We start from the raw sequence: 70,839 nt of genomic DNA on the forward strand, positions 1-70,839 counted from the left end.
TTAGACATCACATTTCCCGTGTTATAAATTATTTACACGACAATAGATCACAATTAACTAATACATGTATTTTTTAAAATTGATAGTTATCATAGATTTGGTCGGCAGAGTTGGAAAGGGTTAGTTTTTTTTCTTTTCAAGAACACCAGGGGGCACTGTAAAATATCATAAATCAGGGGATTTGATGAAAATCGCTTACCGGCGGTGCCTCTTTCGCCTACTAGTGGGTTGTCGTGTTTGGGTCTCGCCTCACGGCCCCTTTTCTGGGGAAACCGCCTATTGTACCATCGGCAGCAGCCTATGGAAAAAGTTATTGCAACCCCTGAATGATTTCAGAGAGCATAGTTTAGACTTGCTTTCAGGTAGCCATTGTATATGGTGGATTTGGTGTTTCTTTAAATAAAGACTCATCCATAAAGCTAATCAAGTTTGAGTTATTCATGAAGCTGGGGGCCGGTCTCTCGGAGGTTCCGGTAGCTTAATGGGCCTATAAAGGTGTCTTTTTCCCCTTCAAGGGGTTTGAAAATTCTACAATAAAACTATAGGTTAAAGAAAGGAAATGGACTGGTTAGGGTGCCAGAACCCGCTTCTCTAATCTTTGAATTTTTATTTCAAAATATGCTGATTTGGGCCCGTTTACGGTTACCGGAACTTTCGAGAAACGGGCCCCTGCACCAGCTAAAAGTAGTTTCCGTTGTGGATTGTAAACATTGAAAATAAATTAAGATGAAGTTAGAAGAATCTTCCTCTCTTAAATATAAACAGGTGCAGATTTTAAAACAAAATAGGGATAAACAATGGTATTAGTGCTGAAATATTCATGATCAGGAAGTCTGCATGTCTACTTTTGAGTTTACCATCGACAACTGCATTTTGATCAACAAGCAACAAATTAAATTTTATACACGCCATCTTAGTGACAGGAAGAATTCTAAGGAGATTGCTGGGGAGAAAAAATTCATTCTCCAGGACATCAACTTTTAGGCACGGTAAAAAAGTGTCACAGTTATCACCAGACCTAATCTTCTTGCTGCGATCGCAGAAGAAATCTCGGTCACGAATAGCTACACTACCACGCTATGAGTCCTGCGTTCCTGGGGAAGACAAGTCATAATCCCTTGTCCTTGGGCAAATATACAAGCCGCATATTTTTGCACCAAACAGAGGCTAATGTCTCTATTATCCTTCAAACATTTTTGCAACGCGCGGGTAAAATGTGTTGAAACAGCTTACTCTTTTCTACGCATGGGATATTTTCTTTTAAGTGTTCTTTGATACGATTTTACGAACAAACAAACGCCCTTTCTGCCTCAACAATGGCTGAATGCTCTGTCATCTTGAATTAACTTTTAAGGGAACGCTTTACATTTCTATGTCAGTACTATGTGGAATGCAAAGAGAACAGCATAGAAAATAAGACACTGATATGAGGGTATTACAAAGCAAAACTGAAACTGCCTTAACTTCGCACTATGTAAAGCAAAGCGAGTACCAAGCCATACCTCAAATCAAAATTTACCGAATAGGGAAGCCTATTCTGGCTTCCTAACCAGTCCAATTTGTTTCTTTAGCGGACAGTTTAAATGTGAAATTTTCAAACCTTTTGAAGCCCTATCTGGAATGAAAGCAAAACAACTTTACGGGCCCGTTAAGGTACTGGGAACTATTGCAAACGGACCTAAGCTGATTGAAACCATGTCTCCTAAGTGATGCGATATCAGTGGACAGCAAAGAAAGGATAATTCATCAAATCCTGTCTTGAAATGCGATTAGATGACAATTGCAACTCGGATTAAATTGGATTATGTAAAAACAATAATCCAGGGATGATGACTCGACAGCTGCCAAGCAATTTTCTCTTAGGTGCGTGAATGAGAAGATGGGGCTATTAAACGGATTATTCTTCTCTACATATATTATAAAGGGACGTTATAAAGGATGTTCTAAAATTTGAATGTAAGGAGAATACATAAAAAAAATAAAAGCATATTGTTACAAAAAGAAAGTATTTCTAGGGCGCAACTATCTTCGTAACCAACGTAACCGTGTCAACAAAAAAATGTTGTAAACATGTGTTCCATTAGTATCTAAAATATACGCGTTGAATCGCACAAAATAATAATTTAAATCAAACCGTAAAGTTTAAATGTGAGGAGAATACGTATAAAAAATAAAAGAAGATTGTTACAAAAAAAGGCAATTCTAGGGCGCAATTGTTTTGGTAACCAACGTAACCGTGTTAGCAAATAAGAATGCTTTAAACAGGTGTCTCATTAGTATCTAAAATATGCGCACTGACTCACACAAAATAATAACTTAAATCAAACCGTAAAAAGTGGAGGACATAAAATTGGGTCACACTTGAAGAAAGTCTAATTCTGAGAAGATTCTGATCCGTTGGAATTTCCACTGAATTTTTATTTATTTGTTTTTCTATCTAGCCCTTTTGTGTTCTTTTTATTGTTACATTTATCTTCGGTTTCACCGTTTTCAAGCTGAATTATGGATGTCAAGTTCCATTTACTTCTGTTGCTGTTTTTGTTGGCCGGGACCTTACCCGTGATAGGAACTCCCACAGGTAAAGAGTTTATCGAGGAAATGTTGTTTGGATACGAACACACGTAGTTAATGTATAGACACAAGGATTGCATACTTAACGTAGTACATGGCTGTGATGATAAATTGATGTTATGTGGTCTTTAAAAGCCATACAGCGCGCATTTAAGGCCTCGATGGTAGTGGGAGGCACAATGGCCAAATGGTCAGTGCACTGAACTCCGCGTCGAGAGGCCCGGGTTCGAGATCTGGCCGGGACAATGCGTTGTGTTCTTAGGCTCACCGTGCAGCGTTGCTGTATTGTGTGTCCCGCACCTTCATGGTGAAAGCGAATAAAAAAGAAAAAGAAATAAAGAGGTCAGTCGTAGGACATGAGCAATTTTGGCCGTGTAAGCCGTGAAACTTGCAGATAATCTCTATGATTAAAGGAAACAAAAGTTGGGAAAAAGTCAACTTGAGACTTTTCGAACAAAGAGCTTACTTGGCGACGGGTGTCCCGTTGTTTTTAATACTTAGTTTCAAGCTTTATCGTGTAAACACCGATAAAAGTTATTTTTTAATTTTTTTGTTTTTGAAACACCATGAATTACTGACTTGTGTGGTTTTATGTAAGATTCCTGTACGACAACTTGGCTTTGACAGCCCAACGGAACGCACTGAACATAAAAACAGACCACTGGACAACTAGAGCTTTTGCACATGCGCACGCACAGGAAAAAAAATGAACCAGTTTCGGCCTCACTTAGCCGCATTTGCACAGCACTTAAAGTGAGAAGAACAGAAATCATCACAGTATTGCTATAGTTTTTTTCATTTTTTTGTAAACAAAAACCTAATATCATTAACGTCACTGCGCCTGAGTGTATGTTCACCATGTAATGGCAAAGACTCATGAGCTGTTCTCTCAAAGGAGAAACAAACTTTCACTGTTTTTATGCCAGTGACAGAATGTAAAGACATTCCAATGGCGACTTGTTATTCCAACCAGACACCTTGCCCTCCTGGATGGCGCCAATGTCCGTATCCCTGCTCCCCTTTATCCATGACATGCTGTTGTGACATGACATGATAGGTGAGAATTCAATAGAGCTTACTAGAGCTGGTGACCGATTAAGGCAGAAGTAATCGATGTGGGCCGTTAGTCAATTCACTACATGGTAATGAGATATGTGTTCTTGAAACAAGGCCTCGGCGACGCGATATACTGATGAGTTCAGTTTTGCCAAGTATTTTCATCCCTTCCGTTTCACCCACATTTCCCAACTATCAGCGATATTATAAAAACAACAAAGAATGATAATAATGGTTATCATCCTTCAAATATTTTTGCTCGCGTGCGATCTGTCTAAACGCATTACTGAACCGAAAATCCCCCAGCTAAAACTGAGTGATATCCGAGAATATTACCCAGGTGATATTCCCCAATTTTCAAACCTTACGTCCACTACGATAAGTCTTCGTTTAAAATTTAATTCTAGGTGAAGAAGCGTTTTATGGCTGTTGCGGAAGAAGGGAAACATTTGCTTGGTCGTAAAGTCGTATCAGGCAACGCTCAAAAGAGAACATTTCACGCAAACAGTAGGTTGTTCGTAAAAAATTTTAACGCGTGTTACAAAATATTTGAAGGATCGATAATAAACACAGTGGCCTTTATTTGGCGCGAAAATATGCTCGTGTCTCTGTCCTTGGACATTACCTGTTCCCTTCGAGGCTAACAGTTATCCTCGAGCTTCGCTCTCAGACAACTGTTCGCATCTTGGAACAGATAATGGCCGCGAAAAATATCCGCACACATTTTCGCGCCAAGTAAGGGCTATTGTTTATTTATAATGAAGTATTTCTATAGCGCCATATCAAGAGAATATCAATTATATCAGATGATATTCTCTTGCGCCATATCCATTTGCTCATGGCGCATGGGGACTTGCGCCAGACAGCATTGAGCCTTTTTCAGATTTTTGAAGGAAAATTGTGCAGAAACCCCCAATTTAGGATTCGAGACCAAATTACAACTACAATATCAGGAGTTACGCTCCCTAATCTTTTCAAGAAGTCACGGCGTGGGTTCTGTAACGTCCTCTACTAATCAGCACAGAGAATATGCAGGAGACAGGGCCTAAAGGTTTATCGTCCTTATCCGAGAAGACCTTAACGTCTAACCATACATAAATTTTTAAGTAACCCTGTTATATTACTAACTCCTTTTTCATAGGTCTTTTATCCGCATTGGATGGCAGCAAGAAAATGTCTCCAGGAACTAGAAAATTGAGGTTTCAGATGATGGAAATGAGTAGACGCTGACTTCCCTGTTTTGATTAACACACAGCTGTGGTAAAAATAAAGGGTTAAATCATTTAAACATGTTTTTCCTATCTTTGTTTCCTTTTTTACGGAGGAAAAGCGTCAAAAAACTCAATTTCACGCACCTGCAGCGATCTCTGACGGTGCCACATAATACTATGTAGAAAAGGCAAATTATTTTGTTGTTTTCGTTTATATGAGTTGCCTCTGAAGAGAACAAAACCCTTGGTACAATTGTTGCCAGATTATACTAAAACTTTTCTTCTCAAAAAAGAAAAATAGTCGAATATAGTTGGAACGCGAAAGCCGCCGCCAACACGCCCGTAGGATATGGGTAACGAGTGCTGTACCCACAATTGTGAAATTTGCTTCTTCTTGGTATGGTATGGTATTTTCACCTCAACACCGCAAATTTTGAGAATACTCTCCACTACCTAGTCACTGGATCTTTCGAATGCCGATCTTTTTGCTAAACAGACCGTAATACTTGGCGGAAGCATCATATTTTGCATATCATACCTTTGCGTCGACCATAACCCCACTTCTCCCCGGTGGGGTGTTTTTCATAATTTGAGAGGCTTGACTCAAACGGGTCAAAGGAGGAAGCTATCAGAATTCTAGGTATGTGTAAGAATCTGTCGGCGCCTTTTCAATCTGCGGAGACAAACAGATATCCAATCTACATAACTTTCTCCGCGCAAATAATTTGTTGATAATGTAACAGAAAAATTCTCAAAGAGTGGGTTACTTAATGGATAGCTGCTTGGAGTTAATTAAGTGTCATCGTAGAGAAAAAGTTACCCGAAAGGTTTGAAAATACCAAGCAAAATCGTTATTTCGTAGAAGAGCAAATATATTTTGCGACCAGCTTTATTTATCATGTTGCCTACCATGATAAAATTCCCACGGTTATCTCAGGCTTCACAAAAATATGTTCGTGACTTAACTCTACACGAGCACTACAATTAATTTGCTTAGACTACGAAATTGATTCAAAGCGGTTTCTGCTAGTGGGAGAAATATGGACTGTAAAGATCTGCAGATCTTTAAATTACACCGCGACTATGCAGAATTCACACGCTCATTTCTCCTTATATCGATCACCTCATCCGGCATGTTCTTTCAACAAATACAATAGTGGCGCCATTTAAATGGTGAAAATTTGTTTTTCATCAATTAATGACATTTTTTCATTTTTTTTTTGTTTTTCAATGTCGGCAAGTACCCTGATTTTTCATCGCGGAATTAATGATAACCAGGAGCCCATTCCTGTGATAACAAAAATATAAAAAAGGCACTTTAATTGTTTTTGGGTGGTCACGCTAGTTGTAATTCAATTAAATCTTGCAGGAAGTAATCCCCATAGTTACCAAAGTGGCATATATATATATATATATCAATGATTACATTTACATTTTAAAACAACAAAACACGAGTTATTTTTTTGTTTGTTTACCTGATGAGGAAACTGTTTTACGACTTTTGTCCTCGCCAAATCAATTTTTTCCAAACTGCCTTTCGTAGCTAGGTTCAATGTGACGTACATACTCAAAAGCATCGTCCATTCACTGAAATTCAACCAATGAAGGCACCATAAATTTAAACTAAATACAGTTGTTAGGTATGAATGTCTTAGCTTTACATTGCTGAGATCAGGAAGTCATGTTTTCTCTTCTTTGTGGATGGACTCAATGTCTTTAATCATGAATGTACGTAAGAAGGCTACTTTGATCGATAGGTGGTTGTGATTTTGAACTATCCGAGTAATGAACGATTATTCACCAACATGAAAGTAAAAAGTACTCGCTAACAAGAGAATATTGATATTATCTTGTTGTTCATCATGATCGCTTCTGAACTAGCTAAGGAACGTGCGCGAAGAGCACCATTCACCTCTATCGTATACTATCATCATGCAAAGGCTTTGTGCGCGAGTCACGTATTTTCAATTAGTCTTTGGATACTTATTTCTTTCACAGTTGGAGATACGACTTGTCAAACAGGTTTTCCGAAAAAATATTATTTTAATTATTTGAAATCGAATTACTTGAAATTATATGAATCAAGAGAACTTGTTAATTTCTTTTAGAATGCTGAACTGATTTATTTCTTGTATTGTTTATGAAATATGTGGGAAATATATATTTTTTATTTTTTAGTCTGACTCAAGAAGAAAACTGTAATTTAGAAGATAAAAGTTGATCACGCATTTAATCAAATATTCACGGATACTTTCTCGAAACAGGTGCCTTTATTCAACGCGGTTACTTAGAAAAAAGATTCAAAGTTGTTAAATATTGAAGTAAAAAAGCATGTAAATATCCATCTTCTCAACCAACTTCTAAATAACTTGTTGAAGGACAGTTTTCAAGAGAAATTTCGTGGTTTGTCATCCTACAACTGAGTAAACTGTTTAAGCTGAAGTTTACAGAAGGTACGATTGACACAAACCATTTCGACGGCGACATCTGTCTTCATACGGCAGTTTGTGAGTTACACGCAGTCTATTATATCTCAATCAGCATCGCACTCACTATTTGTAAAGCGAGGATATTTGTAATATTTGTAATATTCTCATGGTTGCTGCAAGAAATTTTCTGACGTATTGCGTGATAAAGTTAATATTAATTCCAACGGTAAATAAGCGCTTATATTACCATATTACAGCAAGCACTGAGCGGATGTGTACAGGTGTAGAAGGCTGTTTTCGTCAAAACAATTAACATTTCTCCCAGAGGAAGCAAACAAAGATATACTAGGTTCTCAATAGCAAAACACTGTTGCGTGCGTTAGCTCGAAGGGGCTTCTTCGTTGGTCTAACCCCTATGAGAGTGTTGTGACACAGCTTTACAACAAGAAGTCATGGCAGCCATAGGAAATGCTTCGTTTAATCACCTCGAATTGAGTTTAAACAACGAGACGTCCTCTGAACAGTGCCGTAATGGAATAAGTCACAGTCACGTTTCTATCGCAGTGTATGTTTTCTCTCTTTTAGGGTCCCTAATAGGAAACTTCCTTTTGATCGTCGCTTCTGCAAGGATAAAAGAAAAACGGCTACTCTTGATTACTAACATGGCTGCATCCGACCTACTTGTGGCGATCTTTTTACTTCCTCGCTTTATTAAAATAGAAATCACCGGGTCCAATGCTTTCCTCGTTCACGGAACTGCAGGCACAATTCTTTGCAAAATGTGTACTTTCCTCAGCGATATGTCGTTATCTGTTTCAACCCTGAGCTTAGTCATGATCGCCGTTGAGCGCTTCCTTGCAGTTGCATATCCTCTTGTCTATAGATCTACCTCCTCCAAGAGGTGCCGCATTTTCGTCGCTTCAACTTGGGCCTTGGCCGCAGCGTTTCACTCACCATATTTTTATACTTCTCGGCTGGTCAGAGTTGTTGGCAATCAAAGTCATGATATTGAAGTATGTCAACAGAGCTGGGAACCAGCTTTCAATGACAGATTAGCACATCGTCGTTACGGCATCTTTCTATATACGACCGTGTTGATTCTACCATTGCTTCTTATTTCCTGTTTGTACATTGTTATCGCTTTCCACGCTCAGAATGACAAAATGTTGACGTGTCGAAGTGAAAGGGGAACGAAACAGAGACGGGATTGCACTCGAAATCTTCTTAGGATGGCCATCGCCACTATCATTTCCTTTCTCGTCTGTTGGACGTTGCATATTGTGATAAGTTTTATAAACCTTATTTCACCTTGGGTGGTTCCTAATTGTAACAAAAGCTTCATGGCAGTTTCTTACATCGCAGATTTATTGGCAAGTTGTTATTGTGCAGTTAATCCATGGCTCTGCTTTTTATTCATTCCAAGATTTTTCTGTGAATTAAGAGTAATGACGGGTAAAAGAAATATTAGATATTCTAGAGCAGAGGGTATAAAAATGAAGAGGTTGCGAGGGTCTGATCCAAGCAATATTCGGCTCCGCAATTTAGAGAACAGTTCCCATTAGTCTTGATATCAAGAATCAGCAAAAAATATCCTGCATAGATAATTCCGTGGACATTCTACCACGGACATAAGCAGAGCAACTCAGGTTCAATTTTTGAAAACGAGTAACGCGTGAATTGAAGAAGACTGTTTTAATATAGTATATGACGCATTTAACAAACAGATTCTATGTTGCCGGTGTCTTTAAAGCGGTAGATCACAAAGAGGACTTCAAAATATGACCAAAATAATTAGGCACAGGGTAGCCGAGCGCGTGACTGATGTTCATGTTACCATGGTTGCACGTCTTAAGTGTTTTATGTTTTTATTCCTGGAGAGACCCTTCACAAACATAGAATTTAGTTGTTTAATTCTATTAGTCAATTAAGAAACAATATGATTTTTATGGTGGCGTCATCAATGCGTCTTTTTTCGTAAAATTTTCAATATAGCTGAGAGGAATATGTCAAGGAATAGTAAAACAAAAAGTTGCAGGCTGCGTTTTGATATTATTTGGCTGAAACGTCGATGTTCGCGGCAAATGTAATATGATAATGAAATCAGACATATAGAATGTACAAAATATATGACGTAATGAAAGTATGATTTAAACTATACCAAAAATAACTTCATTATCATGCTTGATAGTTCTGCTTTTCCTCAAATCTTTTTCGAATTTTTCCGAATTTTCCCCTTCTTCGTTTCCGAAATTGTTTTCACTGTTTTTCTTATCCTTTTTCCCGTCTTTTTCACAATTCTACAACATTTGTAAATCAATTTCATGGATTCACCTCCAACATTTCTACAGCTGAAAAAATTAATCAAATACCTTTGAAAATAATCAAGCCCATAAAGATGTCGCTGTAATCCATTCCTGGATCAGAAAGCTTTCAATCAGGTCCTCATGTTTTGTACAATCGTTTTTTACCGGATGAGGAAAAAACATGGCTTAACACATGTACAGGGAAATACTCAGTTGTCATTTCAAGGCGCCCTTTGTAACGAAAGGGATCCCCAGATAGGGGTACTTCAGAGTGGAAAAAAAGAATTAGGACAAAGGCGAGGAGAATCTTCATAAAACTGTCGAAGTAAAGAGGACAAGGAAAAATCCGGAAAAGAGAATACAGGATAAAAGTGAAAATAGTGTAAGGTTAAGTGGTAGGAAAAAAGCTGGGGAAAAGATAAGAAAATATTCGGGAAAAAACGGGGGGAAATGGAAGAAATAGTCGAGGGAAAAGTTGGGGAAATTAAAAATAGGGAAAAAGTCACGAAAGGTGGGAATAAATGTCATGAAAAAAGACACACTGTCCGCACTTAATTCTCAAGCGTGTTTTCGATGAATTTATAAGACACTGGCGAAGATTGAGATATTTAGAGTTACCATGAGTATCCAATCATGAAAAGATGAAATGGGTAATACAGTGGTGAAGATTAGATCACCAGAAGAAACAAATCCCTTATTGGACTGTTTTAGCGGCTGAGGAAATTGACAGTTGACTCGAAAATGTATGTCCACCACAAATAATTTTCTATTCGCTAAAAGTAAGCCAAGGTTGTAAACTTAAGCCGAGTTCTGAGTAAGTAGATCGAGGGGCTCAGAAGAGTTCACTCTGTAGAATTATGCTTCCTAAACACACAAATGGATATTTTAAAATATCATTGGGAAAGTACAATAACAGTGTAGGAGATGCATGCTGCACAAAAAAATGTCCATAATCCACGAGGAAAAATATTAAAAACGTGACGTCACTTCAGACGCAATGGTTACCACGACATGAAATTCACACCGGTGCAATTTTGTTTTTCTTTTATTAAACGTTTACCTGTATGTGTTAGATTGTTATCGTTACATTCTTTACCATCTTGATAAGGAACATTTAATACACGGCATTTTGTGGTTTTACTCCAACCTTGCATTTTCAAGTGATACTTTTTGGGTAAGAAATACTGTTGTAACAATTTTCTCAGGAATGCTCGGTACACGGTATTTTTCGCTGTTAGTTTGTCCTTCCATGGGGTGTTTTATTTAGTGATGGTGGCGATGACGGTTAGTTATGACACTAGCGCTTACCAGTGCCTACTGTGGAGCGTTACTGAAGTATGGAGAGACGCAAGGAGAAACATGTCTAAGTTGTGACTCCATAACGTAAGGACCAGGTGTAACTGGTATCCCTGTGACTGTGAGTTGACCATCTGCCACTGGGTTGTGGTTTGCAAAACATTGATGACTGGCCATCCCCATCATATCTAAGCAAAGCGGGAAATAAAAAATTTGCAAACACGTCAGTAGCAGTAAGTGACATATAAACCATCAAAAGTGAGAAGTTTCTTGCCGAAGATGGTGATCGAAGCGATATACATGTAGTTGTACGTTATGGGCACATAGAGAAATAGACTTTTAGTTGTTTATTCGTGAAAGTGCCCTAATCAAATCGTACATTGTTTACATTTTTACCTAAGTTAGAGGTGTTACAGGACATTTGAACAGAGAGACCAGCCTTCGTTTCCAAATTTTCATCGTTCATTTTTTCTTTCAGCTGGCTTTTATGCTTTGTTTTGTTTTTGTTTACTTTTTTTTTCTTTTTCGAGCAATATTGAACTTTGTGCTTGTATTCGTGATGATATCACGACATAGACGTTAACGAATATTTAGAACGCCACTTCAATCAAGAATTTTTGGTGGCACTTACACTTTCCAGAATGTCATAATGCAATTTTCTCCTGTCAAGAAATCATATTAACGCTGCCCAGGAGTTGCCCTTTTCAAATTATCAGAAGCTTCTTTAGGATGAGGATTTTTTTAATTAGCTTATGGAACACTTTCTTTACAAAATCGAACATTAAAACTATCGAAAACAAGAAGTTGGCTGTAAGTTATGAAAGCAGGTTTTTCAAACGTTTAGTAAGAAAGATGGTCACTACTAAAAGAGACAAGTTTCTGCGACTCAGTTTTAGGGGAAATACACCTATCGAAAGGTTCAAAGAAAGTTATTGTCAGGAATGAACGAGAAAATTTTTCGCCAGGACTTTCTCTCGAGTATGTCACCTTAGACTTCCTAAGTATCGCATATGACCAGAAAGTTCTGCTTTTTCTATCAGCAATATCATGCATGACCGTTTTGTCCTTAAAGGATACTTTTTTAAGTGGGTGGAATTAGACTACCACTACCATTTTCCTAAGTATAGGTTGAACTAAAAATTCCGTGTGAATGGCTCTTGCTTCTTGACGGTGTCATAAAAAATCGAGAAACACCACCGCATCTCTTTAAAACTATTTGACTGAGATAGCACCGACTTTGGCTCGCAACTATCGGCGCATTTAAGAGGTTGTTCGTATGATCAAACAACGCATTTTTTGCATATCCGTGATCTAATTTCTCCCCAGCCTTTAATGTAATTAAACTAGCTTTACTTTATGATCCCCTTTTATTTAATCCGTTACAATCGTCTACATAACCTACAGATCTTTTTTTCATAGGGATTATCATATAATCTGCACATTTTTTTACTTTTCTAGTTTTCTGTGAAAAAGAGCGAAAAAAAGTCCAGGGTCTCATGCCCACCAAGTGTTAAGGACACTTAAGAGTGAGCATAGCTAGAGTGGGTATAATGTTGTAAATGAGGTGTTATGTTCCGGGTTACTCCAACGAACGAGTAACCTTCTGAGTCAGAATTAATGCTTCACAAAGGACGCTCTCTAATAAGATATAAGATTAAATTTTGTCAAAAACTCTTTTTACAAAATGATTATAAAAACAAGCACATGGCTCAATAATATATTAATCCAAATCCTATTTCAACCAAAGATTAAAACTTATTAATCTTATTATTTAATTACAACTTCTAAAGTTTTTACGAGAAAGAGACCGCGTGCAAAACAAATGGAATTTATCCCAATGCCGGAGGGTGCAAGGAAAATAAAGTAATTAACATATATCTATTGTAATTAGGAGACGCAAGTAAATCTAAGAGCTTATCGTAGATATCTTAGCAGGAGAAGTTGGTCATTCTTGTCCACGTCATAACGCGACCATCAGTGATTACCGAAAGTTGAAAATAAAATGAGAAAGGAAAACTTGATCAATGAGAGAACTTCGGAGGCTAATAGTATGACTTTAGATCTCTAAGAATATCTCAGAAACAACGCAATAATAATTGCCAAGGTTGTTGTCGTGGATTTTCGCAAAGCTGCTGTTCTTAAGTCAATTCGCAAGAGAGTGTGGTCTCTAAGCTTAAAATCCTCTTTCTAGAGGGGTTTATGATAATTTAAAAAGGGCAACCCCTGGGTAGTGTGAATGCGATGTCTTGACATGAGAAAATTGCATTATGATTTTCGGGAAAATAATAGATTTATCTGTATTTCGTGGTTGAAATTAAGATGCCCAGAGGTTGGAATTTGCCCCTGAATCTTTCCTGTAAATATTCTGCACATTTTTGCGATGTTTTCTGTTTAATACCTTTTAAAGGTTGTTAACGATGCGTGTTAGACACTTGATTTAAATCACCGAGTGGCTTCCACTTTCATCACGTGAAAGGCTATCTCTTCCCCCTGACCCCATCCCCCCGCTTGAACATGCAGTCAAATAATTTAATTTGACAACCACGTATATTTCTCCCTTTCTACCCGATAAGTACGTGAATCTTACTCATGTTAAGGATTAATATGACAAGACGTCTTTAAAAAATGGCTTGCATAGCTTTTAAAACTAGAGAGAATTTCTCATTGTTTCGTTTTTAGTTATTTCCTGATTGGAAATATTTAGTACCGCGTTTTCCTCATTACTGTGGGCTCAGTATTATATTTCAGCGTGTATTAAGGAAACTTTGGGACAGATTCAAGATTAATGACATCGGAGACCAAAATCATTCCAGTAATGTCGAGTTTTCAACTTTACTCTTAACATTTTCGAAAACCCTCTGATTTAGAAGATGTCACTGTTTTAAGTAGCGATTTTACAAATGTACAGTTATTAAAAGGTAAACAAGACTTTAATTTTATCATTTCCATCGTTTTTCCTAACTTCCGGAGTTGTTTTCTGGCTCCATTTCACCTCACTGGTTCAAAATAAAATGTTTAAAATTGTTTTGTGTTGATTTGGTCAAATCTAATAACCATTATACTATAAGCTCCGAATGAAAGGCTAATAATGGTAAAACTATGCTATCAAAGCTATAAAACTTGTCATTCTGTTGTCGGTCTGTCTCTATGTTTATTTATTTGTCTTTAAACATGTTATCTTTGGCGACAGTGATTGTAGAGACCCTAATCTGGGATCAATCGCCAAAGTTCGTTTCAGAAAATAAGCGAGTGTTTCCAAACGTCCAGACAAAAACACTGACCTTCGTTGAGACTGGCCAAACACCCAGTGCAATGCGCGTCTTTTTGTTCCATTTGATGGCTTTGTAGAATAGCCGAAGGTAAGAAATGACTCGGTAGATAAGTAGCTGGGACAGATAATGAGTTTATATGACCTTGTCGGTATGCCGCTCTGTGGGGGCACTCTCTAAAAATGAAGAAGGAAGACAGTTCGTAAATGGCAACAGTACCATGAAGGGAAGTTAAACTCGTACGGAAAGCGTAATAGCAGGCTCTGACTGAGCATTTCTTCTGAAAAAACATTCGTTATCACTTCTTTGGAACCTTTTTGGTTAATTTGCATCCGGTCTGATAACCTCATTAACACATAGACGCTCAGTAGGCCAACAATAGCATCATCCTGCATTGATTAAGGTTCGCCAATGGAGGAAAACTCCAGTATTTTGTATTCAGTACGTTGTATTCAAAATACATGCCCATATGTAAAGGCTTACAGACAATGGCCTTGCCACAGGGATCAGACAAGATATCCTTTAAGGGATGCACCAAAAATGAGATCGTGGTATACAAGGTTTTCACTGGTTTTAAAGTCTAGATGTAAATACTAAGGAAATTGCAGCTCTTCATTTCCTATAAGTGGGTATTTTGATTGATAAAGTAATCAACTGAGAGAGTTTGTTTTTGTTTAACTCATTATTTCATTTCTTTTAATAAAATCACTTTTTTTAAAAATTTGCTTTGGGGGGGCCATCATTTGCGCCAACTGGGAAATTAAAATATATAAATCACTTCAGAAATGGTCAGTATCACTGAATTGCAAAGCACCACTGGTAACAAATATCTGGGCCTAGGTCACGCTAACGTGAGCGGCTGCTTTAATTTTCCTTTAATAACGACCACAAACACAAACAAAAAGACAATAAAAATATTATTACACAATGGACACTGTAGGAAGTATTACTACCTCTTATATTAACCACGTTAAGCCTGTTTTCGGTAGCACAAATCTTGTTCAAATTTGATTAGCCTTCCTCCTCCTGCTCGATAATAGTATTATACCTCGATTCCTTCAACTCTCTATAAATAAGACTACCTGACATAGAATAATTGTTTCCTTCAGGTTAAAGGCTGCCGACGTGCTAAACTACTTATGAAAGCACGTCCGAATTCCTAGGGATAGGATATTTTGTAGTATTAAAAACCATTGTTCCTTTTAGAAGAGGAATAGTTCATCCTACAATATATGATATGTCAACATACCTTTGCATTGGCAAAATCCTTATGGAGTCCCTAAAACCTTTTGCAAAGGGGTTGCTGTCAATTTTGAGACGTGTAATCTGAAATTTATAGTGTAGAAATGCACTTTTAATTGATCTGGTGTGGAATGTAACAAAGATAGAACCTCAAAATCGACCCAGACCTGCTGTTAAGCTGTTAGCCACAACCGAAATAAGATTACGGAGAGGGTGAGTCATGAGTGGATGGAACGGTTTAAAAAAAAAAAAGGAAAAAATCCTTCACCCCCACCGAGATATTCTCATAATAACGATTTTGAGTGTAGACTTTTGAAACTATTTTAAGCTTTGGCATCTACCGTGATCCTAGCGGTGTGTTTAGTGGCTACATTTTCACGACGAAATATATGGCGGTTCGTTTCGAGAAAACATGTTTTTCTCACTTCGTTCTGAACCGAAGTTAAAAAACTTCCCCTTTTAAATACAATAAGCACTCTGGAAGCCAAAGTGGACCAGCAACAGTTTTTGAATATCTTTATAAGATCTTGTTAACGTCTTTATTCTCAAACAGCGGGGGTCGTGTTTGTCAAGTCGGCATTTTCGTAAACTAGCAAAGATTAGTTAAGATAATAATGCCTTCTTACCAGCTGGTTTTGATACGCTGTTACAGCAATGAAGCTTGTCTCAGGAAAATCGAAGGTTTTTGCCTCTTTTGAATGAAGATCGACCACTGAGGCAGTGTGGTCTCGTTTTCTAACAATGTGCACTCGAGGTTGATATTTGTGCATGGAGTTGAGAACAATCTGTTGAAGGATAGGCAGTGTTTAAGACATAATGCAACTAACTTAAGGTTAAACCTGTCAATGAACAGCCAGTGGTCGTGATAATCGTCCACATCGAACGTTTCTGTGAAGATGCTGCTTCAAAGAATTTTATTTCGAAGGACGTTGATTGAAATAAAATAACCTTTCTTGACTAAAACTTGATCAGCAAAACACTGGAATAGTCCTAGTTCTCTAAAGGAAATTATGAAATCGAACAAATCTTAGCACACGTTTATCTTGGTTTACAAACAGATAGATTATGAATTTCCAAACTTCGCTATGTTGAAGTTTGGTGCAATTTGTGGAATGAAAGTAGCTTAAAGAACAATTCGATATTAATTCTACGGTGTAAATCTCTTTTCTTAAACTCGATGGATCTGTGTTTTTGTTTGCTAACTGGTTAAAAGTCTCCGGAGAATCCAACAAGCTATTCACCCAATCTTATCCGCTTTTGGAACGCCGCCCGTTATCTGCTGTAGAAGCCGGCGGAGATAGAGGCCCCGCCAACCGGTTGCGGCGACTTTGTTCTACTTGTGTCTGCACGAAATCATTTATGTATGAAGATAACCAAAAAAAAAGGGTATTTTTTTTCATGCAATCGCTTTCATTCTAAACGCCTCGCTGTATCCATAATGAATATTTCAGAATATAAATAAAGTCCTCTCTTACTCACATGTCCATTCTGGTCAGTCGTGTTGTTGGTTAATTTCACTTTTTCAAACGATATGATCTGTTTCAACAACTGCTCGCCAGTAAAAGGCGAATCTGGGTGCATGTAGAGTCTAACAGGCGCTGGTGGATCAGCTTTTCCCGCCACAAGCCAGGTCGAACGGTGATAGGCGTATCTGTAACGTTTGTCGTCAACAGGCACTATATCCATCAAGACCATGTAATTTGCCCCAAGGCTAACACCGTTCAGCGATATTCTTAGGGTTGGAAACATTCTCCTTTGTGATTAAAAGGCAAAAACATTATGTCAGCGAAAGCACTCTTGAACAGTTTCATTCTTTCTTTTTAATGAGTTTAATTATTGTTATGTCATTTATTGGTTTTCTTTTGCAAGCTTCTCTGTAAAAATTATCGTTAGCTTCTTTCAAGAGAAGGACAATTAATGGAACCATCTACTCATGATAATAAACATAAACGAAATAACGTGACATCATTATTGAAAGAAGTGGAGCAAGATATTCATAACAAAATCATCAAGAGCTGAAGGGCAAACATGTTTACAAGTTAGTCAAATGTTTAGAGCAAACTGCAAAAATTGTCAAGTTGCTGCTGAGAAGTAAGCAGACAACTTATAGAGAGTTCATAGTGTTAAGATTGAAGTTATCAATATCCTTTCCCAGTTAAACAATTCTGGTTATGGAGCTTTCATAGGTTGTGCATGAATTAGAAAATAAGCACATAATTTTAGTGAAAAAGTACTATAGGTCTGTACTTCGTTCTCTCACGCCCAGAAAACAGTGTTCTTCAACATTACATTGCAGGGCTGCCTAAAATGGTCTCTTTCTTGATATACAAGTGATTTGGTAAAGGGGACTTTTCCACAGATGGAACTAAAAATCATTAGATACAAATTCATTGATCTCAATCACCAGAATAGCTTTAGGAAGGAATTTAGTGAAGCAGTGCAAAGGATTTCCTAAAGAGTAAGGTAGCCCTTTATTGAAAAGGTGATGGAAATTTTGGAATTTCGATGCACTTCATCTGATTTGATTGCTTCCTATTTTGTCACTTGTTGCAATCAAGTTATAGTTTTATAGATGAGCCTGAATTATTTCAATGATGAGCGAAATCAGGGAAGGAAACCGAAGTGTCATATTTAGCTCCATGAATACATAGCATAATAAGCTAAAGAGAAAGAGTTTATTCCGGACACATCGATCTTCACAATCATAGGAACAATAACAATAACGAACAATCTAAATTGTGAGTTTCATACTGTGGAATTTATTCGTAAAGTCTCCTGCATCATGGCCGTAGTTTGACCAACACTTTAAAAACTTTCTTGACACGAACGAGTCATCAATGGTTCATGACAGACCAAAAAATAAGTCGTCTCAAACCTCTAACGCAAAAAGCAACTTGCGTTCTATGTCAGATGAACTTTTTCCAGTTTCCCTTAAAAAAGGGTCTCTCTTGATTAAAAGTGCAACTAGCTACTTCGTTCGTGAGCAATTTCGGATGCTATCTACAATACCTGTCAATAAGGCAATAGACAGAACATGGTGTGAAGTATGTGTGTCTCTGCGGTCGCCTTTTCAAGTCGAAAGAAAGGAGTCATTTGGAGCGCATTATCGCGTGCAAAATACTCAGATTTAATTGCAAATTCTGCATATCACAATGGAGGTAATTCTCCTCATTATAAATTCTCCGAGATCACTTAACCTTACAGTAGGTAGCATAAACAGTTGTCTTCACTGTTATATTGTCTGCGGTCATTCAAGTGGCGGATCTCTGACACATGCTCGCGACTGTGTTTTAAGAATTTTTCAGTACCTAACAGCGACATTGATCGAAACGAAACAGTACTCTATAACTTGACAGGCCGTTAGAAGGAATATTAAAACCAAAAAAAAATCCTCAGCAGTATTAAAACAACACAACATCTTAATCCTACCTTCCGGACTTTGTTATTATCATTTCTGTACCCAATTCGTTGAAACGATCCCATAGATCGCGACTCTCTAAGGTAGCAGTAATAGTTTCTACATCTCCAACGGCTCCTGAATTCAGAGAAGTTGTCGCATCTGAAACGCTATCTGTATTGATTCCTCCGCAGGATCTGAGCCTCTTTGAAGATGCAGAGCCTTGCACGTGAACATCTTCGTTAGCGCAAGGCTTCTTCCTCTTCGCTTCATCTGCTCCTAAATGCAACAAATAGCAACGTGTTAAATACGTAAGAAAGCAGCCTAGAAGTAGGTTCATTTTCGTTGATAGGGCAATGACACCCTCTCATCGCACCCGTGATAGTTATGAAAACATATCATCGCCGTGCGAAGAGGGCCAGGTTAGTATCGATTGTTCGTTTGGGATCATCATTTGAAAACTGAAACAGTTTCAAGGGCTTGACACCATAGATCCTATTATATGAATATATCTAGTTCAGAAAAGAGCGGGTCACTACATCTTTGCCATTTGCTTCCAGATGTGCCTTTAAACTATGGTTTACTCTGAGGCTAATATGAATAGAAACAGTAATAACACAGCAGAGATGAAGTACCAGTTTCATCCGAAGCCATCAAAGACGCAATTGAAAATGCCGTGGCCTTAGAAGAGAGATTTGATTGTGTATTGCTTGGATCGTAGCACTCTGCCATAGCGTCCTGGTCTATTCACAGTACCGTAAACCCTTCATATTACCACTGATACACACAAACAAGTCATAAACAGCTATTAAAGTAACTGTTGATTGGATCTCGGCTTATGCCTTTCATAAGCCAATCAAAACTAACGCATTGATGTTTAAACAATGGTCAGATTTAGATAAACCAAAATTTATACCATTCCGGAAAATAATAATTTGTGGTTGGTAGCGAGAATTGCCTTTAAAAGTAGGTTTTGTGATTGAACCATCCCTTTTGAACGTTTGAATTCAATATTGGTGTGACGCAGAGGGCAACAATCACGCACATTCCAAATAGGGTCTCGAAAATTTGACAAGATGTTTGTTATCTTACTCTGCCATAACCTCTGGTGACCTGCACTGTAGGAAAACGACGCAACAATAAACGGATGAGTTACGATTGTACCGCTATTTTTATATGAGTTTCTCTTTAGGAATGAATAGGTGTATGAAATTTTAAATAAATATCACAACAGGTAATTTGGCATCTGAAAAGCAGTAGGTTTTCTATTATTGTAAAAATTAACACAAGACCTAGAACTTTCCATGAAGGTCCAGAAATTTCCTGTCAAGTGCACCTTGTCTTCTTGAAAGTCAAGTTTGTTGCAAAACCTTAGCGCGTTATGTAATTTCACTAGGATTTGCAAAGAGACCGAGAATGATGCTAAGCATTCAATCGCTCGTTATCACATACTTAAGAGATTCTTTCAATGATATGCATCTCCTGATTTTTTACTCTTAGGTACAACAGTTGCACTGAATTTAATATAAAACTGTCTCCTCTGCTGAAAAATATCTGGAGCCCAAACTCTTGCTTTGCACTCACTCACCTCAAAAAGTCTTGGAAGGAAATTCCTTAGGATCATTAAGGCAATGGGATTCGCCGGGCCCAACAAGGTATACGCCTTTATCAACATCTTTTGGAAAATAAAAACATAATCATACTCAGATAGTGCCATTATCTTCCACAATTTCACTGTTTGGGCTCTCTTTTTCAAACATCCAATCGGGAGTTTGTGTGAAAACGGATGATAGAAGAGACAGAAGGAACTGCCAGGCTGTTATCAAAGTGAGTCGTATTTAGCATCAAGGGAAACAGTTTCCTAAAAGGTTAATGAAAAAGAATAATGCCAAGTGTTGACAACATGATGCATAGCTTGTTTAGGTACATCTGGTGTTCCAGTTATCGAAGAACTGATAAGTTAATAGCATTTCCGATTCACATTTTAACTGAACGCTGCCAGACACTGCTAACTATTTCACTGAAATTGTGATCGTAGCCTTTCTGATAGGAAGGTAATGGAATAATGGAAAAAGCAGAGTTCATTTGTGTTGTTGTCTGGAATATAGTTTGGTGATCGACCATCAATTTGAGTAATCAACGAGTAATATTAACAAAGAGAATGTTATCTTTGTTATGACTATTGACTCGGCATACTGACATAAATGATTGTTCGAGAACGTTTTCGTGAGAGACATTGAAGGATATTTTAGTTTCAGTTGCTTTATGGAGAAGAAAGATATAGGAGAAGTCATTGGGCAAGTTACACTATCCTTAACTATGGGTTACAGGCTGATAAGGCACTGGGTGGTGACATTTTCTAAATGCTTTTCCTCAGGCAATCTTCTGATATAGATTTATCTATACTTTTTGGGATAGGGGAATGACAAAAAGTTGTATTAATAGCTTTATCTGGTGCCCTTAAATTGTCAATAGAGATATATTTCCCATGGATATCTCCATACTGGGTCAAACACTGCCTTATTGACGGATCAAACTCTATTTTCCGATGTCGATGTCAATTTTGATACCGTCGTCAAATTGTCCAGCGGAACCTTCATCGAGGATTCAATTTAAAAGATAAATTGGAAAAAAAAAATTACTTTTGATGATCCAAACATAAGCTGTTCCACTTATAAAAATCGGCTTATCGTATTAGTTTCTTGGAGGTCTTAAATTGCAAATTAATGCATATTTGTTTGATTTCGACCGTAACAAAAGAAATGGGGTAGATCTAAAAACAAAAAAATATGATTATGCAGGAGATGGTTTATCACCGCCACGTTTGCTTTTTAAACGTTCGACTTACGCTTTGCTATCTCTCTGAATAACCTTAAAACTTTGATCAAACTATCTCAAAACAGGGTAATGGTTTGAGTTTGGCATATCAAAGAATGGAATTTATGCCGCCGTTTTGTGCCTTATTTGTCAAAATTGAATTAAAATTTGTAGATATTAAAACAAAGTAAAAGTACGTAAAGTGATGATTGAATAAACAAATTGATGATTGTATCAAGCTATTTTCTTCGCAAATAGGAGCCACCACGGAGACTCTTGGGAACAAAAACATTGTTACACGGTACTGTACTTGGGTCTTACAATGAAAGTTTAAAGAAAGGTAAGCATCTTTTCAATAAAAAATGAGTCCACAAGCAGTAAAGAAGACCGAAGTAATTTCATACCTGACCATCTGTTCTTAGTTGACCCGGATTGATGGCCTCATCTTTTCTCTTATCAGGACATCTCAGCCGCTTCCATCCGTCGGTAACATCTTCGACAGTTCAATGCCGCCTATTCCCGTGACACGGGGTTATCTACGCATCTTCCTGGCTTCTGTTCACAGCTTATTTTAAGATCAATTTACCAGATTAATTGAATGGATAATCTGTCCGAATATTCAGCAGATTTTTTTGCCGAGCTGGTGACACAGGGACTCTCTAGCTCTGACGTTCATTTAGACCTCGAAGCTCCATGAGTCTCTTAGGCCATCACGTAATGTAGTTGGGAAATGTGAAGCCAATCGACTAACAGGCCTTTACCTTTTGCTGACTGTTCAGCACTCAACACTTGATAACAAACTGTGTTGATGTAAAGGTGCTGACAGTATTCCATTGTTAAATGGCAAAACCATACAAAAAAAACCTTTCAGATGCGCTCTTTTCCGATCGGACACTGGCCTGACTATCGTGACTGAAATGATGATCTTAATGCTCAAATAGTGTCAACTTGAGAACGTTATTGTTTCCCTTGAAGGAACCCTTAACCCTCATAAGCTGCAGAGTCAACAAACGCTGTATGGTATTTTCTTATGCTTGCACTCTACTAACCGCGAATATCAAGGAATTAGCTCAATCGCGATGTCTGTGCTGCTCACCTTTTCCCATTGTTTCCCCAAATCTAAATTACTGCCTTTCTAAAGGGAACACATTCTTTGTCTGCTTTTCAACTTTAAAAGATGATCTCAAACAGACTAAAGCAACACCAAGGACATCGATATCATACAACTGAAACACTTTAATGAAGATGCATCATTATAACTAATTGGTTAAAGTTTCATTTTTTACAATTCGTTTTGTTCACATTTCTTTTCCTAGGATATTCCAAATAAAAATAATAAATAGGTCACATATAAAGTTTCTCCAAGAGTAAAAATGATTAAAAAAAGAAGGAAGGACAACCTTTTTAACACTTATAAGATCGTTGGCCTTTTTAAATAGAGTTTCGCCGATCCGCTACACAATTTGAACAAAAAATTGCTACAAAACAATCGAACAAGAAATTATTTTAAAGGAAAAGGGGTCTATGAGACCTACCACAACCTGCTCAAAGGGAGGAATTCTATATCTTCATAATAAATGCTGTAATGACGATATTATTTGATTGGTTATTCTTAACTCCAGGAACATAACACTATATACAATAATACAAGTTCTATTGACATTGTAGTTGAGTAATTATTGTCTTTACCAGTATCTTTACGCAAGCGATTGAAGTTAGTAACTTCATCACTTGGTAACTTAGTTTACCGGCAAGGAATGTTGGTGCGTGGGTGTAATATCCATAGGAAAGGTATATAAATGTCCTTAATCAATATGTTCACCCTTAAATACATACTAATTCAAAATGGTCGAACATAGCCGAAGTAGCTTAAAAGCAAGCAAAATCTTTCGATCATAAAGGGAATGAGTTTTTAAAGGCCAATTTAGCCTTTCCAGCTTGTACAAAATATGATGCAAGTCGCCAAAGAAATTGGCGAAATGAGCATGATAAATATTGGGTGCAGAATGTGCTTTACAAGCCATGGTCATGATGCAGATATCCTGTTAGTCAAAGAGGAAATGTACTCGTCGTTCCGATTCTATTATCTCACTGCATGTAATATACATCTAGTTTAAAAGAAGGGTAACGTTGAGCCAGCAAAGTCCCCGTGAACACTGTAAGGTGGTAGTGGAGGTACTTCCAGCGCTCCCATGGGTTTTGGTGAAGAAATAGACGACAATAAGTTGGGCAAACCTTGCTGGTGAAAGGGACTTAGGACTCCTGTGAAAGGAACTCTTGGAATAGCTGGTGACGGTGGTGGACACCCTTGAAAAAAGGAAGAGAGAGAGAGTTGGAGGATTCTGATAAAATAAAATAAGGGTTAAGGACGAAAGGAAAGAAACAAATGATACAGGCATTTCGTCAAACCTTGGGTCACGAAAGTAACATTGAGCTTGCTTTAAAGCATGTACAACGTGATATTGCAGAGAAATGGTTCTGATTTAATGCGATCCAAAGTTTCAAGCTATTCAAAATTTCAAAAAAGATCGTAAGACACTATTTATTTATTCAAATTATACATATACAGTAAGAGAGGACTGATGAACATTCATAATAAGGATGGTATGTTTTTTCGCAAAATTTGAGCATTTGCCACCCGTAAAGGACAAGAAAATAGCCAGAAAAGGAGAAAATGAGAGCAAGAAGAGATCATGAAACACTTCTTTAGCATTTTTATAGCCTTGGGTGGTGAAAAATCAAAACTTAAATTTCTCATGCAAAACTGCCACGAAAACAGGTCCACTATTTCTCGGCAATTTTTACATTAGAATATGTTCGAAGGCATAATTCATTATTAATTGCAGAAAGTGAATTCCCTTATATTTAGCGAGATACAAACCATTGTAGATGAAACTCGCGAAAACTTAAAACAAAGGAATGTCGTGACAAGCACAGATTGAAAAAACAAAGTGGTCGCGTTTTGCTGGGAATAGTGCCTGTAGGACTAGTTTATGTCTATCACTGAGTTCCTAGAAGACGCCCATATAAGTAGATTGTGGTGAGAAAATAAAACTCAGATAATCGATTTCACTTCGATTAATTCACCAATCAATTCACGCCACCCATATCGGTGCATCGCTTTAATATTGCATATTCTCGTTAAAATAACTGGGAGAAATCGCAAAGTTGTGAAAGATAAATAGCAAGTTTTTGGTATCTTTCCTTGATTCATGTCTGCGGTACATATGGTCGGGTTTCTAAATTTTCCTCAGTACTCATGTCCGCTTGATTTTTAACTTAAATCACCTGTTTGGAAGAAAGTTGCCTTGTCTTGAGATCTACAGCCGATCTTGGGAAGCTGGTATCTGTTGTTAACCCCAAGCTGTGGTATTAGCGGAAAGGAAAGAGACGGATACAACGGGTCTGTAACCATCGAAGGGGGGTGACCGTCGTGAAAACAGTCTCTGAAATTAAAACAAAAGAAGTTGAAGATGGAATCATTTTCATGGTTTATGGGTATCTACATGCAAGAGTTTGAAAAGGACCCTAAGCACGACAATTTCTAGTCTTTGGTCATTGTTCTTTGAATCAGCGAATAGCGGCAAGATTTATCTCCACTCAGGTGGATTCTAACTCTATCACGACAGAGCAGAGTCGCTGCGTTAACTGGGATAAGAAATGCAAAAGTTAAATACAAGGAAAGACGTTAATGAAGGTGTTACGTAAAACTACTGTCGATAGAAAAACAGTCCTTTACTTCTTCAACCATAGCTTGTTTTAAGATAATGTTTTGTATGCTCATTTTCGTTTTTTCAAATTTGAACTCTTACGGCAGTGAAAAGAGTATTTACCTTCCTTACTTTTGACACCCACCTTTCTACTGGAATAAGACGTGATGAGTCCCGGAAACCTTTGGCAAATGGATTGCTATCTATTTTTAATCGTGTGATCTGCGAAGCGGAAAAATAAAGACGGACATTAGTGGCTTTAAATTACGTTATTAAGAAAGGATCTTGCTCAATGGAACTGACCAAGATGTTAATAGGAAAGCCATTGTGTATGTTTTTTTTTACCCACATCCGTCTTTGTGCATTCTAGATATATTGGGACATATTTCCGATCACGATCGACCGTTCTTTTTAGGTTTTTTTTTTGTTAATTACAATTAATGATATCTCGTCGAGAACAATTTTAAACTGTGTTGGCTTCAGAAAATCTCCTTTTCATTTCTGAAAGAACTCGTTCACATAGTAGTTACAAATACGCAAATATTTTATGCAACAGAAAAGCCATAATTTGTTGCTACATGTCTAGGGAGAAGAAGAACCTTCAAATGAGCTCTTGAGGTTGCATGTGTTTTTCCTAATTAAATGATAATTCAATTAAAGCGTGAAACAGGGGAATAACGTTTTAGTTTCCCACAATTTGTCTGTTACATCTTTAGGTGCTACAAATAGCGCAGGATTAAAAATGTGATATTTAATGAAACAGTTAGCTCGTGAAAAAATACTCACCAGTTGATTTTGGTATGCTGTCACTCCAATGAAATTTGTCTCTGGAAAGGTGAAGGTTTTCATCTCCTCGGACTTGAGATTAATTACAGAAGCTGTGTGGTCACGTTTACGAATAATATGCACTCGAGGCTGGTATTTATGCATAGAATTAAGAATGAGCTGCAATGTTCAAAAACAAGGCAAATCACCAAACGTGCCATATAGAACAAAAATCGTAGGATAGTTTGAAGTAAGACGAGCAGTTTGCAAATTGGAATGATGCCCCCGATTGCGTAGGATTCTGAGCTTCTTATGGCCCCAAAAGTTAATTATTTTTCAATTGGATGTCAACTTTCTTCAAGTTTTATGGGTTTTTGGAAGCTGAAGCACCATGAATGCTCAAGAACTAATATTTCGTTGATGTACGAACCGCTCTCTGTGAGCTGTTCTGAAACTGTGTGCCCTAGAAGAGAGACAAATTGTGTACAAAGTGGTTTGGATTTAAGGTGCTATGAATGTTGAATCAAAGAGATAAAATTATTCCTCAGACCAGGAGAGATTATAGAAGCTCCTTCTGAAGTACTAAATGAAAAAGAAAACGGTTTACTTACATGTCCGTTACGGTCGCCATCGTTGTTGGTCAGTTTAACTTTTTCAAATGATATGATCTGTTTCAACAACTGCTCGCCAGTAAAAGGCGAATCAGGGTGCATGTAGAGTCTTACAGGCGCTGGTGGATCAGCTTTACCCGCCACAAGCCAAGTTGAACGGTGATAGGCGTATCTGTAGCGTTTGTCATCAACAGGCACTATATCCATTAAGACCATATAGTTTGCTTTGGGGTTAACACCGTTCACAGATATTCTTAATGTGGGAAACATGCGCCTGCGAAAAAGAGAATTACTCTCAGTAATTGTTTGGAAAGTAGATGTTAAGGGCGCACTCAGAATATGTGGTTATTTCTGTTATGGGTCTGGCAAATTAAATCATCGACATTGCACCTTAACATCACTTATCAGATGAGAAATCAAAACTTTCAGTCCAGTGGTTTGTGTGAGTGAATGTGATAATTTACACGGTAGGAAGCATCAATAAAGAGCCGTACGTATGTTTATGCAAACGCATAGATGCTGTTTATAAAACAGCTTGTTATCTTTTTAACAACTTTGATTTCCGGCACCGATTTACAAGCGGTTAGCGTAAAGATCAGTTGGTGGCACTGCACAAAAAGCATAGGCTTTTCCAGGTCAGCGCGCCACAGACGACTCACAATGCACTTCACCTTCCAGCCTTAGTAATGATCATTTCAGTTCCAAGTTCACTAAATCTCTCCCATAACTCTTTTCCTTCCAATTCAACGGTTATGTTTCTCAGTTCGTCCTTAGAAGGGTTTTCGTACTCATTCCCGCTTTCTTTGTCTTCGATGGTTTCTTCGCTTGACGAAGACTTCATCCTCTTTGCCGGCGGTGGTTGAGTAGTTTCTTCTTCAGAAAAACTCTCCGCTCTGTCTTTTGGAGACAATTTCGGATCTAGAGAATGAAATGATTAAAAAATACATATATTTAGCTGTGACCCTTAAATAATGCTTCGAACCAACTCTCTGAGGCACTCAAAATTTGCGCCACTTTGTCAGAATCTCAAAACGGATGACTTAGCTGATAAGTGCGTCAAAATACTTGTGTCGTTTTATGCTCTTACCAAAATCGCCTCGATCATCTCTAGAGGACATCAGAGAGGCTATAGAGAAAGCATTTGCCTTCATTGAAAGAGACGGTGAAGACTCCATTAAGACTCGTAGTATACTTCACAGACAGTGTATTCTCGTTTGTCGCACCCTTTTCACGCAAGCTGCTAAGTTCTTTGGCAAACAGGCAATAAACAGCAATTAATACTTTGATGACAGCCTTGGTATTTTGTCAATTGGGAAAAGCACTGGGACGAGACCGCATCCCAGAATAGCGTAGTCATATGCCATTCACTTTGATACTCAACATAGCACATACGGAACTTATCAACTAGTTGGTTCAGATAAACATGAGCTACGAAACTCTGATTCTAATGACATCAAGTTGTCCTGCAGAAAAGATGGCAGATTGACTTATCAAGGAACATGACCGTGTTTATTTGTTTTGATGTCTTAGGAAGTGAATTGACCTTTCTAGGGTATATTAGGTTATTGTTTAACTTGTTTTACCCTTGACTCGGAATATTAACACTTCTCAGAGATAGCAGTATGAGGCTAGCTCGCAGCCCCACAAGGCGAAGTCGATGTCGTGCACTCGTTCAGTAAAAGGTTTGTGTTAAGCGGAGTTGAGAGGCAAGATTAGGCCTCTCCTCATATGATGAAAGATGATGGCACCCAATCTTAAATCTAGCAATCAAATCTATGGACCATTAACTGCCCTGAAATAAATCGAAAGTTTACAACGGCACCTTTAAAGAGAGTCTCCAGAAATCTTAAATTTCTAGGAAATGTTAGGTTTTTGATTGGTTTAGTTTTGAATTATGGAATTCATTCCGGTGGTGATGACCTTCGTAAAGATAACAACTTTACACTGTTTAAACTTTTGTTTGTTTGCTTCGATAGTTGACGGAAATAGGTTGCTCCCTCTGATCGGTTTATTCGTTTTAGGATTGTATAAGATCGGCCGGCGCAAATCAGACAGTTTTATGGCGGATTTGCCTAACGCTGTATGCATTCCAACAATAGCCTTGAACAGGAGGAGTAAACTTATGTCTTTCTCATTCAACAATACGTGCAATTATAGTGAGAGAAAGATTCTTAGTTCTGTTGCTGCTCCAATTCTCAATAAAAACCTCAAAATCTTATGCAGTTTTATTCACTTCTCATCTCTGGCAGTCCTTCTTAAATATTAATTATTTTACGTTGTAACAAACAAAAGTGTGTGTTATCGATTGAGAGGAGAAAGGCTGTTGACAAGGCGAAATTATTTTCCCACGCTGATGAGTATTCCCTATCAGAGCTGAAGAAAGCACAGAGGTGCCGACGAAATCTATTCAAAGTATTGAAAAGCTTTTGATTAGGTTAGCTGCTTAAGACAAAGAAACATTTCATTCCTTTCGTGATGAGAACAAAGATCTTCATCTGATAGCAGTACCAACTCGACACATCTGGATTTGCGGGTAGGCCTGAAATTACTCAACTTCCTGAGGTGACATTGTTCATCAACGTCGATGGTCTTTGTCAAACTTCGTTCTTAATGGAAATGCCGTTCTTGAAGAACCACATTCCTCACATTTTTCGTGAGATCTGTTTAGCTCTGTAAAAAGGGTGAGTAATCCTCCACGCTGGTAAAGTCACACGTCCCTCTTGACCTGTGTTGAACCAATCTAGGCCTACATGAAATCAAACACCATTCACACCGTTCACTTAATTAGCTTAATATACTGATAAGAATCTAGATAAGTGTCGCATTAACATGAATAGGAACTCATTATTTCAATAGGTATTCGATTACAGTCTAGCTTTTTTGCGCTCACGACATGCACACGAAAATAAAGTAAATCCTTGCGGTTGACAAGTCTGGTGGCTGAAGAATTATTCAAGTTCAGGTAAACTGACAGAGAAGACAACTAAAGAACTTGTTCTGAGACCTTAGCCACCTAATTTTGTATGGTAGAGTGATTCAGTCTGGTCAATAACGCAAGCATTAAGCATTTATGTGTTTTAAAAATCACTATCTTCGCCTAAAGCACCCATCCTGTAAACTATCGCCATATGTGTTCAAAAGGATGGACACCTATCCGTTGTCTTTCATCGCTCAATTAAGCTGTTTATTTATCAATCGTACCATGTTTTTCAAAGACGTGGGTTGTGAACCGCCCGTGAAGAGGCCACAGTGTTATTCAACATGAGCTTGTTACACTATTAAAGAAATATAAGTCGACGGCTGCATGTACACATCGGTCGGTGTTATTTCAACAGTATCGTATATCGAACAAGTTTTTTTCAATATTTTGTGGTCCTTTATCCTAGACTTTAAGAAACCGATACGACACTTAGATGAACATTTCAGAACATTTTGATATTCCGGAAAAATTAGAGTAAAATAAAGTAAACTACATGAAGAGAAGGCCGTCATGAATAAAGTGAAACAGCGGAAGCATATAATGATATAATGACAACAATAGGTCAAAGTAAGTGCACAAAACGAATAAAAACAGCGTTTGGTTGATCTGTACTTGGCAGCGTGATTTCTGTTATTTTAGCTGTTTAAGTATTATGAACATGTGTTGATCTGTTGACGGAATTTGACTGGTAACGACAAGAATTTAGTTGTCTGATAGGACATCTTCATTTGTATCTTCAAAGTGCTATGGCGTAATCAACAATAAAAAATAAATGATTTGCATGATGTGCAACAAAGATAACAGATAATTCTACTGATTTCCAACTGATGACAACCTTTTTCCGTGTGCTTGACTAAAATTACCCCGCGATAAGCTTCAATTCTAATGTACCAAAACAGAATTGCGGAAATATTTGATGCTAGATTGTTCGTCAAGATGGGTGCCAACTTTGAAGACGATATCAGCGCTCAGCACAGAAACCTATGGAGAAGTCTATGTCCGTCTGACTTCGACAAGCTACTCCCCCAGGAGAACAGTTCCGCTTGAAACAGATAAATCTGATTTTCTCGGAATTGTTATGATTAGTTTTAAATACAGGCCTATGTGTAAAGCCGTGAACAATTCACTTATCGAATTGTGAAAACCCGGCGTAATTCAATTATATCTTAAAACACTAAGAGTGTGATACATTTTTTTTTTCAATTTTGCATTAAGACGAAACATTCGAGACATTTTAATTATCTGTCTATCTACATCGTATACTCTTTTTCTTAACAAACAACTAAGCTGACTACACGCTTTTGAAATTGTCTGAGGACTGCAAATTTCAGAGCTCAAGTTCTTTCAAATCCCCCTTTGAATTTTGATGGCAAATCATACATTAAAGGCTCAGTCACTCTTGGACGCCAGATCACCGCTCACTAGATATGATACTCTTTGGCCGGTTGACATTCCAACCATGCTGTATGGCAGAGAGCTTTCGCCTCAGTTTTCTACATGAAGAGTTCCTAACGGACACATTGTTTTAATAAGGTATCAGTCAGGAACGCACACAAAATCTCCCAGACCAAAATGAAGTACTCTCCCAATCGTTCGATGAGGATCATCAGTTAGCAGACAGATAAATAAATGAGCAAACAGATTTTTATGGAACTGACACGGCTGAGTGCAGGCTTGCAAGCGCCTTGTAAAATTATTTAGCTGGTTAACAACGCTTCTGTGAACATGAAATCTCAAGCACGGTACATGTATGTCTTCTAAGTCACTTTCGAGGGGTCTATCTCTCAAAAGTAACAATCCTACAGATTCAGACGGCTATGTCAAGAAATTTGCTAGGTTAAAATGACTGGGCGCATGCCTTACCATATTCTGCAGTGGGAGTCAATGGATCATAAGTAATATTCCTATTTGGAACAGTGAGATTTTTTTCCTAAGTCTGTGTATCACAAACACATAACTACATTTTACAGGGATGATGAATATTCACACAGAATAATTCCACTGGTTAAATGGAACTCGCTCTTTCGATAAACTTTTAATTAGTTCTGAGTTATGAAGGTCAGCCAGAATGTATGAGTAACAAAGAAAATTTACAACTACTAGTAGGACGGCCTACTATCTAATTGAAGAAAATATAAGTTGGGAAATCGAATAAATCTTGCCTGAAACAGACATTTAACCTCGTTGAAAACCATGCAAATCCGGTGAATGTTCACTTAAACACGGGATCATAATTTCAGCGAGGCCTTTTGGTTCAGAACTGTTAGTTGCTTCATCAAGAATTTAACCGTACATGGTTATTCAATTAGAAGTGTAGATGCAATTTAGAGAGTAAAGGACGAGGCATGACGTTAGATAAACGGCCGAACACCTTGAGAACAGTATCCCGGCCTTTCAATCGTGAATTTTGTGAATTGCGTGAAGGTCTTGACTCAGGAAAGTTTAAAAGATTAGTCACTCAAACACATGGCCCAAAGTTTCGAGCACTTCAGAAGGTAAGACCTTCGCAAGTCAAGTACTCGCTTCTCTGATCTTCTTGTAGGGCTTTTATAAACTTCTGACGGTATTAGCTGGGTAAAGCAAACGTTATGGATAAGCACTATATCCACAAACCTTGTGTTCGTTTCAATCTGATTACTTCGATAAAAAGTCATGTGACATTATGATCCTATGTAACTGTTGTTTTCATGCCGGGAAACGGTACATGATATGGAAAACATTCATTGAAACATTTACGGTTATAGGCGAGTTGAATCATCTTTTTCCTTAAACCGTGTGTACCTGGTTTATCTTATTCGAATAGAGACAATTGTCATCAGTTCCAGTGCCAATTGTATTTTCGCCTGTCATTTCGCAGTTGTCTCTAAGGAACCAGAGGAAAAATAACTTTTCAGATGAAAATATTCTAACTCTTTGCTAAACATATCTTAAAGGTGTTGCAACATGTTTGGTGTTTCCGCACGAGAAGTGGAATTAGCTAACTTTTATGACCATATTTGGTAACTGAAGAGAGATTCTTGCGTTAGTTGAAAATTTGCACCTCTGATGAACAGAGCTACAGTTATTGCACAGAAAGACTGAAATTTCCTTTGCATCCTCAAGAGAGAAGAGTGTTCAAGCAGATAAGCAGTTCACTAACCTAACCAAGAAACCAATAAACAGACTCCAACAGACCACGAAACACAAAAACGAGCAACGAGACAAGCGATAGATGATAATAATAAAAAAAAAAACACTCATGAGCCAAAAATATCGAGGGGAGAAAACAAACAGACAAGAAAAACAAAAGGGAAACTAAAGGAAAGCATAGAAATGACATGAAGTGCATGGTGGTTATATACAGCTCTGCTACAGTTGCAACCTCCCTAGTGGCTGATGGTCCTGTTTCCGATGTCTGATAATTAAATGAGCCGGGTTTTGTTTCATTTTTCTCTAAGGATAAGCCCTGTTAACCAACGTAAAACATGCCACCGGATCGTCGGGGATAGCCTTGCACGGAAAGTATTATTTTCCCACGGTAGTTTGGGATGTGAGCAATGCGATGTCTTTAAATAAAGTTTTGCCGAGAATACCGTGGAAGCTTAAAATTCCTATTCCACGCTTTTTCGGCCGGAACGATTTGTTTTAAGGTGATGGGTGGCTTTTTTACCCACATACAAACCCTTTGTCCCTGAACATTGAACAGTTGTGTATGGAAACGTGTCGCTAACTAAGCAGTGCGGGTGGTAACCCGGGCGTTCCGGCCCCGACACAACTCCTACTCGAAGTATGCTCTAGCAACGGTCATCATGCGAGCCATACAGGATTTTAAGCCCAATTCTCAGAAGATTTTGCCACCATAGGGTGCAAAATCGTTCACAAGTGGGTGTCATCAAGTTTTTGTTTCTCAGTATTCCAATTTTAGATGAGAAACTAATGACCATACTGTCGGCCAAAACGATTATCGTGGTTCACTAATTTCCGCTGCAGTCAATGAGGCACATTGGTTACAAACTCATAACGCTAGATCTATGTTCAGGTGGCTGCCACAGTTACCACCATAAAATGTCCTTTTTCATTTGAAATAGATTTATTGTTCCCTTAAATCTTAAGGACTCAACCGCTTAAAAAAGACTCCGTTCACGCAAAACTTTCTTTTGCTAAAATAGCCGGATACTAACCTTCAGTTGATCGGGTTATGAGCTAAAATGGGATGCCTCGGACTTTGTGGTTTCTCTGATCTCTAAATTGATAGAGTGAAGACATTAGCGTGCGAGCTTTACTGACCACACGAGCTTAGAATAAACTTATTTTGGCAGTGTGTATTTTTTCTTACCGATCTACTTCCTATTCATTGGCATAGTTTGTAGGATTTGAGGTATGTAATATTATCGCCAGAAACGCACGAGGTGAACTATTTTAAACTATGCGTGCAATTGCAAGCTACGGTACGTGCACGTACGATTTCTGCGAAAAATCACTTCGCTGATATATCTTTTATGTGAGTTAATTTGTCTGTCTGAAATAAAGAATAATGGGTCGCACGTGAACAGTATCTATCTCTGCTCTGTCCGAGGTTGATTATGTCTGCAACTGCTTTCTTTCTCACGTTTACGTCTGTATTAATCACTTTATCTTCATTTTTACCGCCCTTTCCACCCCACAGCAGCTTTCAAATAAGGTTTTAACAATCGTTTGACAAGTAGCGCAACATTATCTCCAAATAAGGATATTCAAACTTCAGATTATAGGAAAGAATATAAGAAATAAATAATGGCTTCCGTCCAGTCGCCGGCCTACGTAAAAGGAACAATGTAAATTTATCTTATGAAAAAGGATTAAAATGTGTCGTACAGCAAAGTTTTCATGCTGCAGAACATGAAATTTAGTGATTAAATTTTGCGGCTGTTACTGGTTTGTCACGGCAATATTAATCTCATTAAAAAGTTTGACAACTGCAAACATCTGTGTGGGTTTGATAAAACTTTTCCTAGCTATCGTAATGGTCCTTTTCTTCTCCTTGGACTACGACGTGGGAACGTTTACCAGCAATTGAACCAAAAAAGATACTTAAAACCAGTGATTCAAAGGTTTTCTGTTTCCAGTCGATAAATCTCTGTAAAAACTTCAGAGCATCAAAGAATAAAGGTTGACAATCAATCATCACTCATAAAAATGTCTAAAACGTCACACCCCAGATGGCCTATCTACATCTGCGGTGTTTAACTTAAATTGTGAGGAAGTAGATTTTTGGAAGAAACGTAGTCTGAGGTCTTTACATGGGACTTTAGCCCATTTCTCCTGCACCAGTAGATTTCGGGGTTTGGTAACTTGACCGCAATCGGCAAACCCAATCGTCTAAACGGGAAAGGAGAGATTTTCCCATTAAATTCTCTTTAACTCTGAGTAAAGCTTCAAATGGTATTATTTATAATTATTATTTTCTTTATTTTACAGACAATACATATTCAACACATCGACAGCTTGCTATTGCTTACGAATACTCGAAAGACGGCAGGGTTAACTGCTAAAAAAAGTTTATTAATACTGACGATTCGATCGTTTGCTTTCAAAACGTCAATGGAACGACTTCTTACAACTACTTATGACTCCTTTTAAGGCTGTCAGAATAACTGACACAACCACAAGGACATTTCACTTTTCATTAAATTCTTTAAACTACGAGACTTGAACAACTACATCAAATCACGTTTTATACCCGAAGATTGACCGCTTCTTCTTGGCAGAGGGGCAGTTTGGTTCAGCTTGTTTGGCAGGCTTGATTTATGTATTCTCCGCTCTATTTAGGCTTTTCACTATAGTTTCCGATCCTGACCTACTTTTAGCAGTTCAGTCAGTGCTGGTGTTTCCGGGTCAGAGCAGAAGAAGAGTATTAAGACTCCTGTGCATATTGTTGCACCATGAGATATATTACTGTTAGATGAGCTGAGATCACTCATTACAAACAAAGGGTAGCACCTTTCATGAATAAATTTGCAAAATAGGCCAACTATCGTTAGTGGTAAAATCTGGGCCTACTGAAAATATTTTCGAAGAATAGGTGGCTCTTTAACTTCTTGTAAAGGATCTGTGAATCAAATAGAACCTGAACTATAAACGAAACGGAATTATACGACTAAAGCTAAACACATCTTTGATCCTTGAAGGATAGAAAAAAGTCCAGTCACATACATGTTAAGCCAAGAGCAACTTACAGAAATACAAGGACTTGGGTAATATCTTCATCGACGGCTTCAGAAAATCTCTGCTTAGAGTTTGCTTCAGTCGGCTGTCAAAACTAGTTAATTCGTGAGCTTACCGTCGGAATGATGACGTCAAGTGTTGCTTTGCGTAATCAGAAAGTCATAGTTTGGATATGCACGCTCACGGACAATAAGCAATACAAATAAACGCGGACAAAAAAAGGAAGCAGTCTTTGATGAGATTTGAAATCATAATACGTAATAATTTTATCTCTAAAGCCTCATATAGAATGAAAAAATTAATACCACTTTACGTAAAAACGGGACACATGGAAACAAAATAGTAACCAGTGGTAATTAAAAGAAAAATTAAAAATGATAATGATATACAACTAGCTATACACATCCCTGAAAATGAAAATAAAAAGGTTTATTGGCAATGACGGATGAACTTGTCTTGATATCTAAAAGTAAATCTTTCAATAGCCTAATTGTAACAGCTGAGACAGCCCTGTCACCAGAGATTTTCAAGCGGGCCCATGGGGCTTGCACATGATACACCGTTATCTTACATAAGAAACCTTTTCCACATCAAAAGGAATCCCTCGTGTTTTTTAAGCAGAGATTCAAGCCAATTTAGTGGGTTCTCGTGAGAGAATTACAAATGAAGAGCATGAAAAGTTCCTTAAAGCACGGAGCCGAGACTCGTGTGACCGCCATTTTCGCGAGTTGAATCTCTCTCTCAGGCATATTTGGACAGGCACATGTAGTTTTGTTTCAACTGATATATTTTCACACGTATAACACGCTTAAACTAGGGAAGAGCGTGTGATATTGTAAAACAGGTAAACAACAATAGAATGGGACTAAGTTGAACGATACTTGTTATTGCGGGGGAAGCCGTACTTGTTATGCAAGGCGAGCGAGGAAAAACAGCGATAGAATGTAATGTAAAAGGCACAAATTTTTTAGAGGGGAAGTCGCGAGAACGTCGAAGTGTGCCAAATTGCAAGCACGCGCTTATAATTCGTATTCTACCACGAACTGTTGCGTGGAAATCTTGATGATCACATTAAATTAAACCGGTTGGCCAATGACTGCGGAATCCGTGAAGATTCGCTGATACACTCTGTAGACGTGTTCAACACTAATTTTTTCAAGTGGAAGCTGAATCGTTTCTTTTTCTGAATCATTTTTTTAAGGCTTGTTTTTTTTGTCTGTCGTGTTTTATTAATTTATTCTTTGACCCACACGGAAGGACTAATGAAGACGACTTTCATCTATTGAATTCGCTAATTGATTCGAGCTATCAATTTTTCTTAAAACTGTCGCATCCAGATATGTAATATGGTCTACCACCTTGAAGGCGTTAATGAAACGTGTCAGAAGATTAAGAGCCAGCTAGTGGATAGAGGAGTCCAAACGGGGCTACACCTCTTTCTGGAAGAAGAAAAAAAGGGACAAAAGCTAAGGTAAAGACGTATAATTCAATCTGCCATTCCTATACCAAGTGAAAATAAGGTCCTATTATTTCTCTTGATTCCTATTGATCCTTTGGAAACTCTGGCTGAACTCCCATGCCATGGATCAAACAGGCGTTTGTTGAAGCTTCGCCTCCCTCCGGCTCCATGTTAAGATTATGGTTGGTGCCGTGCATGTTCGCTGCTCTCCCGAGCAGCACTATACATTTTTTCCATTTTTTTCCGATTTTTCTTTTTCAACAATCATAGGCAAGCATCAGAGTAACGAAAGGAGATTATGATATACGGTCTAGGCACTCTTTATAAGGCATTGCAACTTTGTAAGAACAATTTTTTAGACCAACTTTTGTTCATATGAGTTCATATCGGTTGAAATTCTGGCTAATATCACATCAAGGTTGGCGTGGTTTGTTGTGTTCTCAGTCCTACATAAACATATGAGAATTAATGGTTAGAGCGGTTACGAACATACTCTTATTTCAAAAGAGGAAAATCTTCAATATATTTCGGATTTGTCGCCGCAAATAATGTTATGATAACATAATACTTCAGGTTTATAGGTCTGACCGCGTTGTTTTATCGGATATGCGCCACTTTAGCCGCGACAAGCTAGTTAACGCAAGAGACCGAAGAGTCTAATCCACAGTGCAGCGATATTAAATTTAGGTACGTTGGTAGTTAACTATGCGCTTTCTTCCTCTAAATTAAAAATCACAAGATTAATGCAGAAACATCCTTAATTTAGGGTCGTCAGGTTTACTTCCTTATCTATCTGTTGTAAGATATTTATCATAAGTAAAACAATTTTCCCTCGCAACAAACCTCTTTGGTCTAGCTTGGCGTCGGCACAGAAACACTAGCCTAAATAAAGCAATCTACCCTCGCAACAAACCTCTTTGATCTAGCTTGGCGTCAACACATAAACGCAGGCCCCGACCTAGGGCTTCACCGCTATGGTTAGCCCACACTCCTCGATTATCAGCACGAGATCCTGGTGGTCTGGCCTTATTTGAAGGGTTCATCTGATTTTTATATTTTACATTTTCCTCTTAAAATTGCCTTCAGCATGAATAAAGGAAGTCACATTAGGTAGACAGATGTCACGATAATTAAATAGAAAAGACTTAAACGAGAGGCGGGAATACCTCAAATACTTATGAAACTATCCACTGCACTCAAAAGAGATTAGTTGAGCGGCAAAGGCGGATAAAAGAGATGATAAAAATGGAAAAGTTTGATGCATTATAAACTCTACTAATTTGCAATTCCAAGAAATTACTCAATTCACTGTTGGCATTCTCCTTCATTAGTGCGGTTAAAATCTTTCTCTGACTTAGAAAAGCTTGACTTGATACTTTCAGGGTTTCAATTTTGAGAAAAATGAAAAAAGCAAATGGCAACCTCATTGCCATTCATGAATGGAGCTACAGAAAATACGATTGTAGGAAATAAGTTGGGATGATGGGCATTAATTTGCAAGAAAATCAAGTACAACTGCACTGATCGGGAGTCGGCTCTTCCGCACTTTTAAGAACCATACTTAGTAGATTCTATTTATTTTCATTTGAACCCTCGATACTAACGCGATAATGATGAACTGAGTAGAAGATTTCGTTGGTGACTTGTTCTACTTTGGTTGAGCTTACTTAGGTGTTTAGCCAAAACACGATGCCGAGAGCGTAATAATGTTGTGAATTCAGAGGGATTTTCATTGTAGAAGCTTTGCCACTCCAGAGGGCACACTCACACTGAGCGGACAATCGTTCGATCCTTTTAGTCCGCCAAGAAGAGATTGGCAAACACCAACCTCTGCAGGAAACAGCTTAAGATTATGACTGTCACAAGATCTTTAAATCTTGGCCGGGGTAGCCTTTGCTTAACGGATTAAGAATCAAGCACAAGCTGGCAGACATGCGATTTCAATCGTCAATTGACTTAAAACAACTTTTCTCGCTATTTAAATCATTTTAATCCAGTAGGAATAAGACATGAAAAGAGGAAAAAGGAAATTGAATTATGTTTGCAAGTTGATCTTAAATGCAATACTCTTGAGGGTCGATATTTCTACATCTACCAAACTTGAAGTTAATTTGTTAAAAAAAAAAAAAGAAGTGTCTCTGACGGAACGAGAAAGAGCTACTTTGTCCATCAGGCCCAATGTCGAACTAATTATCCCCCCCCCCCGGTTTCTTTGCGAGAAAGTGGATAAAGAGTAAGACAGAGAGTTGAAATGTTCTCATCTCGGAGATCTTTGAGACTAAGACGCTTGTGAAAGTTCATACTATTTTGAGATATGCATAGCATTGGTGTTTTACCGATAACTCAAACCAGGATGCGCAAATGGGCTCCTGCTTAAACGTAAGATATACCTTTATTTGGTCATGATGAATGAAATAACGCTTACAACAAATGGATAGTTTGCAATGCAAGTGCCAGATATGTCACAGAAGAGGCTGTTTAGGATTTATTTTTTGACACATTTCCGCCTTTTGCCATGTCACATTAGTAGCAACCAAACCGTACATTTCCGACATATCACACTACCAGGTAGAAAATCGATAAAGCATGGTAACCGAAAATGAAAATACGATTGATAAAATGAATTTGAATTACGGTTTTTTTAAATGCGTTTGTTTGCTATCTGGATGTTTCATGAGAGTTTAGGATCAACACCACAGAAATAAATCAGGTTTGTCAACATACATTAAATATAAAGCAAAAATATCAACGGAAGGGAGTCAAACGATCGACAAATTACCCTGACAGGAAAAAGAGGGTGTCATTAAACCATTAACACTTCAACACTGCTAGGCTTGATCCGATTATCGTGTCGGCCAAAACGATTATCACTTACAATAGGTATCCCAGCGTCTTCGAGTAACAAGAAAAACAACTAAAAATAAAAATATTCTGGCTTAAGCTGGTATAATCAAGGTTGCCGTGCCAAATATCAGTTTTGGGAGTCTGATCATGTTGTTATATCGGATAAACTCCTCTTTTATCCGCGACAAGCCAGTGAGCGCATGTCGTTAATGGTGTAAATCTTGAAGCCGATATCAAATCAAGGTAATTAAAATAATGACAAAGGAATGAAATAGAACAAATTGAATCATAATAACAACAATGGCCAAAAAATAAATGGTAAAGCTGAATATTCTAGTTAAAAATTCTTGTTTTTAGTGTTAAAATGTTGATGGTGTTAAAATGTTGCTAGTCACCTGAGGCTTGGTAAACTTGTTCAAATGCATTTCTTTTGACAACGTACGCAACGTATAAACAGATGGCCCTCTTCAACATATGGTGATCTGGAAAGGGAAAATATGAAGATCTTTCATGTAGAGAGAAAGCGGTAATATGAGTTAATTACTGTATGATAGTCAGGAAATGTTTGAGAGACAGAACAAACTTCTATCTGCATTCAAAGCGGCCTACGTTGAACAAAATTTGTAGACATGAGTGTTATTAGTTACATATCAGGTTACAATAATGATATCTTACTTGATTGAATTTTAAGAGGAGAACTTTCTTTTAATTCGTCTCACGTATAACATTCCACAAAGGGTAAACTAACGAACGCCTAATCTGCTACAAATAGACGGCTTACATGTGTGTAGCGCCTACAACGTCCTTTTGCAAAGACCACAAAAAGTAAAAGCTATTTTTACAGCCCTTTCCGACCAGAAGTAGTAGGAAAGCTTTTTATCTACTGCCGATGAGCGCTAAAAACGGAATTAAGGAGTTTGTTTTTTCTCAACTAGGGGTAACTTTCGGCGAGTCAATGAAGAAAAGAGAGTCAGTCAGAGGGCGAGTCTTTGAAAGACAAAGAACTTCACGATCGTAGCATCAGGTGATACTCTAGTGAAGGTAAAAAACTATAGCAAGTATCAGTAATCATAATAATAATTATGATAATAGCATCACTAGTAATAATAATTGTAATAAAGATGATAATAACTGTTATTGCAAAATCCAAACTAAAAATCAAAACTGTAAACGAAATTTTTACATGAAGGCGTTGAGAAAAACTCGCAACAGATGTTCCGGCGTTTACAGAATCAGACACCGGTAAAATAAATCGAGTTCGGAAACCGAAAGAGATGGAGAGAGAGAGGGAGAGAGAGAGATAGAGGTATAAACTCGGTGGCCTAATGGCCACGTATATGCACATGTTCAAAACTTAAATATCCCGTGTGGGAATCCAGGCTGAGCAGCTTGTCGACCAGTAGGAGTTGCAAGCAGGAAGAGTCACAAGGGATGGTACAGCTCAATAGCGAAGCAAAAGGGACGAAACAAACTGGCAAAAGTAGGAACAGGTATACCTGATCTTCAATCGTGATACGATTTTTCCGCTTGTATTAAAGGTTAACAGAAATATAAATTTAAATTTTTCGAGACGTAATGTATTATGCCATGAATTTCGGTCACTACCTTACTATCATATTTTTTATTGGCTTGCTGTACAATTTGTATATCTTTAGATATATCTGGAAAGATTTAACAAGCAAACAATCTTACATTACCGTTAGTAAGCTGAATTGTGCAATATTAACAATACGTTCCACAAATAAATTGACAATATGCATGGTCTTGAAAAACTGCTATACATGATAATAATTATGTAACTGGTGTATAATTTAACTACGACTTATTTTATGTAAAACTAATATTTACTCAACGAAAATACAAAAACAATGTCCTCGTTTATGATAAGTTAAGGTTAGGTATTTGTTTCTCTATACATAGATGGTATAAAAGAACGTCTGTATCTTTCAGTTCTTGTTTGGGGATGGTTGGAAGGTTCGAGCTTTCCTGGTTCTTTACTTCGAGTGTTACGTGGGCGGCAGCAAATGTGAGAGTCTGTGATCAGGATTGGTGAGAACTCAAAAGAGCTCGTAACGCTGATCCTAACGCCAGTCATACAAGGCAGTTACGCCAAAGCTAATTAGACTGTCCACCGTGACTTACGATGACTTTAGGTGATATAAGGGAAAGCGCTCTTTTCTGAACTCTCTCAATGTCATCTCTTAAATAAGCTGAGAGTGATGACAAGGATGACACAAGGGGGAAATATCCTAGGACGGGTCTGATGGCAGTGCGCTAAAAGTTGGCGATATCAGTTGACAAGACATCAGCGCTTCGCAAATTAACGAGAAAGTAGGGGCGCTTATTGGCCTTTTTTTAAAATAAAGTCAGTCACGTAATTATTCCACTATAAGTAGTTAAAGTTTGACCAAGAATCTTTGCACTGTCTACAGCTTAAAGTTTTATGCCCCCTTCCCTCCCTCCCTCCCTCCCTCCCTCCCTCCCTCCCCCCCCTCCCTTCAGACCAGAGGGGGCTGAAAGAATGCTTATGCGTCTTGAAATCAATAACCATCTCTTAGCACATATCAGGATTTAATTGCACGTTCTGGTCGCGAGACCAGTTCAGACGACTGTGAACGCACTTAGGACATTCCCTTATTCATGATGACGCACAACTTCAGCAGTTTCTGTATCGTTTCCACGTACTTCCAGGTGTGTACCTCTGGGATCTTGAGTTCGTTTAACATCAGCGGCATCGGAATTTAAGGAACCCCATTCTAAAAAAAACTTCCGTCCGCAGACAATTTGACTAACGTCAGCTCGGGCAAATCGTTGGATCTCCGTATCATGTAAGTATAGGTAATAACATGATTTCGAGTGCAATTTGGTATCAATAAGCACGAATAAAATTTTCAAGGACAAAAGAATTGCACAAGCCCGTAGGGCAAGTGAAATAGACCTTTATCAAGTTTTGGATTGCGTGGCGCACCAAATCGAGGCTAGACGGGCATAAGGTATATGAAATATTTATTCATTTCAAATCCATAACACTGGATTCAATTGATGAATCTAGTATTCTTTTTAAATGACGTTTTTTATTTTACTTTTGGCTCAGACTGTCAAACGAACATGGTTATGTTTTGTCTGTTTTATTTACTTGGATTTGGTGATATGTAATAATGAGATTCTCCCTCGTTTAATCGCGCTATAATTTGCGGTTTTAAACGAATTTTTCAGATAAAGAAAGGCTCCACTCTGGTGTGCTCAGCTCACTTCAAGCCAGAGGATATGTTTAAGACTATAATTGGGCTTACCCTGCTAAAACATCGTAGTTTGCATGGACCAAGGAGGGTAAAGAGCGCCGACAAAACAAATTGCAGGAATAAAAAAATTTTACAGAATAGCAAGCAGAAGAGAAGCGACGTCAATTCTTTGTTAATTCAATCCGGTTCAATAGTCATAAAAAAACTGCTAGCTGAGTCTTCAATCGAGAGGTAAAGACGATCGCTAATAACACGTTCATCTAACAGCTCACTGGTCACGACGCGACCCTTACTTACCTCGAAATCCAGCCCTTCAACTTACCTTGTAGCGGCAATCCATTTCGATCTCAATGAGTCATTCGAAAGAAAGTTGAAGAAAGATAAACTCTTATTACTTTTATTTCGTTTGTCGTTACTACAGAATTTAACGTAGTAATGTTTGTGGGCCATACTTACTTGTAATATTCACTCAAAACACCGTAATGTTACACACAAACTATACCTTGTACCCGTCCAGCCTCGATTTGATACGCCACGCAGTCCAAGATGGCGCTGCGTGATAAAGGTGTATTTGTGTGCTTTTACACCAAATTACAGGAGAAATCACGTTGTTATTAATAATGTACACAAGAAAATATCACAAGAAGGCAAAACAGGCGAAATTTTGAAAGGATGTGCGCGCTATTTGTACTTTGCACCAATGTTACAATTTTGTAATTCTGAGTATACTCACACGAGACATTCAATGTGAAAAGTTGATTCAGGATGAGTCAGTCAGTCTACTAGTATCCTGATAAAATCTTAACATGTGCACCTTGAAACCAGGGGTTCTACTAAAAGAACCTGAGCTACGCCAGATACGAAAAACCACTAAAAAAACCACTATTTAAATGTGGCCAAAAAATATGTGAATAAGTATTCCCCCGATCCCCATCTAATGCAGCAGAACAACACCCCGAGGAAAGGGTTAAATAACCTGGTTCACTACTAATCACAATGAAAACTCAATGATTTGATCAATGATATTTTACGGGGAGTTGGAATAACAAAATTATAAAAAAATACAAGAAAGAAAGTGATCAAAATTTAGATTGACCGACCTGGACTTAATTTTACCGCGAAAAACTTAAATATTCCGAAACTTCCATGATGCCACGAGAATCTATTTCACGCCCCATCAGAATATTAATTCTCTGACTGATTTGTTCCCATGTCATTCAAATGTCAGAAATCACATCTCGTGTTACAACTTTGCACTCGTGTTACATGAGAATACACTCGTTTTCAGCCAATCAGAAGCGAATAAATATTTCATGTACATTATTAGAGCTAATATCAGTAGCACTACATTGGGAGATATCTCTATGATGATTGTAAATATCTAGATTTATTAACAATGTAAACCCCTCTACGCCCAAGATCTCATCAGTAATCCTCCTTACTGACTTTCATACAATTGTTATGATGTTAGTTCGGAGAATTTGATATTGGATAAACTGATAATCCCGTAACTGATATCATTCTTTGTTCTCATCCCCTGTCTGCATGATACTGTATTGATATTGTGAGGGGAAATTTTGTCTTGGTTACTCATAAGAGTTAAAGGGTTAATCAACTTGCAAATGATACAATGTAAAAATATTTATTTTTGTAAGAGATAAGATTTATTAGTTTTCCACTAAATGGGTTTTAAAAACTAATTACAATCAATGTTAAATACATTAAAATTAAGGATCTAAAATTCTAATAGATGTTAAAATATATCGTATTGCTAATTAAAAACTACTAAGAAATTCCTTTAAATGTCTCTTGAAGATTGGCAAATTATCACATTCTCTTATTTCACATGGAAGAGAATTCCAGAAACTCATTGCGCGGTATAAAAAAGTGCGTTGCCCAGAAGCTGACTTATTAAGCTGGGGTATTCAAGTTATTCTTATATCTAGTATTACGGTCATGAACACAAGCACGTGTCTTAAATCTATGACAAAGGTAGCTAGGGGCTAACCCCTTAACACATTTAAATGCTAAAACTCCAAGTGTGTATTTAAGAAAACTGGTTACGGGGAGCTATCTTAGCTCTCTTAATACCGGTGTTATATGGTCAAATTTCCGCTTTCCAGTAATGATTCTACAAGCAAAATTCTGAACTTTCTGCAGCTTCGAGATATTTTTCTTTGAAGTGTTAGACCACACCGGAGAACAGTAGTATAACTTACAAAACACTAAAGCATTTATAACCCGTTCTAATGTCCTAGCATCAAACAGATGCTTCACCCTATTAATCTGACATAAGCTACCTATGCACGAGGACACTGTTTGGGTGACATGTTCATCATAGCTTAGAGTACTGTCCACCTGCAGGCCAAGGTCCCGAGCAGAAGGAGATGGAGTGACCTTCTTTCCAAGAAGGGTGACATGAAAATCAGCGGGCAGCCTCTGAAGCATCTGACGTGTGCCTAACACCAGCAGCTTGGTTTTCTCTGGGTTTATGAGAAGGCTGTTATAACAGCACCAGCTTGCGATTTTTTTAAGTCATTGTTGATCTGTAAGCCATCATCTTGTTATTTCGGTGTAATGAAAATAGAAATACTCTGGGATAACACGCCTGCCACCACCCCCCTCCCCCTTCTTCTTGCATCCCTACATCCCTTGTGGGCTCACGCTCAGGCTTTCGCCCGGAAAGCCTGGTATCCAACATTAAACGCGTGCTGACTCTGATTATCATTAGATTTCTCTTTGACTACAGTTTACAATTAAATGTCAATAACAACAATAAACACATCAGTTCCCACAAATTTCCGATCATTTCGCACAGTATGTCTGGAATCATCGGTGCCAGCATAAAAACACCTCTTTTCAGTATTTTTTTTTTTCGTCTTGACACACCGTGCGTCGAACAATGATACTCAAAAGAGCAGAAGAGCTTATTGCTCCACTGCATATAACAATAACTGAAAGGTTCCCGAAGGCTTCCCTATGAACGTCATAGAAGCAATAAAATTACTGGAAAAAAATTACTGGATAGTCTGGAGAGATAAACTACTTTAAGGATCAGTTTTCCACTCCAAAATTAGGTAGCTATGTATCTGCCAATTCTTACAACATTCCCACACTTACGGATCATAAACTTCGCTGTCACGCCAGCTGACCTTTTCCGATCAATTTCTTACGCTAAACAGAATGTTTGAATTTGAGCTACCACAGCTATTTTTCAAAATATACCGACTGAAATGAAAACAAATCAGTACGAGAGATAAGAGGTTTATACACAAGATCCTATTTCCAACGCAAATCATTCGATTATGAAAACGAAAGCGATCGAAATAAGTGTCTTTCAAACAACCCTCCAAGACGCCTTCGGGATCATACAAATGTACTTTGGAGGTCATTGGATATGATCGAGTCTTCCACGATATTGCTAACACGCCTGACTCCAAAAGAGTTGGCAGAAATCAAATAATACAGGAAAGCAACACAAAGAAAAATGGTAATATTAAATACAACCTGGACTTCAAAGCCCGGAAGTGAAGGTTATGCCATGTGAATTATTTGGTCAGATATCCTATAAGAGCCTGCATTTTAAAAAATAAATCTCATCTATTACTAAATCTAATCAATAATCAATGAAATTTACCCGTACCGAAGGATCATGGTTTAGGCTCGAGTAGATTTGTCATTGTCACAGAGATGTTTGTCCCGATCCACAATTATTTTCATGTCCTAAGCCGATTTGTTTACATCTCTTGCAAGTATTTACTCAGAGGTTGCCCAGTGCGAAGATGTGCTTCGTACCCCTCCAGCCATATCAGCCCTTTCATAACCACTTGGTACAGTGTGTTGTTATCTTTCCACAAGGCCGGTCTAAAGTGGCAGATCTGAGTGCAACCATCTATGCTGCCCAATGTATGGTTATCACTACTCCCACCACTCAGCGGAGAACCGTCTTTCGCTCTCAAACAGGATGAAGGGTTACTGATTATCATCTTCGGACATGAATTCGGGAAATCTCCAGGAAGATACACCCTGAGTGTATACTGTTTATCATTGGTGGTTGTCACTCTTACTTCAACCTTCGTATCGCCAGTCGGATTGATCCATGAAACTCTGTTACCGAAGTACTTCTCGAGAATGTTTTTCTCGAATCCAAGCCTTTTTTGCTGAGTTGTTGACCATGGCATTTTGAAGAAGGAAAAAGGCAACTTTCAGTTTGTCTGTACAAGTTTGAAACGAGGAACACTCGCTAAATTCAAAGCCAGTGAATGTCGCGAACAAGTATTTCCGAACCGCTTTGCTTTAGCTAGCGTTTTCGCATCACATTTCAGTTTTTCCGAGAAATTGGAGCATGCGTAAATGGCTCTTGCGTGACTCAGGAAGATAATGAGTAAATGATGCGTGGGCGTTTTTCATGGAAAACTTTGTTTACAATATAACAAACTTTTGTGTACGACCGACTGCTACTCTTTGAAGCAGGTAATTTTTATTTTTTTTATGATTTCTACAGAAACTAAAACTGATTATTTTAAAAACTTCAATTTTAAATCATGGGCACTTTTAATTCTGCTTTCATGTGGATCGAGAACAATTCTTAGCTCACACACGCTGGTTTTATCTTCGTTGAGCCCTTCTACAAGGGTAACATCTCCATTAAATCAAAAGAAGAAAGGATAAGGAAAGGAAAAGAAAAGGTTACACTTTTTACCCTAACGTAATAGTCTAGCATATCCTAGCATATCTCAAAATCACATTGCATAGTAGGGTGGTTCAAACAAAAGACGATAACAATCGGAACGCTCTCGAAAGTTTGGCGAAAATGTTGTTAACATATCCAATATTACGCGGTCATGGTTCAAGTTCCATGTATCATTCAAAATTTTTCATGCCCAAGAACTCTATCGGGGCGCGAGTGAACTTTGCAATAAGCCGGAGCGGAAAGGACCGTATTGGAGTGGACCCAGAACTCTTGTAAACCTGCCCAATAAAAGAATGAGAGAAATATGAAAGTCGTCCGAGGAAAGATCCTTAAAAATATCATAGAAATGTCGTATACACTTAAAAAAACACGTGTTCAATCTGTTTTTGTTTTCTGATTATATTTTTTTCCTTGGAAAGACCGGTAGTTTGACTCAAGTTCTTCTTGGAATCGAACAAGATCTTTGTTTCCACTCAAATGCCATCCGAAAACAATACTCGTTTCATGGAATCTTGAAAAAGCTGGTAAATACCCACTATTCATTTCGTCTTCGAAGCCGAGAGTATTTTTACGCCTAAGAAGATGATAACTCCATAACAAGAGATTGAAAAATCCAAAGAACCAATAGAGTTAAATGTATCATTTCTTCGAAGCGGAATGAAAATGCGTGTGTGCACACTCCCCACTTTGCATTAGCTTTGCGATAAATGAATATCAGCATTCAGTTACGCTGCACAGCAGTGATTCTCCAGTTTAAGTGAGGGATATATAGTTGGGAGTTATGTTGTTTTTGAATCAGGAATGATATACTCATGCGCAAAGAAAGCAATTTGAGGGAATTAAAATGCCTCGAGAAATTTCGTTACGTCATGTCCCCCCCGAGTGAGGCTGCACTACCATATAAGGTCACATAATTATGTCTTTCTTTGTACTTTTCGTGTACGCAAACTACATTTATTAATTCACTCCTTTTTTCATGAAGACATTTAAACATCATGTCGTCAACACCCTCGATATAATCCAACTTCTGAGAGAAATGCTGCTTTCAAAATTATAGGGTCCATGCTATTAATATCGCCCCTTAACTTTGGTAGGAAACACGGAAAATTCCAAAAATTGATTGACTTAATATTCGTTCGACTTAAATCGACGAATTGATACGTCTTTAGTGTAGATATTCCCGTTAGAAAAAAATAAAAGATCCTAAGACTATTATACAGTTGACACAAGTTGTCATTGAGCCCTCTAATCCCATTTTAAAGAAATGTTTGATGAAAATTTGTAATAGACGCAGTTGATTTAGAGTTTTTAAGGAGTTGAATAAACCGGTTTGCTAATTTAGCGAGTTCGTTAGCTGCTCCATAGTTAAAAAGTTTTTTGTCATACCCCTTAGCTTCTACACTACTTTTAGAATAATCTTTTGGCAAAAAGGATAATCTTTGGGAGGTAGGAAGGCAAATTTAATGACTTTCGATTGATTGCCATGTTAAATGTTTACTTGTTCAAGCCTTCTTCGTCGACGTACTTCCAGGCGTGCACTTCTAGGATCTTGAGTTCGTCAAGCATTTGGTGTTAATATATCAGGATCGATCAACAATGATTATGTAAGCCCTTTCACGTCCAAGATCTCATCAGTAAATTCTCCTTACTGACTTTCATACAAATTTTATGGTGTTAGTTCGGACAATTTAATTTGGATCAACTGATACTCCCTTGTCTATTTGATATTGTATTGATATAGTAAGGGAAAATTTTGTTAATCAACCTCCAATTCAATTTTTCCATTCAACTTGGTGGGTATATAGCTCTTTAAGCATTTTGATACAAAGTAAAAATATTTGTTTTTGTCAGCCACTGTCTTGTTATTTCAGTGGATTGAAAATCGAAATATTCTGGGTATGACGCCTGCGGCCCCCCCCCCCCCCCCCCCCATCACTCTGCATCACTCTGACTTTCTGGTTATTTAAATTTCTCTTTCACTACAGTTCACAGTTAAATGTCTATAATAACAATAAACAAATCAATTCCCACAAATCTTCCGATCATTTCGCTCAATATGTCTGGAATCATCGGCCCTGTCACAAAAACACGCCTTTTCAGTATATTTTTCGTCTTGACACACCGTGCGTCGAACAATGATACTCAAAAGAGCGGAAGAGCTAATTGCTCCACTGCATATAAAAATAACTTACAAGCTCTCGAAGGCTTTCTTAAAAACCTTATAGAAGCAATAGAAAAAAATTAATGAATGGGCTGGAGAGATAAACCCCTTTGTGGATCAGTTTTTCACTCCAAAAAGCTATATTTCCGCCGACTCTTACAAGACTCCCGCGCTAACGGATCAGGAACTTCGCTGTCACGCCAGCTAATCCCTTCCGACCAATATCTTACGCTAAACTGGAATGTTTGAGCTACCACAGCTATAGAGGTATTGTTTTAAAAATGTAACGACTGAAATGAAAACGAATCAATACGAGGGATAAGAGGTTTTTACGTAAGATCCTATTTCCAACGTAAATCATTCGAATATAGAAACGAAAGCGTTCAAAGTAAGTGTCTTTCAAGCAACCCTCCAAGACGCCTTCTGGATTGTGCAAATGTATTTTGGAGGTCACTGGATGTGATCGAGTCTTCTACGATATTGCTAACACTCTGGAGAGTAAGATCCTTCGCCAGACTCCAAAAAATTGACAGAAATCGAATAATACAGGAAAGCCACACAAAGAAAAATGGTGATAATAATTATGATAATTACAATCTGGACTTCAAAGCGCGGAGGTGAAGGTTTAGCCAGCATTTTGAAAAATAAACTTCATCCAGTTCTAAATCTAAACAGTAATCAATGAAATTTACCCATACCGAAGGATCAAGGTTTAGGTTACCGATACCGAAGGATCAAGGTTTAGGCTCAGGTAGAAATGGTATTGTCACAGAAATGTTTGTCCCGATCCTTAGTTAGTTTCCTGTCCTCAGTCGATTTGTTTACATCTCTTGCAAGTATTTATTCAGAGGTTGCCCGGTGCGAAGATGTGCTTCGTACCCCTCCAGCCATATCAGCCCTTTCATAACCACTTGGTACAGTGTGTTGTTATCTTTCCACAAGGAAGAGTTAAAATGGCAGATCTGAGTGCAACCATCTATACTGTGTAATATATGGTAATTCCCACTCGTACCGCTCAGCGAAGAACCGTCTTTCGCTCTTAGACAGGACGAAGGATTACTGACTATCATCTGTGGACATGAATTTGGGAAATCTCCAGGAAGATACACCCTGAGTGTATACTGTTTATCATTGGTGGTTGTCACTCTTACTTCAACCTTCGTATCGCCAGTCGGATTGATCCATGAAACTCTGTTACCGAAGTACTTCTCGAGAATATTTTTCTCGAATCCAAGCCTTTTTTGCTGAGTTGCTGACCATGGCATTTTGAAGAAAGATAAAAGCAACTTTTAGTTTGTCTGTACAGGTTTCAAACGAGGAACACTCGCTAAATTCAAAGCCAATAAATGTTGCGGACAACTATTTTCGAACCGCTTCCATTTCCCGGAAATGGGAGCATGCGTAGATAGCATTGCGTAGCTCTCGGAAATTCAGGAAGATAAAAGTAAATGATGCGTGAGCGTTTTTCGTGGAAAACTTTGTTTACAATACAACAGACTTTTGTGTACGACTGACTGCTACTCTTCGAAGCAGGTAATTTATTTTAATTTCTTTCTGATTTCAACGGAAACTAAAACTGACCGTCTTAAAAATTTAAACTTTAACTTACGGGCACTTCTAATGACGAATTCTGTCTCAATGTGGACAGTCAACAATTCTTAGAACACACGCTCTGATTTTATCTTCGTTGAGCCCGTCGACAAGGGCAACATTTCCATCAAATAAAAAGAAGAAAGGATAAGGGAAGGAAAAGAAAAGGTTACACTTTTTACTCCAAATAATATCTAGCATACATGTTTAAAATCATATTGCATGGTATGATGATTCAAAGAAAAGACAATAACAATCGGAACGCTCTCGAAAGTTCGGCGAAAATGTTGTTAACCTATCCATTGTTATGCGGTCATGGTTCAAGTTCCTTGTATCATTCAAAATTTTTCATGCCTAAGAACTCTATCGAAGCGCGATGGAACTCTGCAATGAGCTGGGGCGGAAAGGACCGTACTGGAGTGGACCCAGAACTCTTATAAACCTGCCCAATTAAAAAATGAGAGAAATATGAAAGTCGTTGGGGAAAGATACTTAAAAAATTGTTTTCTAATTATATATTTTTCTTAGAAAGACCGGTAGTTTGACTCAAATTATACACGTGAGTTCTTCTTGGAATCGAACAAGATGTTCGTTTCCCCCCAAAGGCCTATCCGCAAACAACACTCGTTTCATGGAATGCTAGAAAAGCTTGTAAATACCCACTATTTACTTAGTCTTCAAAGTTGAGAGTTTTTTTTTTACAACAGAGAAAATGATAACTCATAACAAGAGACTGAAAAATCCAAATAACTAGTGAAGTTGAGAGTATCATTTCGAAGTGAAATGCAAACTTCCGACTTTGCATTAATTTTTCTATGAATGAATATTAGCATTCAGTTGCGCTTTCTTATCGCTCCTGTCGCATAGAAGAAGGGACCTACATCGTGATTATTGGCATTTCCAGATTAGATATATCGCCAGACAAATGTGTTATCACGAGCGGTCCTTTCAGCATTAGACTTTTTGAAAATCTCTCTCTGAAATATTACACTGCATCCATCAGTTTACATTGGTTTCCAAGAATATTGCGAAATTCAATGCTTTTGGGTGAATTTACAGAAAAATCGTGACTAGAAACGCAATTTTGAACGACAAGCCTATTTTAGTGTATGTTGAATTTAAGACCAGCATCTTACAATTGTTAAATTGTAGATCTGAAATATTGCTCTGCCGATCGTTTATTGCATGAACTATCGTTACCCGGGGGAGAGGACCATGTATAACTCATTGTCTTCGTACTGGAACAAAGAAAAAATGACATCGCTGTAATCCATATTTAAGTATTTTCCGCTTACAACTACAACCAAAAGTTATCATTCAGTAATCTTGATCGAATGAAAGCAAGCATCTTCTCTATAAAGTCTATGAACAGTTTGGTGTACAACTATCGAATCGTTCTGTCTACCCGACCAACCATAATTTATATTTTAACGATCTGGCATATCGGTCAAAAATTGGCTCAAGGGTTGGCCGGTGCGAAGATGCGCCTCATAAGCTTCCAGCCATATCAGACCCTTCATCGTCACCTGATACAAAGTATTATCGTTCCTCCATCTATTTGGCCTGAAATGGCAGATGCCTGTGTAGCCTTCTACGGTTTTCCCAATGTGGTTGTCTCCTGGATAGCACTCTAGAAGATCTCCGTTACGCGCCCTCAATCTAGCCGATGCCTTGACAACCATGTTGGGACAGGAATTGGGGAAATCAGTTGGCAGATAAATCCTCAGCGTGTACTGTCTGTCGTTGGTGCATGTAGCTCGAACTTCCACTATCGTTTGGTCTCCGGGACTAATCCATGTCACTCTGTCGCGAAAATAGCTCTCCAACAACGTTTTCTCAAAGCCGAGCCTCTGTCTCTGGGCCTGTGACCAGGGCATCACTTCAAGTTTGTTGTTTTAGCTGTTCTGTTCTCTTGATAGGGTGTGCACAGCAATGATTCTCCAGTTTAAGTGAGGGAGGTATAGTTGTTAACATTATATATTGTTTTTTGAATTAGGAATGATGCGCTCATGCGCAAAGAAAGCAATTTGAGGAAATAAAATGCCTCGAGCAATTTCGCTACGTCATGTCCACCCCGTGCAGGGCTGCAATACCATGTAAGGTCACATAATTTCGTCTGTCTATGTACTTTTCATGTACATAAACTACATTTATCAATTCACTCCTTTTTTCATGACAACATTTAAACGTCATGCCTTCAATGCTCTCAATATAATCGAACTTCTGAGAGAAATGCTGCTTTCAAAATTATAGGGTCCATGCTATTAATATTGCCCCTTAACTTTAGTAGGACACAAGGAAAAATTCCAAAGATTGATCGACTTAATATTCTATTAACCTAAATCTACGAACTGATACGTCTTTAATGTATATATTCCTGTTAGACAAAAATAAAAGATCCTAAGATTATTATACGGTTGACACTGGTTGTCATTGAGCTCTCTAATCCCACTCTAAAAAAATGTTTGATGACAAATTGTAAATTATTATAGACGCAGTTAATTTAAAGTTTTTAAGATATTGGATAAACCGGTTTGCTAATTTAGCGAGTTCATTCGCTGCTCCATATTAAGCAAGCACTATGTCATACCTCTTAGCTTCGAAATTGCTTTTAGAATAATCTTTTGGCAGGTATTTGGGGAGTGGGAAGGCAGATTTTAAGACTTTCGCTTTGTACAACTTTTGTGGCTCGTAATTAAGATTGCCATGTTAAATGTTGACTCGTCCAAGCCTTTTTCCTAGAACCCAAGTCATTTCGTTTACGCAGGTTAGAAAGACAGGACAACAGCAAAATTTAACCGCAAAAACGTGATTCGCCAGAGCAATTATTAATCCTACACACTTACGGGACCGAGCGATAGTCGTGGCTGTATTTGGAAACCGAAATAGCTCGCACTTTCCGTCAAATAAGACGCATTATTATTTCAAAACTTCCTAAGAGTCGACCGAAATTTTTGCGATTTTCATACAGCTTTGACGAAGAGTTGATTCAACAAGCTCAGGCGGAGAAAATAGGATTTGTGAATTTATGACACGGTGAATGATTTCTTTGGTTTTTCATTCCATTTCTTCTCTAGCTGGTATTTGTCATGGAACCATTAACTCTCGTTACATATACTCACTTTAATAAAATCTGAATATCCTTAACTGACATGTAAACATTTCCGGGAAAAACCGGTAGGCTCAGAGTATCACATGACGTCACGATTTCTTAGAAATGTTATTTACGGCCCATGAAAAAGCTCATCACAATAAAAAGTGAAAAACATTTTGCTCTGATCGCACCAAGCTGCTTCGGTATTGCGACTTATTTACTGATATTTTTCGTTTGACAGTACGAGCCAAGATGAGTCTGACAGTGACAATCCACGAGGGTGAACTTAGGCAGATTAAGCAACATGTTGTAGAAAAACGGATTGAGAGCGGACATCTGTTTGGTCTGTGGACTCATTCAAATCAGCCAGTCGTGCAGTATATCACCGGTAGTCTTAAGGACGAAGATGAAGAAGAGTTGTTCAAACTCCATGCTCTTCGACGCGTTGGGATATGGAGCACAAAAGAATCTGACGGTAAGAAACGAAATTCAGTGTCCTATTAGGGGAAGTAACAGTGTCTATTTTACTCTATGTGCTAAAGTCAACTACTAGTACCACTTTCGCTCGGTTTGTTTCGTCTTTAATTTAATTTTTTGGGAGGGTGGTTCGCCTTGTTGAATATTTCAAAATTTATCGAAGCAAATGAAATTTGACTATACGATTGTGAAATATAAACGAGGCTTGACTACAGAATCAATTTCCTAGAACTGGAAGCAAACGAAATAGAATACTCACTCACTCCTTCCCTCTACTTAAAATGAACAATTGTTAAGCAATAGATGTCTTGTCCATTACATTGAGTTAGCTTTTGGCCAAGAAGAGTAACTATATAGCCACTTATGTTCTGCAGGTAGTGAAAAGTTCACTGCGAGGTCTCATTTTGTTTAGTTCATGATGATTCATATATTTTGTTTAAGGTGTAAACCTAGGTGAAGGAAAGCCCTGCTTTGTATATATGAAGGTTGGTGTGGACAACGAAACACTGGACGTGAAGCAAGTTTGTGTCGTTGAAAAGGAAGCTTCATTGAAGGGAATACTCGGTAATATCCTTAAATATTCGATTGTTATTTTAAAAAATGGGGGAACCAGTCGCCTTTAGAGTATTTACTAATATAATTATTCATGAATCGGTGCACACACGCGTCCTCGCAGGACGACACAGGACCTTGCAACAATGGGAAACTTTGCAAGATTAGATTCCCCCTATCAGTCGCATAAATTTTTCTTTTTCACATACTGCTGAGCAGGATCTTGTTTGGTCTCGTCTTGCAACGCTCTCCCTTCCCCGTCAAGGCATAGTCGAAAGATTAGCTATTTTCATATCGCCATAAAGGGAAAAATAACGGTAATGAAATCAAGATAATGAGAATTTTTAGACGCAAATGACGGTTTTACCGCGTATTAACTGTTTCGTGGTTGTTTAAAAAAGAGGGTCTTGTTATAAAGCAGCAAAATAATTGAGCCGTCAGGCGTAAATAAGTAAAATTATTTTGTTAACTTAACAGAAATTAATTAGCCGTCAGCCGTAAAATGGCCAAAATTTTAATCGTTTTCAGCAAAAGCCATTGCCCTGTAGTGGCTGTCAGGTAATTGCAACGTTAGATTTTCAGTGCTATGTTGAATATTTCTAAAACTCAGGATGCTTTCAAAATACGGTTAGTTAAGAACCTACACTTGGATTATTTACTCATCTGTTCTTCCAATTATTGTAAACATTCTATGATTTATTTTCACAGAGGTACTGCCGGAGGACAGCGCTTTCCGCCTCAGTAATCCTTTCAGTGGAACACAAAAGAAATATCACAATGATCCGGTAGAGGGCGAGTTTCACTGGACTTCAACTTCATCGCAACAGGCCGAAACAAAAAGAGAGCAATGGTACTCGGTGAAAGAAGGCATGGACCTTTTTGGAAAGATCCATGGCGCTCTCCAGGGGAAATTTCAAGTAACTGGTACAAGCAGAGACAAAGAGACCCACGATCTATGCGTTGCACTAAGGTTTGCACAACGAGATTTTGCAATAGAATTTCCAGCTAATTTTCCTGATGGTGAGGCCACATTGAGTACTGGAAACAAAGATATTCCGATCTCGTTGGGAAAACCAGTCAAGGAAAAAGGAAACTTTAACGATTTGAAAGCTGGTGAAAAGGAAGATGACAAGGCAGATCATACAGATGATGTAGCACCTGACGATAACCGATCTAAAGAGGCTGCATCAGAGCAAAGTCAGCGGCCTGGGAAGCATCCGGATGATAACGAAATTGCACAGCTGTTAGTCCAAGGAATACTAAAAATAATTCAGCCAAAGAATAGGGAGAAAGGATCCTCGGTCTAAAATGGAAAGGAAGCACAGTCATGTCTTTTGTGATAGCTTTCAGTTTTATTTTTGCGACAGGAAATATTATAAATTTCTCTCCTTTCGTATGAGTTTTCTCGTTCATCCACTGCCTAGAATAATCACGAACAAAAGATTGTATTCTCTTGTCATGATCAATAAACCCTATTTCACACTAAAGCATAAGGTATCCGATGTGGTAGGCACGCTTACAGCGGTATGAATAAGGGGTGTCGATTTCCGTAATCTGTTTTTGTTTAATGAACACTGATAACCGATAGTAGTTTGACAGTTAAATTTTGGTCAAGTTTCAGCAACAACTGTTGATATACTGGTAGTCCTGAAAAAAAATTTTTTTAGACACAATATAATTGTTCTTAAGATCTATTACAACAAACAATCTCACGAGACGCCAGAGAATGTAAACTGGCCAAGAATTTTAACAACTTGAAGTGTAATCCGCCAAAATCAATCGAGAACACACGAAAACAATACAATCAAGAATGTAATCAGCTAATGCTTTACAACACAGCTCTCTTCCAGCATAAACTGCAACGCTAAAGGATTATGGGTAATGTCATCAAAAGTCTACATTTTGAATCATTAAATATATTCCTTCAAGATCGATTGGCTGCAAAGAACAAGGGACCTGCATTACTTATCGCCTTGTGGAGGGGGGGGGGGGTTGGAGTATTTTGGCTGTGTCACGATAAATTTTTACTCGACTTCCCCTCCCCCCTCTCCCAATGAAGCTAATTAATGTTCCTATGATCCTTTAAAAAAGGCGACAGGAAATAGCAGTTTGACATAAGAGTGGTAGTTAAATATATTCAATTGAAAGACTGATTATAGTTAAGATCTTATAGTAACAACAGGTGGAAGTTGATAAGATTAATGAAAGGAATCAACAGTTAGTACGGCTGATAATTCAAGAAAACAACGTTTGAATTTTTCTCCAACTTAGAAATGGAGAAAGGCGGAAGATAAAAGTGAAAATACCATAATTCAAATTTCTCCTTCCAGTTATCTTCTTGTACTTAACGCAGAAGTAAAAAAGAGAGTGACCCAGAGTGTGAAGGTTTTTTCTACCCTCAAACTATACGTTTCACACAGCACTGTAAGAAAAATGCACAGTCCATGGCGTTCACCGCAGATTCTTTTTCCTGTCTCAGAGTAAGCCATCTATAGCCTGCTTATTAGGACGCCTACAATGAATGCACACAAATAAGACACGGTAGGGAAAATATAATCAATATTTCTCTACGTGGTTAGATTTCGCTGCCGCATTTGTGTTATTCCATGGGAAATTATTGGTAATTCCACTCCATGAAGAATTCAAAAGCGAAAACTGCAAAGGTTGACACCAAAAGCTAGCAAAAGTCGAAAGTAAATGTGATTGATATGTCTAATTTAGGCTAAAATTTAATGCAAAAATCAATTTCGCTCCCAAAACATAGGATTAGCTTTCTGTTCAAATTGAACAAAAAAAAAGTACTGAATATCATCCTCTCCTCATTGCAGCGATCTTTAGCAATATAAAGCCTTTTAAAGGACTCGTGAGTAAGCGCAATGTGATCATGAAGGAGCTAAACTATCCCGCCAAAAGATAGAGAAAGCAGCGTCAGAGATTTCCAAATCGTCTGCTCCAAAATCGACTCCTTTCTTAAAATCTCAATCAGCTCTTTAATAACAAAGCCTCACAACTTGGCTTCCGGAACAATGAAGTGAACATTTCCATACCAAGTAAGTTATGCCATTTATGCTTGATGCTGTTTAATCTTAGATATCAAGTAATGGACTTTATCGCAGTATATGGAAGCACATTAAGTGGTTTACCTCTGACAAATAGCTGGATGAACTAATATCAAAGGCCTGAACTGCACCGGCTATCTCACCTTGCCTGATGTTAAACTTCTCAGTCATATTTCGAGTAAAAGAGGCTATCTTACTTACCATATGCCGAGGGGCCAGTGGTCGACAAGTGACGAGGATATTCGAAACCTGACTTCTAACGGAAGTCAATGAGATACATTTTGGACACTATGTACTATTAACGTACTTGTTTTGAAACAAAATAATCTAAACTACAATCGCTGGGAAATTAAAACTCCATACATACGTTTCACACTTAAATGTTAACTAGACACATTTCCATTAACACCGCAGGTGTTCCGGGGGTCTCTTTGACTAGAATTTCCTTGATATATTATGATTTTTATGTGGGCAACATTTCCTATGCAAATAGTTTGGAGATATACCCTTTTTTCCTTTCCATAATATTGTGCCAAGTATCAAGAAAACGAAGAGGCTTAACAAAAGGGAAAGTTTTAGTCGAATAATAACCAAGATACAAAAGTCGCTTTGCCTGAGGGCGATATGCAATTCAAGCATAATAAATTTATGTTTCACCTTCTTGTTTTTTCCTTCTTTAATATCACATTTCAGTTTGTTTTGACAGAGCTATTGATAAGGATTATTTAGTATAACTGCCACGTAAACTTAATCTCGTCAGACAACTGGCAGAACCAGATTCTCCCATTTTGACATTTGCGTGAGTACACTTCGCGCCACGCTGTCGATTAGATTTTCGTTGACACAAAAAACTTAGCTGACGCGAAAAACTTTTGATGAAAATGAAACAAAGGGAGGGATTAACTGCACAATAACAGCTTGCTATCAAGCTAGACACAGTTTCCACCGCCTGGAAAAATTTACTACATTTGGGAACTGTCTCTGGAGAGACAAGTTTGAATGAATGCACTATAATATAAAGCGTCCAGCATAAAAATAGTGCCGTTACTGTAGCTACAGCCATCCGTTTTAAATTCTTGACGCTTCGTTTCTTTCGTATTGCACACTTTTCACCTCGACTGGAGCCCATTTTGTCATTTCGTTGGTTGAAAACGATTACAGTGTAAAGCACAGAAATTATAAGAATAGGTACAATTAAAACGGTTATGTATAAAAAAATACCATAACGAAGTTGTGCTGTTCTGTGTTCAAAAATTGGTGCCCAGTCTAGATAACAAACTTGGATAAAGGTACCTTCGTGAAGGATCGAAGCCATTCGCATCGCGTAGAAATAGGGCGAGTGAAGAAGTATGGCCACAATCCAAGTGCAGATGACGATAATCCTCCGTTTACTATCGGTTATCCTCCTATAGAGCACAGGAGCCATTAGTGCCAGTAACCGCTCGACTGCGATCAAGACTAAGCTTTGGGTTGATACTGACAATGATGCGTCGCTTAGAACAGGGCAGATCTTACACAGAAAAGTACCTACACCACCACGAACGTGGTATTCGAAGGACCCAGTTAGTTCATATATAATCAATTCAGGCATAAGAACCAGCGCTAAGAGTAGGTCAGATGCAGCCATGTTGGCAATGAGGAGCAGTATCGTTTCTTTCATTCTCAGAAATGCAACGATGAGGAGAGTGTTTCCTATCAAGGACGTAAAGAGCGTCAAAAAGTGTATAGTGATTATTATCTCATTTGGAAATACAATACCACAACTTTCCAGAGTAAGGGTACTGTTGTCGCTGGCATTCACAGCCTTCGAAGCCTCTAAAGCGAATTGTGTACTTGAATTCATAACTTGATCACAAAGCCTGAAAAAAAGCAGAGAAAAAATGGAGCTTAAGGAATTTTTTTTCTGGCCGAAATGCCTAATTCATCCATAGATCAAAGAGTGCATGCTTCAGTATTCACCTTACCGAAATAACCAGTAATGGCGCTGTTGGTCTCTCTGTCAGACGATGCTTGTCCTTGTGCTATCGTATTGAAAAACTGCATAAATATTGATAACCTTTTCCTCCTCCGTCTGCCAAGTAACTACATTCAACTGCACGTGACAAGCATATGTAGTCGAAAATTAGTGACAAACTCTTAATATAATGAGGTCTTAATGTAAACAGGGTAATTTAGCATTATCAACTTAGTTGATGAAGTAAATTGGCCACCGAAAAGTGTTTAAAAGCCGACGTTTCGAGCGTTAGCCCTTCGTCAGAGCGATAGACGAAGGGCTAACGCTCGAAACGTCAGCTTTGAAATTCTCTACGGTGGCTAATTTACGTCGTCAACTAAGTTGATAAAACTAAATTACCCTGTAATACCGTGACTCTCCCATCGACGCAGCGCCACAGTGTTTTTTTTTTTTTTTTTTTTTTAGAAACTTACCCCCTTTATTCATTTGAATTAATGCAAACAACTTCACAAAGGAAACAGTGAGTGGTAAAATTGTGCCACCAATTAAAGCGGATACTTTTTGGCAGTTTGTTCCTATTGTTTTCAAATTTTTTCCACATTTCCATTTCGAAAATATCTTGTCCGTGTAGGGATACGAAACATATGTATTCGGTTAGGGCACGTGAGAACAAAAACAATCTCTCTCTCATTTATCTGAGTTTATCTGCGTATCTTATGTCGGAATACTAATATTTGGTATACCAATGGCCCATTTGTTTTGTTATGATATCTGCTTAACATAAGGCAGATGATATACTGACAGAGAAATTTGATACACGGCCTCCTGGTTTTTCCGAGGCTGCTGTTACATAAATTCATGGTACACTATTAGAGAAAGTCAGAGTAATTGATAAACTTGTGTTATTTTACTACAGTGGTGAATAGTTCCTTTTGCGCGCGCTAACTGGCTAGTTCGGAGGTGATTAGCAAGCCGAAGAGACAAGACTGCGCATTAAGAGTTACATTTCCGACATTTTTCCGCTAGACTAACAGAAATTTACAAATATTTTGGCTATTGTCTGATATATACCAAAACAATAATTTACCTCAGTGTCGATGAGAGTGGTGAATATTTACCTGCACTCCGGTGAATAATTGTTGAAAGTTGTTTCATTTTTTTTTTTTTTACTTATTTCTTCTTTTTGAAAAAGAACTGCTGCAAGACGTAATTCTATTGAAGCTTTATTATGTCTACAGCATACGAACCTATCTTATCGCCCTAACAACGAACCCAGCGGAGGACAATGGCGAACTCTCTTAGAAAAGCGTATCTGGTCTGAATTGGTGTGTTCTTTATGAATGAAAAGAAACTTTATTCTAAGGCTGAAAAAGCAAAGAAATATATATATATATATATATATATATATATATAAAACGCTCTCAACAGGTAAAACTTTATCTCACTCACTATCGAGAGATGTGATCCGTGCGCTAAGGGTTGGATCTACTGAAATTATTCTAATAGGAAATTCATCACATTAAATCAACACATGGCACTCAAAGTAGCTTAAGTCTTGCCAGCTGCTAGAAGAGAAGTAAAAGGAAATTGAAGATGATTGATGACAAACAAAAGTTTGCCTTTTATTCCCCCTTGATAAATAAAGTGGAACATTTAATTCCTCTTGGCTGAGATGTTTTGGCTATAAGACTTAGGCAGCTTTTGCCAGTTTCGATCGATAGGTCGAATCATTGCTTCCTAGAGTCAGTCGTTGATAGACGTGACCTCACACAATATGGTCATTGTAGTCACAGGATTTGTAATTTTATGATAATGTTGGCCTCCTTAGAATGTATTTGTAGCCACTGTTGATTAAACAGGCTCAAAGTATTTCATTTTGACAGATAAACTGGCTGAAGTGTGTCACTTAAGGTCGCCATCAGACGTCCTTCTGTTCTAATACTCACTACTGTTCGCAAACAAAAAGGACATATGAACACGAAAGCGTGTTGAAAGCCCACCCAACCACAACGGTAAACACTTCAAACGGTTGCACCCTATGTGAGATGCTCAGAGAAGCAATTAAATCGCTGGACACCGTTTTGTTATGTTTGCTGCAGAAATTATCATTTAGAACTTCAAACAAAGGTGCATTCTTACGACTTCGCGACAAACGATATTGCTTTCATTACGTTACTTTCACAACACCTTAACCGCCACACAAAAAGGACAACCTGAACAAACCATAGACATAAAGCTTACCAGAGACGTCGAAAACTGGGCCAGAAAAGGTCTGTTTTGCAGCCACGACGAGAGAAACATTACGAATAATTTTTTTTGATAAACGAAGACCTACCGACGATAATCGTCATATTGTGGATCCGATCAACTCTGAGAGCAATATAATTTACCAAAAATAACTACAACTGACGGGAGTCGAATATTGGATCGAACTTTCACATTCGTGGCTAGAATTACTGTAACGCCAGCAGCATCAGCCTAAAGGATAGAATGTAGTTATCATTCATGTGCTCTTAATTACGTATCACGTGAACCATTACTACAAAACTCCATATTCTTAGCTTTGCTGCCCGATTGAAGCTGATAAATGAACACCCATAAACACCATTGGAGTTTTTAAAGCAAACTATAAAAACAGCGGGATAGAAAGTTCTTTCTTTTGGCGGAGACGATAAGTACCGAAAATAACGAGGAAAAAACTCCAAATCAAAGTCATCGTTTTTCCTTGGAGTAATTAATTCGTAGAAAACAAAAAAATTTTTCGGTATGCACAAGGAAATACGAAATGAGAACAAAAATTCTCATTTATCCACCTCACTCTTCCATCGAGGTACTTTTGTGCCCCGTCCTTCCACCTCCCCCCCCCCCCCCCCTCACTTAGATATATTGCTCTCGTTCCCTGACTATAAGTTGAGCCAAACTTATCAATAATTGCCCTTTCATTTCTCCAAGAAGTTTGCTTAAGACCGAGATAGAATGTTAGTTGGTTTGTTGTTACCTTACATGAAGTTTAAAAGAGATGAAGGTTTAACGAGGATATATAAGAATATTTTTTTCTACGAAAGGAAGCTTACTGATCAATCTATGCGAAAATCGGTGGGACGTTTACTGACCTGTACTCTCCCTGTGTGATCTTTCCTAAAGGGAGATGGACTTTACCTGTCGTGAATTGAAATCATAGTTATCGCTGTTATCCTTAATTGTAATCTATCATTTATTGGAGTGAAACAGATTAAATGTTGCGATCACAAATTAGCTATAGACAAGAAGCGAGGATCCAGTTCGTCTGGGCACAGATCAATCTTGTAAGTCGCCTTTTTCTTTTTCATTTTCTCCCCAGCAGGGACCAAAAGGGAACTTATCCTCGACATATCACGATACTCTTAAGCAGAATGATAATGGAAAGAAAAAGAAATATCAACTAGGCGGCGATACCGTTTGACTTTACATCAATACTCAGAGCTGACGGTGCAACTGAATGGGTATTATTGGTTTGTAAACTTGAGAGTGAAAGGATGAAGCTATAAATAAACTCAGACGCCTGATACTTCACATTAACGTGAAATGAACCATAAAATATTTAGAATTTTCTATTTGATAACAGGTGATGAAATAGCCTTGGCACATGAACCACTCTTTGAAGTTTATTAAATCAGCTCTGATGACTTAATTTGACCCGTGTGGAGAGGATAAAAGGTGGGAGTTAACTCTGTCTGAAACAGCAAACTACGCAGACAACCAAAAATGTCCCATAAGTGAATGAAATTAATCATATTTTGAACTGTGGTTTATAAGTAAGTGATCCGCGCAGGTAAGCTCGCTTTCTTGCAGCTTATCTGAGAGGATCAGATCTTCAATTGTTTATCACTCGTTCATCATCAACCGCAGGGCAAAATATGGTCATGCATATTCCTATTAAATTTCACGAAATTTGCTTCGCTCCCAATACGTTTTGTAGCTCAACTGGTAACAGCGCCCTAATAAAATCTGGAAGTGAGGGACGGGTTGGAATCCATCAAAGCCTGAATTTTCAGTTAAAGGCTTTTTTTTTACATGAAGCGAAACTTCGGAAGGATCACATTCGCTCTGATTAGGGGCTAGCGCTCGAAACGTCAGCTTTGAGACTCTTAGCAGTGGCCAATTTAAGTTGTCAACTAAGTTGCGAATACCAAATTACCTTGTTATACTCTCCCACGGACGCAGCACCACATTTTCTTTAGAAATTAACCCCCTCCTTTCCTTTCATGTGCCGCGACTTACCTAAGTGGATCACTTACTTTTTCTTGTTAAAAGAAAAAAACAAAACAAAGCAAAACAAAACGTTCCATAAACAGCATTGAATAACAAATTGAGCTCATTCAGACAGCTTCCCATTGCATTTTCATCCTTCTGTTTCCCTCTCACGCTCTATTCCCACGGGTTTCCTCTCCGCTTGTTCCCCCTCGATAGGGTGGCCTACTTGTTACGACATGCATTTATGACGTGGTGTCATGATCATTCGGCCTTATCGCTTGATGAAGACCACGACTAGTTTTATCGAAGCGGCGAGATGGAATATTGATAACTACCAGTTGCAGTCTTTACGTCAACGCCGAGGAAGACTGAAGGCGCTAAAAAATAAATTTAAATTTTAAGGTAGAATTTTGCAATAAACTGGATTTGTTTACGGTCAATTACAGCGCTACACCTTAACTTAAGCATAGGGCATATGAGCAGCATTAAGCTCCAAACGGGATCTTAAATCATTTTCCGTCAGGATTTCCGTTCTCAGACCACGAAACTTTCACGTTTTGTTTTGCATATGAGTTCTGGAAAGCAAGAGCTAAGCTATTGTTCTTCCATTTGTTCTTTTGTTTTGCCATGTCCTCGTTACTTTCGCGGTGGCGGTTTGCTTAAGTTCCCAAGTAGTCTGAATCGTGAGGTAAGCTATTAAAGGTTCCTGTAAAATTATAACTTCGATGAAGAATAAACAACACTTTTGCGACATAATAGTCTTTGATCTGCATCTGTTAAGCTTCTAACAATCAGATTCGCCATACAATCGACAGTAAATGTCAGCATGCCAAATAATTTGGAGGTGTGTTTTAAACAAAAAGCTTTCTATAAAACACAAAGAGGTAATCCATAAGCGTGCCCACGCTGGGTAAGATAATTAAGTCAGATAAGAGCCACATGGAAAAGTTGGTCGCAACAAAATGACTCGAGGGTTAAAAACGTTATTAAAAGCAGGAATACAATCAGCAATTTGACTTAACTTACCTCCGCGTGAGAATGGTTCACCTGAAACCCAGTTCGACACGCAGATATGTATTGAAACATTTTGTGCCTCAAACACCCTGAAAGTGAGTTAATGTCGACATGAAAACGATGCAGTTAATTTTTTTTGGCGTAATTTGAAGCCAGTCGCGCACGGTGGTATATAAAATTGTGATATTAATTACGACCGTGAATTATTAGACAAGCCTCCTTTTAGAGGAAATTTTCATTTCTTTTTATTTTCCATTATTTCCACTGTTATTCCAAGATAACTCATGCAAAAATTCATAATAATCTTCCAAACGAAAGCACTCTCATATCTTATAACTAATTTATATGCTATCTGTGGTCTTCTGTCTATACGATATTTCAGTCGACTACTAAAACTGATTATGGTAAAACCATTTTAAAACCCTCCACCCCCCCCCCTCCCCCTCACCTTTCCTCCTCCATGTGCAACATGCTGGTGCACTGGGTGACAGGTTTCTTTCACAATTATGTAATCATTTCACATCAACCGCAACTATGGATACAGAGAGCATCAGCAAAGTATTATAATTGCTACGTGAGGAGTTTAACTCCTCTCAGAGCTCGGGCGCAAGTAAGGCTCGCCGATTTATTTGATGAGTCACGCATAAGGCGAGGATATGAGGCTTTGCATTTAAATTATAAATAGTTTTTACGAAGATCAATTTCATCCAAGAGAGATCGCTTGAAATTAGACTTTGTTCTAAATTCTGGCAAGTATGTCCTCTGGAGATTCCCTTCAAAACAAACATGAAATGACAAAACAAACATGAAAATCAATAGTGGTCTTTCTCAAGTGTAATGGTATTGTTGATGAATCCTTTCCAGGTAGATCATTATTTCGGTCAAACAAACCTGTGAATTTGAAAATTGTATCAACAATTCAGATATTATCAATTCGTAATCGATATTTTGACTATCAAATTGTATTGTAACTTTCCAATGCTGTATTTCCGAGACATATGAAGTTTTTACTTTAGAATTTAAAAGTACTTGGACCATATCGATAGCATAGGCTTTTTGTATAACTATAAATACAGAATTTCTATAGAAATCTCGATGATTTCTCGAATTAATTTGCTTGGGAGATATGCTGGGCTGAATAATTTTTCAATTTAAATCAATTCATTGTTCGAGTCTATAATAACCGGGCCCAAGACGGCGCTAAGACTAATTGAACAAAAGATCGAAAGAGGAGGCAGTGTTCTTAAACAAACAGCGGCACAATGGCTCTCAGAGTAAATGTTTCCTCCGATAATTTGGACGTTGGAGGTTTCCACAACACCACAACTTCTCCACAAGAAAATTGCGAAAAACTAGGAGTAAACATGAGTCCGATACAAGTAACAATGGTTTTAATACATGTTTCTACGTTGTTAATTGCTCTAGCAGGAAACACACTTCTTATACTTGCGTTCGCAAGAATGAAACAAAAGATCGCTGTCTTTATTGCCAACATGGCGGCCTCTGATCTATTTGTCGGAGTTTTTCTGATCCCTCGCTTGATAACAAGAGAAATCACCAGATCCAACGCCTTCCTTGTTCACGGATTAGGAGGACTACTTCTCTGTAAGATGTCCACTTTCTTGAGTGACGTGTCTCTGTCGGTATCAACACAGAACTTGATATTGATCGCCGCGGAGCGCTTCTTGGCTGTAGTGTATCCTTTCTTGTACAAGAAAGTCACCGTGAGAACTCGCTATGTGCTCATTGCCGTCACGTGGATCCTGGCCATGGCATTGCACTCGCCCTATTTCTACATTTTTCGACTGATTACACATAAAAAACAAAATGGCACAGGAACCTTGTTTTGTGTGCCAAGCTGGGAACCCGCCTTTAGCAATGGATCAGCTCAATTACACTATATCACCTTTTTATACGTTACAGTTGTATTTATGCCCCTCCTTGTGGTGGCAATCTTGTGCCTTACGACGATGATCAAGCTTCGGAGGGTTGAGAAAATGGTGACAGGTCTGAGTGAAAATAGAGCTCGCAGAAAATATGAACGTAACAAGAATTTAAAAAAGATGGTCACAGCTACTTTAACAGCGTTTTTGACATGTTGGACGCTCTTTGTTGTTATTACTTTTCTGCAGCTTTTTTCACCTACGTCAGTTCCTGAATGCAGCGAAACGTTTCAAATAATTTATTTTATATCTCGGGTGTTAGTAACCTCTTACTGCGCTGTTAATCCTTGTATTTGTTTTATGTTCCTAAAAGTCTTTTCTCGCGAATTGAGTGCAATGTGCAAACGGAACCATCAACGCGATACAAATGGGGGTAAAATGCGACGATATAGGAAAAAGCTGCCCACGCATATTATTTGAAGTGAAAATATATCACAGTAATTTGCATGGGACACCTCTCGGCTTGCTAAGAGTCATGTCATTTTAGATGTAAATTTTCTTTTTTATCAATAAAGCACTAAAATCGTTTCCTGGATTTTACAACATGATGAAACCAGGCAGGATGTAGAGAGAAGACGCAAAGATGCTTGAAAATCATTTGCGGTGAAGTGAAAGTATAGAAATTAGGCTCGGCATTTTTGAAAGAAGTCTATAAGCATTCATCAGTTAAATCTCGGATCGAATGGCCGAGGTCTGGGCCCTTGTCTATTTACTGTGTTGTGTTCTTAGGCAAGACACTGGATACGCTTGCAAACTTGACCTGCCAACATTTAACAGAAGCCTCATGTTATCAAATCATATGATTAACACAGAACACCTAAATCAGGTATACATGTTTGCAGTACGTGCATCAGAGAAACCGACCAGGTTAGGCAGGCCAGATCGAGTCTACTTTATCCACTTCTCCTTCCCCGAGGGATGGTAACAAAAAACGGACCTTCAAAAAAAAATCTAGGAAGGGTTCATCACCACGATTATTTAATTGGATTGGGTAAATGATTCACAAGTAGAGGTAAAGAATAGATAGTTTACAGATCCCTTGGATCTGTACCACGTGTCACATTCTCCCTAAGAGCACCAGTAGGCTGCAGCTTCTTTTTAGTAGAATATTTTGATTTTGGGATTGGGAGTTATTTTTTTTCTAAGAAAGAGAATAAGAGATGAGTGGAGAAAAATGCAGAAATACTTTATGGAAAACGGTAGATTGACATATGGCAGGTGGGAAAAAAAAGCAGCTGGTATTTGCATCATTGATTCCTCGTCCAGTACTGATCTACATAGGCCGATTTATTTTCATTAACGTTCTTCTTAAGACACTGTTCATGCTAATGATTGAATGAAATTCACGTACGGGTAGGTAGCGTTGCTATGAGCAACTGAAGTGCCCTAATCTAAGGTTTGCGTGCCAAATGATACTCGACACGTTCGCCCAAGTCACGAGAAGCGACCGCAAGATCGACGAAACAAGTTTCGAAAAATTTCATTTCGTGAATATTTTATTTCCAAAATCCCATTAAGTTGATAAAAAATTGCATACTTAACCATTTGCGAGTAACTATCTCGAGAGAAAAGTGCTTCATAAACACATCGGTTTACCAGACATGCACTCGATCGCTTAAAACAATAACATGATGAAATTAGAATGTAAATTTCATCAGAAAGTCGCACATCTAAGTATGCAAATTAGCTTGTTTTCAACTGGGCATTTCTATCAGTCAATTCTAGACTAGTCTAAGACAAAGAAAGGATGGGTCTTAGACTAGATGGGAATCAACGAGTGAGCAATTGTTCCCGTTTCTCGTGATCAGTAACGAGCTCAATGTTTGCGCTGATTCAGATCTTATGCGACTGCAGTTGTTCTCCGCAGACCAATCTTGTACTATTTCAGTAGTGACTGATCGTTGGCGTTTTCGTCTACACATACCTATAAGCTGCTGAGTAAAGCCCTGTACGAAAATGAAGCAAATGCTCGCATTTACCGCAGGATAGCAGCTTACCAAAACTCGAGAAATATGATCAACCATCCTGAAACCTATATTACAATTCTGTTGATTATTTGGGGAAAATAGTTTGAAAACACTTATTCCAATATAAAGCGTCCAGCAAAGTAAGAACGCAATGATAGTAGCTATTCCCATCCTTTGTAACTTCCTGCTGCGTTCTTGATGTCTTACAGCCCCTCTCTCAGTTCGAGACGAAGCCAATTTATCTCTCTGAAGTTTAACATGGATAATACCATAAAGCACAGAAATAGAAAGCAGCGGTAAAAACAAAACTGTTATGAATAGAAAGATCAGGTAGCGTGGCTGCGTCGACTCATGATCAAAAGCTGGTTCCCAGTTGGGTTGACACGTGTTATCGGCAGACAGACGGAAAATGTAAAAGTATGGCGAATGAATCGCCATGGAAGCTATCCATGTTAAAGCGACGAAGAGATAGCGTCTTTTCACCGTGAACACCTTCTTATACAGAAGTGGATAAACAATAGCAAGGAATCGTTCAGTGGCTATAAGCAATACGCTCTGGGTCGACACAGACAACGATACGTCGCTTAGAAAAGTACACATCTTGCACAGAAATGTACCTGTACCTCCTCGAACGAGGAAAACGTTGGATCGAGTGAACTCTCTTGTTAAAAGGCGAGGCATTAGAAAGAGTGCAGTCAGCAGATCAGATGCAGCCAT

General features: G+C 38.1%; 7 protein-coding genes and 1 long non-coding RNA gene across 10 annotated transcripts in view; 4 read left to right on the forward strand and 4 right to left on the reverse strand.

Annotated features, from left to right (window-relative positions):
• Window positions 1-2,336: 2,336 nt before the first annotated feature.
• LOC131779574 (uncharacterized) lies at window positions 2,337-4,901 on the forward strand. Its single transcript, XR_009339793.2, has 3 exons — window positions 2,337-2,578; window positions 3,498-3,628; window positions 4,769-4,901. It is a non-coding gene; the product is annotated as an uncharacterized lncRNA (long non-coding RNA).
• Window positions 4,902-7,632: 2,731 nt separating this feature from the next.
• On the forward strand, window positions 7,633-9,267 carry LOC131779624 (QRFP-like peptide receptor). Its single transcript, XM_059096187.2, has one exon. It carries the CDS (start codon window positions 7,720-7,722, stop codon window positions 8,827-8,829), a length of 1,110 nt encoding a protein of 369 aa, XP_058952170.2. The 5' UTR covers window positions 7,633-7,719; the 3' UTR covers window positions 8,830-9,267.
• Window positions 9,268-10,597: 1,330 nt separating this feature from the next.
• Window positions 10,598-19,728, reverse strand: LOC131779597 (T-box transcription factor TBX20). The gene is made up of 7 exons (XM_059096163.2): window positions 19,410-19,728; window positions 18,807-19,053; window positions 16,857-17,130; window positions 16,004-16,162; window positions 15,385-15,461; window positions 14,148-14,311; window positions 10,598-11,054 (listed from the first exon to the last, which is right to left on the reverse strand). The coding sequence occupies exons 1-7, from the start codon at window positions 19,504-19,506 to the stop codon at window positions 10,885-10,887; spliced, it is 1,188 nt and encodes a 395-aa protein (XP_058952146.1). The 5' UTR covers window positions 19,507-19,728; the 3' UTR covers window positions 10,598-10,884.
• Window positions 19,729-22,841: 3,113 nt separating this feature from the next.
• Window positions 22,842-27,999, reverse strand: LOC131779607 (T-box transcription factor TBX20-like). The gene is made up of 7 exons (XM_059096174.2): window positions 27,765-27,999; window positions 27,349-27,595; window positions 26,678-26,951; window positions 26,088-26,246; window positions 25,447-25,523; window positions 24,880-25,037; window positions 22,842-23,898 (listed from the first exon to the last, which is right to left on the reverse strand). Exons 1-7 carry the CDS (start codon window positions 27,850-27,852, stop codon window positions 23,705-23,707), a joined length of 1,197 nt encoding a protein of 398 aa, XP_058952157.1. The 5' UTR covers window positions 27,853-27,999; the 3' UTR covers window positions 22,842-23,704.
• A 23,661-nt stretch (window positions 28,000-51,660) lies between these two features.
• On the forward strand, window positions 51,661-58,321 carry LOC131779594 (uncharacterized). Of its 2 annotated transcripts, none has more exons than XM_059096161.2 (4): window positions 51,661-51,772; window positions 55,165-55,398; window positions 55,842-55,964; window positions 56,661-58,320. In XM_059096161.2, exons 2-4 carry the CDS (start codon window positions 55,176-55,178, stop codon window positions 57,257-57,259), a joined length of 945 nt encoding a protein of 314 aa, XP_058952144.2. In that variant the 5' UTR covers window positions 51,661-51,772; window positions 55,165-55,175; the 3' UTR covers window positions 57,260-58,320. The 2 variants fall into 2 exon arrangements, with proteins under 2 accessions (XP_058952144.2, XP_058952143.2); XM_059096160.2 differs by lacking the exon at window positions 51,661-51,772 and adding an exon at window positions 53,829-53,925 and having other exon boundaries at window positions 56,661-58,321.
• A 1,367-nt stretch (window positions 58,322-59,688) lies between these two features.
• LOC131779646 (QRFP-like peptide receptor) lies at window positions 59,689-63,338 on the reverse strand. 2 transcript variants are annotated; one of them, XM_066161450.1, is made up of 3 exons: window positions 63,207-63,338; window positions 60,976-61,103; window positions 59,689-60,870 (listed from the first exon to the last, which is right to left on the reverse strand). In XM_066161450.1, the coding sequence occupies exon 3, from the start codon at window positions 60,852-60,854 to the stop codon at window positions 59,733-59,735; it is 1,122 nt and encodes a 373-aa protein (XP_066017547.1). In that variant the 5' UTR covers window positions 60,855-60,870; window positions 60,976-61,103; window positions 63,207-63,338; the 3' UTR covers window positions 59,689-59,732. The 2 variants fall into 2 exon arrangements, with proteins under 2 accessions (XP_066017547.1, XP_066017548.1); XM_066161451.1 differs by having other exon boundaries at window positions 60,971-61,103.
• A 4,101-nt stretch (window positions 63,339-67,439) lies between these two features.
• LOC131779580 (putative neuropeptide Y receptor type 6) lies at window positions 67,440-68,624 on the forward strand. The gene has a single exon (XM_059096142.2). It carries the CDS (start codon window positions 67,475-67,477, stop codon window positions 68,573-68,575), a length of 1,101 nt encoding a protein of 366 aa, XP_058952125.1. The 5' UTR covers window positions 67,440-67,474; the 3' UTR covers window positions 68,576-68,624.
• A 1,009-nt stretch (window positions 68,625-69,633) lies between these two features.
• The window catches only part of LOC131779579 (QRFP-like peptide receptor), a 1,780-nt gene continuing 574 nt past the window's right edge, over window positions 69,634-70,839 (reverse strand). The window contains exon 1 of the mRNA XM_059096140.2: window positions 69,634-70,839. This exon is cut by the window's right edge and continues 574 nt beyond it. Within this exon, the coding sequence (XP_058952123.2) occupies window positions 69,910-70,839 (930 nt within the window). The 3' untranslated portion in view covers window positions 69,634-69,909.

Source organism: Pocillopora verrucosa, chromosome 14, assembly GCF_036669915.1.
Source record: "Pocillopora verrucosa isolate sample1 chromosome 14, ASM3666991v2, whole genome shotgun sequence".
Classification (NCBI taxonomy): Eukaryota; Metazoa; Cnidaria; class Anthozoa; order Scleractinia; family Pocilloporidae; genus Pocillopora; species Pocillopora verrucosa.

What these genes read in the sequence shown, in the direction of transcription:
- LOC131779646 (XM_066161450.1), bottom strand. Translation starts at nt 60,854, where the DNA reads ATGAATTCAAGTACACAATTCGCTTTAGAGGCTTCGAAGGCTGTGAAT.
- LOC131779607 (XM_059096174.2), bottom strand. Translation starts at nt 27,852, where the DNA reads ATGGAGTCTTCACCGTCTCTTTCAATGAAGGCAAATGCTTTCTCTATA. An exon ending in ATCATTACTAAGGCTGGAAG is followed by an intron (nt 26,952 to 27,348) that starts GTGAAGTGCATT and finishes TCTTTTTCGCAG; the next exon opens with GCGCATGTTTCCCACATTAA. An exon ending in GGCAACTTTCTTCCAAACAG is followed by an intron (nt 23,899 to 24,879) that starts GTGATTTAAGTT and finishes CCTTTTTTCAAG; the next exon opens with GGTGTCCACCACCGTCACCA.
- LOC131779594 (XM_059096160.2), top strand. Translation starts at nt 53,895, where the DNA reads ATGTCCACCCCGTGCAGGGCTGCAATACCAT. An exon ending in GTGCAGGGCTGCAATACCAT is followed by an intron (nt 53,926 to 55,164) that starts GTAAGGTCACAT and finishes TTCGTTTGACAG; the next exon opens with TACGAGCCAAGATGAGTCTG. An exon ending in TTCATTGAAGGGAATACTCG is followed by an intron (nt 55,965 to 56,660) that starts GTAATATCCTTA and finishes TTATTTTCACAG; the next exon opens with AGGTACTGCCGGAGGACAGC.
- LOC131779580 (XM_059096142.2), top strand. Translation starts at nt 67,475, where the DNA reads ATGGCTCTCAGAGTAAATGTTTCCTCCGATAATTTGGACGTTGGAGGT.
- LOC131779597 (XM_059096163.2), bottom strand. Translation starts at nt 19,506, where the DNA reads ATGGCAGAGTGCTACGATCCAAGCAATACACAATCAAATCTCTCTTCT. An exon ending in ATAATAACAAAGTCCGGAAG is followed by an intron (nt 17,131 to 18,806) that starts GTAGGATTAAGA and finishes TTAATCACAAAG; the next exon opens with GAGAATGTTTCCAACCCTAA. An exon ending in AGGATTTTGCCAATGCAAAG is followed by an intron (nt 14,312 to 15,384) that starts GTATGTTGACAT and finishes CTTCATTTTTAG; the next exon opens with AGAGTGCCCCCACAGAGCGG.
- LOC131779624 (XM_059096187.2), top strand. Translation starts at nt 7,720, where the DNA reads ATGGCAGCCATAGGAAATGCTTCGTTTAATCACCTCGAATTGAGTTTA.